The sequence below is a fragment of the Lathyrus oleraceus genome, chromosome 7 (assembly GCF_024323335.1).
Source record: "Lathyrus oleraceus cultivar Zhongwan6 chromosome 7, CAAS_Psat_ZW6_1.0, whole genome shotgun sequence".
NCBI lineage: Eukaryota > Viridiplantae > Streptophyta > Magnoliopsida > Fabales > Fabaceae > Lathyrus > Lathyrus oleraceus.
The window spans coordinates 270,406,285-270,478,373 of NC_066585.1; the positions used below are offsets into that span (position 1 = coordinate 270,406,285).

A 72,089-nucleotide genomic window follows, 5' to 3' on the forward strand; every position below is an offset into this window, starting at 1 on the left:
CATTTACATCCATGGCATAAAGCAAGTTGGTAGTTCTGCTAATCCTAATGATATTGTGGGGACTAGTAAAGTTACTCGAAGTGGAAGGATCTACTCCCCAGAAATCTCACCTCCCGCTCCCGAAATTCGAGGAAAAAGACCAGTCAATCCTCCTCAGTCAGAGACATCGGTCGAAGTTACTTCTGAAGATGTTGCCAAACAGGAAATGGAAGAGATACTGAAAATCATCCATAAGAGCGATTTTGATGTAGTGGAACAATTGGGGCATACTCCGTCTAAAATCTCAATGTTGTCCTTGTTATTATCCTCTGAATCCCATGCCAATGCATTGATGAAATTCTTGAAGACCGCTCATGTGCCTCAAGAAACATCCGTCGATCAATTCGAACATTATGTTGCTAATTTGACTGTTGACAATGGCCTAGGCTTTTCCGATGCTGACCTGACGCCAGCAGGAAAGAATCACAATAAAGCTCTGCATATCTCCATCGAGTGTGAGGGGATCACCCTGGCTCACGTGTTGATCGACAACGGCTCTTCCTTGAATGTGCTCCCGAAAGCTGTACTCGATAAATTTGAATACAAAGGCATTGAACTGAAACCTAGTGATGTTGTGGTGCGTGCTTACGATGGTGCGAAGAATGTTGTCTATGGTGAAGTGGTTCTCCCTATCAAGATAGGACCTCAAGTCTTCAACACTACCTTTCACGTGATGGACATTCGTCCCGCCTACTCCTGCTTGTTGGGGCGCCCTTGGATCCATGGGGCAGGTGCGGTAGCTTCGTCGCTTCATCAAAAGCTGAAGTATCCAATAGCAGGCATGGTTGTCACTGTATGTGGAGAAGAAGAGTATATTGTCAGTAGTGTGCAAGCCTTCAAATACGTCGAGATGGATGGTGAATTCTTTGAGACTCCTTCTCAGTCATTTGAAGTGGTTCCTCCACCCAGTCCTGTCCTTAAGCCAACTCCCCTTGTGCCCAAGGTTGTTCGTGCTCCCCCTGTCATGATCTCTCTGAAAGATGCTCAAGCAGCGATTGAAAATGGTGATCGTGCTGGTTGGGGTCAACTGATCAATGTACCGTACAAGTCTGATAAAGTTGGCCTGGGGTTTAACTCTGGAAAGATAGTCAAAAATCAGATTAATGCTATGGAAGATGCTGATTGCGACTTGGATAGCTGGATTTTCCCAACAATTGGTGACGGACTCAACAATTGGAAGACTGAAGACATTATCCCGATTTCCTTTAGTCAGGAGTAATTGTTATTGTTTATTCTAGAATTGCAAATTTTAATTTTCTTTTACAATCAAACTTCTTAAAGCATTGTGTCTATACCCGGGGCATAATAGCTAATTTTAAGGGTTTGTCATTTTCATAAGCATATTCATATTCAATAAATCAATGGACTTTTTGCATTCAAATATTGCGCTCTTTATCTTTCCTATCATTTTTCAAACAAGCTACGTTTTTTTGCACACACTCACGTAACAATTTGCCGATCCATATCCACTCTGGATCCTGTTGGTAATGACTCTGCTACTGTTCATTATGACTTTGAAAATCCGATCTACCAAGCCGAGGATGGAAGCGAGGAAGATTGTGAAGTCCCTGGAGAACTTGCCCGACTACTGCAAGAAGAAAAGACTATACAGCCGCATGAGGAATCAATTGAAATTGTAAATCTGGGTACTGAAATAAATAAGAAAGAAGTCAGAGGTTTCTTGGGGCACTCGGATTACATTGCCCGATTCACTCCACACTTGACTGCTATCTGCAAACCCATCTTCAAATTACTGAGAAAAAAATCAAGAGATGGTATGGAATGATGAATGCCAAGAAGCTTTTGACAAAATCAAGAAGTATCTCCGAGAACCTCCAATTCTGATACCACCAGTTGAAGAAAGACCTCTCATCATGTATTTGACCGTGTTAGAAAATTCAATGAGGTGTGTGTTGGGGCAACATGACGAGTCTGGTCGAAAAGAGCATGCCATATACTGCCTTAGCAAAAGGTATCGGCTGTGAAACAAGATACTCACAGCTCGAGAAAGCTTGCTGTGCTTTGGTTTGGGCTGCTCGCCGACTAAGACAGTATATGTTGAATCATACCACTTTATTGACTTCTAAGATGGATTCTATCAAATATCTATTTGAGAAACCCGCTGTCTCCTGAAAGAGTTATCACTGACAATGGTACTAATTTGAACAACAAGCTGATTACTGAACTCTGCACGCAGTTCAAAATAAAACACCATAACTCTTCTCCGTACCGGCCAAAGATGAACGGCGCCGTGGAGGCTGCTAATAAGAGTATCAAGAAGATTATACAAAAGATGACGGTAACATACAAAGACTGGCATGAGATGTTACCATTTGCTCTTCATGGTTATCGTACTTCCGTGCGAACTTCGACAGGGGCAACTCCTTTCTCTTTAGTCTACGGAATGGAAGCCGTTTTACCAGTGGAAGTTCAGATTCCCTCTCTAAGGATCATGAAAGAGGCGGGCTTAGACGAGGACGAATGGATTCAGACTCGACTCGATCAGATAAATTTGATGGATGAGAAGAGACTTGCGGCTGTATGTCACGGGCAGATATATCAGAAATGCATGACCCAGGCATTTAACAAAAGAGTTAAGAGACAGGTGTACCAACTTGGCGACTTGGTAATCAAACGCATCATCCTACCACAAACTGACCCCAGAGGCAAATGGACTCCCACATACGAAGGGCCATTTGTGGTTAAGAAGGTATTCTCTGGTGGAGCCATGATACTCGCCACAATGGATGGTGAAGACTTCCCACATCCCGTGAACGCGGACATAGTTAAAAAATACTACGCATAAAAGAGACCCGCTAGATCGACGTATCTAGGCAAAAGTAAGGGCATCCCGGCGAACCAAAAGGGTTCGGGCAAAAATTAGGGATATATAAAAAAAATGTACACCCGGCAAGTCGAAAACCTGAAAAGGCGGCTTGGGCAAAAAAGGGTATCCTGGTGGACTGAAAACCTGAAAAGGCGGTCCAGGCAAAAATTAGGGATTAAAGCGTATGACTATGTCCCGTTCTCAGTCAACTTTCATCCAAGTTCGAGGGACTGACCAAGCCAATTACTTCTATCCGACAGCAAGGGATGAGATGCTCGAAGACATAATGACAGTAGTAGGCTTAAAATCAATAGGACTTCTTCCACATAGCTTTCTCTTTGTTTTCGACAATTTCCTCTTACTAGGATTTCTGTCTCCTTGTACACAAATTGCCTGTTTATAGGCCTCCTTTCAAAATCAATACAACCCTCTTTCAAAAAAAAAGATGCTTTTGTTTTTACTTTTCTGTTTTGGTTGCGTAAATGTCCATTGATTTAATTTGAATTAATATATGCATTTGAATATGACCAATGTTTACCAAAATACATGCATAGAATAGCAATAGCAATTACTACAAGACTTCAGGATCGAGGATAAGGTCTAACCATGCTTCCAATGAATCCGCTACCAATTCTGTTCCCCAGCAAGCCTATTTTTCCCAGAAGAAATTGGCAGTATTCCCCGGCACAGCCAGCTATTCCCCAACAGAGGTCGGCATCGCCAGACAGGCTGATCATCTCATCCATCTCCAGCCCGACTCTGCTGAATATTTCCACCATCAGACAGAAATCAAGCATCCCCAGCCGAGAAAGGGTCATCGACACAAATGTCTCAAATCAGTAGATGGGGATTTATTTTCCCCAGTAGAGTCCCCAAGCAGAACTTCTCATACGCATAACTCATTCATTACATCCTTTCACAGCATACGCATGCATACAACATTCACATTTATTTTAGCATAACACGAAACATCTCATGCATCATGACATAGCATGAAGCTAACTTTTTCTTTGCAGGTTAATTATCCTCCTGATATAGTCAAAGTAGAAGGTTCATTCAGACAGACACCTTTATCAATCACATTCAAGATTCAGATACATATTTCAAATACAGTTCATGGGAACATTCATTCTGACAACACTTCGATATCCTCCTAACGATGGCATCTTTAAGCCCATCCCAGACATTTATTGCAAGTACAACATATACAGGTTATCAGATACAGCCTAACGTACGGTTCATTTTGATTCAGCCCAACATATGACTTCTTCAGCAACTCCAATGCGGTCTAACGTACGACCCATTTGGACCTTCAAATCCTCAGATGCTGCCTAGCGTACGGTACATTCAGGGGTGTAGTCTAGCGTACGACTACTTTCTTTTTCAGATGCAGCCTAACGGACGGCTCATTCTACAACTCAGATACGATCTAACGTACGATCCATTCTGAACTTCAACAACCCCAACGCGGTCTAACGTACGACCCGTTTGGATCTTACAACCCTCAGATGCTACCTAACGTACGGTACATTTCTGAAGTGTAGTCTGGCGTACGACTACCGCTTTCATCATCAGATGCGGCCTAACAGACGACTCATTCTGCGACGATCTAACGTACGACCCGTTCGGATGTCCATCCCCTCAGATGCTACCTAACATACGGTACATTTCTGAAGTGTAGTCTAACGTACGACTACCCCTTTCGTCATCAGATTCAGCCTAACGTACGGCTCATTCTGCAACTCAGATACGATCTAGCGTATGGTCCATTCTGATCCTTTATCCCCAACAGCATATGACACACTCCGACTCCCCAGCGAAGTCGGCAGCCTAATGGATGACTCATTATACGGTCTAACGTACGACCCAGTGTGGCACCCATGTCTTCAAATTGGCCTAATATACGGCGCGATCTGAAGCTTTCGTCATCAAACCTCCCGGATGGCATCTTTAAGCCCATCTCCATCAAGACCAACTGTCGATTCTCAAGTGCAAATTTTTGGGGCATTCTAGTGTTCAATAATCTTCCACCTCCAGACCACGAATGGCATACACGCCATCCTAACTCTCTCGGTTCAAGAATATTGAACAGGGGCAGCTGTCATACCCCAAAAATTACCCATCATTTTTCCTAAAAAAAAAAAAAAAAAAAAAAAAAAATTTAATTAATTAATTAAATAATTAAAATAAATAAATAAATAAAATATAACAAATTATTTTGGACTTGGGTCTCCCTCATTCCAAGCCCATTACCCACGAAATTAGTCTATAAATACTGAAGTTTCAGTAGGGGGAGTGAGACTTGGAGTTACACTGGGAGATTCACTGGAGAAAGAAGGAAGAGAGGCAAAACACTCCGAGGTTTCCTTGGAACAAAACCTTGAGGAAAAAGAAAGAGAGAGAACAGAGAAGGACGGATAGAAACTTTGGCATAGGAACCCTGCCTACCCGGAGAATTCAGAGTAAAGAAACCCTGAAGGCAGCTCATCTGCACCGAAGCCATCGCCGTCCAATTCTCGCTGCCTAACTTATTCCGATACTACAAGTGGTCAATCCCTTCAACCTTGAATTGGCAAACAGGTTTGCGTATCTCTATTGTTTATACTTTCAATTGGCCATATCTACATATATAATGCATCATGATTAAATGTTGATATATAATTTGCTTTCGTATGGGAATTTAAATATGCCTGAATACCCTGAATGTTTGACCATGTTATTCCTGTGATAAAATGCCATAAAATTCAAAGTTCCTAACATGGGGCTGTTTTCAAATTCAAAATCCGTGGCCTTCGCTAGGCGAGGCAGAGGCGAACGAGACAGTACCTGATTCTTCTAGTCTGTTTTTTTTTATGTTTTTATCATAGCCATGCATTATTCATCCTATCCTATTTATTGTTGTGATATTTCTCCGGTGTAATCTTCGATTGCACCCTGATTTGGTGTTCTAACATGTTTCTTTTTTTGAGTTTCGTAAAGGTTCACATATCCCAGGAAAATGTTATTGGCTAGGTATTCCACTTTATTTGTGGGATACCCTTGTGGAGTTTCACCCTAAATTAATTTTTAATGTATTAATTTCTAATGTATTAATTTTTTAATATATTATTTTTAATAATTTTAATGTGGAGTTTCATCCTAATTATATAATTAATTGTAAAACTTTGCCTTTGAATAAGTGATCTTGGACCTCTCTTTGTTGCCTTACGATTACGATATTACGGTCATGTCCCGCGAACGTGGGGATACCCTTAGCAAAGACCCTTCGGTTAAATCATCATAAAATAAATTATAGTCCCTCGGATGTTGCCTTCGAATATACAACTTTGTCCCTCGATGACCCTCCGATGTTGCCTACGGTTAAATGATGATAGTCCCTTCGAATGCTAAGGTATCCTCATAACTGTTGCCTTCAATGACCAATCGATGACCCTACGATGACCCTTTTACATCCAAAGGATAAAACTACTTATTTCTCAATAATAAGGACAGTTTTACCCTCATAAGGATAGGAAATACTCATAAAGACCTTGGGTCGGTATAACTCTTAATTGCTGGCTCACAACCTAAAACATTTTTTCACACCTCACACCTTTCAAAATACCTTCAGAAAATCACCACTTGGTATACATTCATACTAGAATCATTACCGAGTTATATTTTTCTAAACAATATTCAAAACTAAACGAGATAATCACTTTGTATACATTCATACAAGAATCATTACAAAGTTAAATTCTCTTTTCAAAACAATTTTTCTAAACAATTCACAAACACTTTTTTTTAGACAAAAATAATATAAGTGATCGAGCAATTAAGAGCCCATGGATAACCATGGATACAAAGGGTGCTAACACCTTCCCTTTGTATAATGTACCTCCCGAACCCAAAATCTAAATTAAGGTTTTTCCTGTTCTTTTCCACCTTTCCTTATTGGATAAAAGAAAAGTCGGTGGCGACTCTTGCTAACCGCGACATTGCGATTAAAACCACAAAAAAGTCCAGTTCACCGTATGACAAAGGTTAAAACCTTCAAACATCAATCAATGACATAACATCATAAACAACTTCAAAACAAAATATATGCATACATAGGGTACACAAATTTCATTTATATCATACAACAACAATTATAACACAAACATCTGAATTGAGATTATAATATCCAATTCTAAGGAGGTTAAGGGTTCCTCCATTCTACTCTTCCATCACACCCCTTATTATTGAAACAATTTCCCACCCTTACCTCAATCCTTAGCATAAATTTTGGTTTTAATGTGTTATTCCTTCCTAGAGCTTTTCAATGGAGTATTTCATATGTCCTAACTTTTTTCTCATTCTCTTCTCACCAAACTCTGATATTTTCTACGTAAAAACTCTTCAACCTCTTACTAACCTTTTTATCATTAACCCAATCCCCCTCGATTATATATTTCCACCATTGCCCTTACTTAACCTCTTATTTATCGTCATGCCCTTCCTGACTCTAATTTATTTTAATAAAAATAATACTAATAATATTCTCCTTTCATTTTATTATTTTATTTAAATAATAACACTAAAATATTATTTTAATCCATTAAACAACTCTAAATGAATCTACCAATCCCAAATTACCCTCCACATTATCTACGTAAGGGTCACCCACCCTTGTCGCCCTAAAACATCTCAATTATCATACAAGTAATAATTAAATACCCACATACAATTACAATTAATTAATATAAATAATTTCTAGAAAACTGGATGTTACATAAAGTCATATGGCTTAAGGAAGGGAATGCTAACACATATTTCTTTCATGCTTGTGTTCAGGATGGATTATGAGGAATGCCATTCTAGCTCTTAGGGTTGGTGATGGGCTGGTTGAAGGGATGAATGTGGCCAGACATGTAATGTTTAATTTTCCCTCTAACCACTTTAAGGAACCTCTTTTGGATTATCCTCGTCTAAATGGAACTGACTTTAGTTATTTGTTAGAGGAAGACAATGTAGTTTTATCTGCTTCCTTTCTTATTTTCGAAATTGACCAGGCAGTTTCCCTTTGTGACAATAATAACAACCATGGTTTTGATGGTTTCAATTTCTCCTTTTTCAGGAGATTCTAAAACCTTCACATGAGGATATTTGTGTGATTTTTGATCAGGGTAACAAAAAAAAGACGAGTAACAATATGGTAGTGAAACAAGATGATGAAACTAAGCCTGCTAAAGTGTTAGCAATCAGACTATATATAATGATGGATAAGCTAGTATCCTCTAATAAATTAACATTACTCAAGTGATAGCTCTTGGTTGATGGTGTGGTTTTTGTTAGTGAGTTGGAGGGTATGGTTAAAAAGAATTTAAAAAAATGTCATATTTTTAAGGTCGATTTTGAGAAAGCCAATGATTCAATAAGTTGGAGTTTTTTGGACTATATGCTAGGTAGTTTTTGTTTTTGTGGTAAGTGGACATATTAGAGAAAAGTGTATGTATTTGATGGTAATCTTGCTATGTTGATTAATTAATGTCTTACTAGTGGTATTAGTATTCAAAGAGGGTTGAAGCATGTTGACTTTTTAGCTTCTTTTCTGTTTGTGTTAGTGATTCAGAGTCAGATTGTTTTACTTAGAAAGGTAATGGATCTTAATCTATAATTATAGATAAAAGGAATAAGTCAATTTGAATTGACCTTTTTTTTAAAGTATATTCTACCTTCCATATTTCACATAAATAACAAACAAAATTAAATAAAAAATAACCGTACTATATAATGTGCTATCATTTTGCCAATAATTGCAAGTTGAAACCGCTATGGAACATATTCTCTTAACCGTACATTGTGACTTCTATTTTTATGTTTTCAAACTCACTCTCTCTCTCTCTCAACGAGTAAGTATCTCAAACAAAATTAGTTGTTTCACCTTTTCATTTTCTTCTAAATTCCACTTCCTACTTCTAATTTCTAATGGTCCTGAATATTCTTCTCAAGTCCTTTCATCTCCATATGATTCTTCTTTTCTATATTATTGTCTATTACTTTCTCTAATGTATAGATTCATTTTATAAATACTTTAATCCATTCCTTTCATAATTCTCAATATAAATTATATGTATTCATTCCTTCCACAATTCCCACAATCTATATTTATTAAGAAACCAAATCAATGATAAATACTGAAAGGTTAGAATATAGTGAAACTGAAGCGAGAAAGAGAATGTTTTCATAGTGCCAACGTTATTTTACAACAATAAAACATGAAAAACATGAAAAACTACACTAGTAAAGACCTTATTTTTTCTTGGTTCTAGTAAACATATCTCTTAAACATACATTCAAATTCATTTTACATATTCATTGGTTTCTCTCTATCTTATGTTCTCATTCTTTCTTTGTTATATAATCCTTGGTAAATAAATTTATTGCCTCATGATATTTTTTAGAAAAAAAATTATGATGAAGAAAAGGACCATGACTTCCATATTTCAATTTAAGACTTTGTACTATTCTTCTTCTTCCCCTTTCTCATTACACGTGTCTTAATCCATCTCCATTCTTCCTTACTTCTCTTTTATTTATTTTTCATTTTATCATTTTGTTGGTTAGTTTAACATGCTTTTTTTTCACACAGATATTTTTAAAAATCACTTTTATAAAGATATATTCTATGCGATTGAGTAAAAATAAAGGAGATATATGTCTATTGAATATTTGTATAAAAAAAATCTTATTACTTTAATTTTATTTTAATAAATTGTAATAAAAAATTGTGAATGTAACTAAATTTTAAAATTATGGTTGATGTCTCTAAGTATAACTTGAAAATTAATATGAAAAAATGAACAAAAATTCATTTAAAATGAAATATTGTTTCTAATGTTAAATTGATTCTACCATGTTTATAATAGTAGAAACATTAGAATTTCAAAGAAAATAGTCGGGTTTCATATCAAATCCGCTTAAGAACTTTATGTTCCTTTTCATATGTATGTGTGTGTGTGTGCGTGTGCGTGTGCTTGTGCATGTGTGCGTGTGCGTGCGTGCGTGTGTGTGTGGGGGGGGGGGTGAGAGAGAGAGAAAAATAACGAACTAGCTATTTACTCGTCGTCCTCTGCAGAGAGTCATTGTATGTGTTCTACGGTTGAAATCTCTTGGAATTATAAGAATGGCCATCTTCAATCACTGTATTTAGTATGCAAATGATACTCTTTTTAGATGATACTACAATTGATAATTCGTGGATGATTAAGACCATTCTTTGGGGATTCAAGCTTGCACCGGGTCTTCAATTCAATTTTGGTAAAAGTAATCTTGTTGAAGTTAAGGAAAATTATGGGTTTATGGATATAAATACTTTCTTCACTATAATATATGGCTTTGCCTCCAAAGTATCTTGGTTTACCAGTACGCGATAATCCTCGCCTTGAGACAACTAAGGGAACTCGTTTAAAAGCAGAAGACTGCATTCTTGGAGACACGTGTATGTTAGTATTGGGATAAAGTGATTCTACTTAATTCGATGCTTAATGCCATCCTAATTTTCTTCTTATCCTTCCGTATATTGCCTCTTGAGGTTTGGAGGAAGTTAATTGGGAATCATATGAGATTTTTGTAAGGAGGGATCAACAAGACCAACCTAATCCTTAACTCAACCCATTATATTAACGAACAAATATACCTTCACTAAGGAGTCCATCTCACAATCACTGTATCACATGCCATATTCATCGAGGGTTTTCTAATCGTTGTTCATATATAAATGTGGTTCAACGTCACACTGATGCATGGTTCAATATACACTTGCATGTTCCATTTTAATGAATTAATCGTTGAAGTGTTAACCTTGTAGATACACCACTTATCTATTTGTTGGAGACTCTCACTATCATACCAAAGAATTTCTATAGTAAACTTCACTAATACACACCAATTTTCCGTGTTCTATATTGTTTTTTTAACATCACATAAAGAAAGAATTGTAGTAAACTTAATAAAAAATTATTTTTATTTTTATTTTTCTATTATCATATTACATGTAAAAAATTAGCAATGGAAACCTAGTAGTGAACGAATAATATTTTTTTTTCTCCTTTTAATTCAACCAATATATCAAAAAAAAAAACTGGGCTGAACCGGTAATGGACAGGCCCATATTTACACACATATAAGAAACTATATCAATTAGGGTTTTTCTCTCTGAGGTTTTCTTCACCGCACGGAACGAGCTTTTCCACCAGCAGCAGCAATGGTGAGTAAACTCTACGAATTCAGATCCTCTTTACACGTTTTTCTAATCATCCTTATCTCTATTTCTTCACTGTCTTCGTTTATCTCATTTCAATACTACATCAAACAAGATTTCCGCAACTAACAGTTATAATCATCGTGTTTGATTTCTTAGGGTCCCAAAAAGGGTGTTAAAGCTCCAGTTGCAGCTTCCAAGAAGAAGCCCGTAAGTAACTGCTTCAATATCAATCTTATTTACGATTCAAGTTTTGTTTTGTTTTATTAATCGTTTTGTCTTGAGAATAATTTTGTATTTGGTTTATGTATATCAGGAGAAGGTTACAAACCCACTTTTCGAGAAACGCCCAAAGCAATTCGGAATTGGAGGGGCATTGCCTCCTAAGAGGGATTTGACTAGATTCGTGAAATGGCCAAAGAATGTTCAGATTCAGAGGAAGAAGAGAATTCTGAAGCAGAGGTTGAAGGTTCCCCCAGCTTTGAACCAGTTTACAAAAACTCTCGACAAAAACTTAGGTCAGAAATAAACTGATTGTGTGTTTGGAGTTGATTTTGCCGTCACATTTGTGTGCTTTTCAAGATATTATTGTCTGAATGCTGATGTTTTAGTATATATTGATATGTTTACTGTGGCAATTGTTATGCAATGTTATAGGCTATAGCTGTAGTATGAAGATCCCGTGCTTTTAGAGGAGTTTATCAACATCTGTTTCGTAAAGACTGATATCTCTATAATAGAGTTGCTCTGTATTTTTCAATTGAAAATTAAGATATACTTTCATATTTTTTCATTTTTTTTATCATATACACTTTGTTTCTACTTTACTTTAGATTGTAGCTTATGACACTTTAGCTTATTACACCTTATATTTAAATCCAGAAAGAGTGCCTTTGTGTTACTTTTGTGTTCTACAGCATTGTGATTATGTGCGGACTTATATTGTTTGAGTAATGATTCTGATTATCTTGAATGGTTGCACCTGCAGCAACAAGCTTGTTCAAGATTCTTCTGAAGTACAGGCCTGAGGACAAAGCAGAAAAGAGGGAGAGGCTTTTGAAAAGGGCTCAGGCAGAGTCTGAGGGTAAAACAGTCGAGACTAAGAAGCCTATTAATGTGAAATATGGTCTCAATCATGTTACCTACCTCATTGAGCAGGTTGTCTTGAGTTATTTGCTAAAGTATGCTCTTGTTTTTTTGTCTTGTTTTGTGATATTGATGAATGATTTGCTAAGCTATGTTTTCCTTACAGAATAAAGCTCAGCTTGTCGTGATTGCTCATGACGTTGATCCAATTGAATTGGTTGTCTGGCTTCCAGCTTTGTGCCGGAAGATGGAAATTCCTTATTGTATTGTCAAGGGCAAGGCTCGCCTTGGAACTGTAAGTGTGTTGTATTTTGAACACTAATATGTAACTGGAGTGAGTTATATTGACATTACTTTGTTAGTTACTCATAACCCATCTACACTTTACAGGTTGTCCATAAGAAAACTGCAGCTGTTTTGTGCTTGACAACGGTTAAAAATGAAGATAAAATGGAGTTTAGCAGGGTCCTTGAAGCAATCAAGGTAACATTGAATTTTATAATTCTCTTTTTCTAGTGTGTATAATATTGCCAATAAAACTGATGATTTTATTTTGGTTTTATTTTAGGCTAACTTCAATGACAAGTATGAAGAGTACAGGAAGAAGTGGGGTGGTGGAATCATGGGTTCCAAATCCCAAGCCAAAACCAAGGCGAAGGAAAGGCTTATTGCCAAGGAAGCTGCCCAGAGGATGACTTAGAGTTTATATTCTGTTGCTTGCTTTCTTATGTGTCATTTATCTAAATTGAAATTTTTCTGTAGTTTGTTTATCAGATTTATCACCTCAAAACGTTTGTTATTTACGAAAGCCATATAATTTTTGTTTCAGTTATGAGTTTTATTATAAACATGGATGCCTCTGCTGGCATAGTTTTGGTCATAGAAACTACCGTGCATTGTTGTTCCATTTTTGTTGTTGTGCCATATAATAATTATAATGGTCTAGTAATTGGGAAATATTTCAAATTCGTTACCGAAATCTATTTGGGTTTATTTGGTTTCAGATTTTAGTTTTAGGATTGGGACTGGTATGTTTCCTTTGGTCAAAGTATAGATATAACAATTTAATAACATACTCAATTTAAAAACATATCATCTAAAAAGTATTAAATAAAATTTGTATGTATTTACTTGATTTTATGGGTGGCAAAATGGGCCCGGCCAGTTTTACTTGTCATTTTTGGTGGGGCCATGCTTGTTTTACCCGTCATTTTTGGCGGGCCGGGCCTGAATTTTGTACCTGCGTATTTATGTATGTTCGCCCCGCCCTACCCCACAAAAAATGGGGTGGGCCTAGGGCGGTCGCGGTCAGCCCGCGGGCGGGTATAATTTAAGAACATCTATCTCTCATATCAAAATTAGGGTTACATTGATCTCTCATCTCTTTGTCAAACTGAGTTATTCTTTTGAAAATTACATCTATCTGTTCATCAGCCTCACAAACGGTTTCATTCTCTAGTCTCATCTCTCTCTTCGATATGGCCTCTCTCTTTGACAGTCACACGGTTCAGGTAATTTTCAACTTTCTCTTCGTCGACCACATTGATGAAATTTCTGAATTTTGTTTTTGATAAAATAAATTAAAGAAAATAACTACTACAGTAGTATAATGGCGGATTGGGGTCCAGTGGTGGTGATAGCAGAATTTCGGTTATTGGTTGGTTGAGAAACGGTTAGAGGTGAAGAATTCAAGTTATGGGGTTTGTTAGTAGGGAATAATTTCGGTTATTGGTTGGTTTGTTAGCAGGGAAGAATTTCGGTTATTGGTCCAGTGGTGGGATTAGGATGAAGCTCTTAATCAGCTGATAAAAGCAAATAAAACGGTAAGTTGAATGAGGGCTAGACCAATTAGTGGATTAGGATGAAGCTCTTAATCAATTGATAAAAGCAAATAAAACGGTAAGTTGAATGAGGGCTAGACCAGTTAGTGGATTAGGATGAAGCTCTTAATCAGCTGATAAAAGCAAATAAAACGGTAAGTTGAATGAGGGCTAGACTTTATAGATAGCAGTCTGTGCATAGGTGAATTAATCAAAAGTTGGCTGCTCATTACAGTGGTTCATTACCGAATCTATAGCGATATAAAACAGAGGCCTATAAATATAACTTACCCCAGATTCAAGGGCTCATTCAATTTTCCATGCCTCCCAGCCCAGCTGAAGAAAGTAACTGGTGAAATGCGACTATTCCCTCAAGGCTGTTTTGCCTAAGGAAATGGAGGTAGCGTTGACAAATTCAGTTGTGTCTTGGCTAGTAGGGAGGTACTCAACAAAAGCCATTTCAGCCTCAACCATCCACATTTCTGCAGCATGTTTTGCAAAATCTGTTTTATCTGCTTGAAATCTAGGTCCAAACGAGTACACATTACCAAGAGCAGATGCGAAACTCTAGAGATGTAAGCGACCGGAAACAGTCAAATAAGTTTTGGTAGAGAAAAAATCTTCAAAAGAGTCTACTCCGTCATGCTTCAATGAAGTTCCGAATTTTTTCTTTTCTCTTCCTTCCAATTGTAATGCCAGTTCATTAGTTTTATGCAGATCCTGAATTGCTGCCGCCAAAGCTTCCTTGTTGCTTTCACTTCTTTTTAAAGTTTCAACTAGTTTGCTTTTCCCTTGTCTGCTTTCTGATTCTCGGTAGTTGTAACCTGGAACATGTTGCTAAATCCTTCGGAGTCTGTGGTTGTTATAGTTGGTACTTGCACATCAAAAAATGCATGATCCTTGAAAAATGAGTGAGTTGCAAACGACAAAGCACTGCGAACTCGCATGACAGTTGCCACCTATTATATGAGCCAAGTGTTACTCATATAATAGAGATCTCATGTTTTCAGTGTTAGCTTAATACAATTTTACTTTTTTTTTTAACACAATTCACTTGTTTTTAATTACTGTTTTTAGTATTACTGTTTAGCTGTTTAGGAAATCCTACCTAATGGCATGTTTGAACAATTCAATATATTTGTTGAAATGTTAATATATTACTGTTCTTGTCACAATGTTGAAATAAACTAACTATACATAATGTTGATATATATTACTGTTCTTGTCACAATGTTAATATATTACTGTTCTATTATTTGAATCAAAATAAATTAACTATACATAATGTTGAAATAAAGTTCATAATGTTGATATAATGTTGATATAAAGTTTCTATTATTTTGGTTGCTTGGGTTTGTTTGGTGCATGTATAATTGGAAGATTAAGATTGCATGTTTTATAATGTTATTTTAATTTCTTTTATTTGGATACATAGGTGATAAATGAAATGGATTCAGAAACCGTTGGATTGTAGATGAAGTGAATGTGGTTGATTTAGAGAATGAAACAATTCAAGGCGTAAATGAACTAAGAAGAATTGAAGAAGATGTTTTACCTAAGTCTAAGAAGGCCAAAACATCAAGTGCTGATTGTTGGAAAGTGTTTACTAAACTTGGGGCGGATAAAGATGGGAATCCATTGGCTAAGTGCAATGGTTGTTCAAAGATTTTGAAGGGTGGCGATAGGAATTATGGTACCACGAGTTTGAATCGGCATATGAAGAAGTGCACTAAAATCAAGTATGCTGATGTAGGTCAAGTAATTATGGACTTGCAAGGTAGACTCAAGAATCTTACAATAGATAAAAAGATTTCTAGATCAATGTGTGTTACTGCAATCATTGCACATGATTTACCGTATGAATTTGTGGAGTTTCAAAAAATTAGGGATTGGATGAAATATTTGAATCCTGGCTTTTCTCCTATTTCAAGAAATACCGCTAAGGCTGATGTTGATGAAATATTCAAGACAGAGAAAGAAGCTCTTAAGAAGGAGTTAGCTAATATTCCCTCTAGAATTTCACTAACTTCTAATATGTGGACAACTTGTACAAGTGAAGGTTATATTTGCTTGACTTCTCATTATGTTGATTCCAATTGGAATTTGAAGAGTAAGATTCTAAACTTTTGTCATATGCCTCCTCCACACACGGGATCTGAAATGTCAAAAAAGATTCTTGACTTTTTATCAGATTGGGGAATTGAGAAGAAGATTTTTTCACTCACATTAGATAATGCTTCTGCTAATGACGTGATGCAAGCTCATTTGAAAAGACAACTTGTCTTGCAAAACTGGTTATTATCTGAGGGAGAGTTCTTTCATGTTCGTTGCTCAGCGCGTGTTTTAAATTTGATTGTGCAAGAGGGTTTGAAAGTAATTGGTGATGCATTGGAAAAGATTAGGGAAAGTGTCAAATATGTGAAGAACTCTGAGGGTAGAATGAAAATTCAAGGAATGCATTGAACTCATTGGCGGTATTGAAACATCGGCTGGTTTATCTTACGATGTTTCCACTAGATGGAATTCTACTTATTTGATGCTTCAAAGTGCATTGAAGTACCGACATGTATTTACAAGCCTTAGTTTTCATGATGATAATTATAAGGTTTTCCCTTCCGAAGATTGGAAAAGAGGAGATAAGATATGCACATTCTTGTTGCCATTTTATGAGACAACAAACTTAATTTCCGGAATGTCTTATCCTACTTCCAATTTGTATTTTTTGCAAATTTGGAAAATTCAGTGTGTTTTGATGGCAAACATCAAAGATGAAGACACTCTTATAAGAGACATAGCTGAAAGAATGATGATCAAGTTTGAGAAGTATTGGAGTGATTATAGTGTGGTTCTTGCTCTAGGAGCGGTTCTTGACCCAAGGATTAAGCTTACCTCTTTGGAATACATGTATGAAAAAGTTGATCCACTTACCTCAACAATTAAAACAAATGAAATCAAGCAGAAATTGTACACTCTCTTTGAGATGTATCGTTGCCTTCATACTTCGTCTTCTACAACCTCTCAAACTCCATCTTCCATCACTAGAGGGGAATCAAGTTCACACGCGTTAACTAAAAGTTTGTTCAATGTATGTAGCCTCCTCTAATTGTTAACTGACTTTAATATGTTACATGTTGTTAAACGCTTTAATAACATGCTCTAAATTGCCAAATATGCTGCTGTTAAATATAAGAAACATGCTGTCAATTGTTACATGCTGTTAAATGTTGTTATAACATGTTGTAAATTGCCAAATATGCTGCTGTTAAATGTAAGAAACATGCTGTAAACTGTTACATGTTGTTAAATGTTGTTATAACATGCTGTAAATTGCAAAATATGCTGCTGTTAAATGTAAGAAACATGCTGTAAACTGTAACATGCTGTTAAATGTTGTTATAACATGCTGTAAATTGTCAAATATGCTGCTGTTAAATGTAAGAAACATGCTGTAAATTGTTACATGCTGTTAAATGCTGTTATAACGTGCTGTAAATTGTTATACATGTTGTTGTTTAATGTAAGAAACATGCTGTTAAATGTTGTTATAACATGCTGTAAATTGACAAATATGTTATTGTTAATGTTACAAACATGCTGCTAAATGCTGTCTAAATTTGATTGTCTTAATATGTTACATGTTGTTAAACGTTGTCATTGTTACATGTTGTAACATGTCTCTATTCTTTTCCTTTTTATTATAATAGGATTTGAAAGCACACAAACAACAACTTGCAACAGAGACCGGAAAGTCTCAACTTGATGTTTATTTGGATGAGGCAAGTGTGGATTTAAGTTATCAAAATTTTGATGACTTGAATGTTCTTCAATGGTGGAAGGAGAATTGGAATAGGTTTAAAGAGTTATCTTTATTGGCTCGTGATTTGTTAGGCATCCCTATTACTACTGTTGCATCTGAATCTGCTTTCAGTATTGGTTCGATCATTCTAAACAAATATAGAAGTCGCTTGTTGTCGAAGAATGTAGAGGCATTGATTTGTACTCGCAGTTGGCTTCACGGTTTCAACAGTTTTGGTACATAATCAAATATTAAAGTTTCTTTTAATACTTTGTGATTCTTATAATTTTGTTACTTACACGTAATTTTTTTTATAGATGTAGTGGGTGATGATGAAGATAATGATGATGGAAACTTGGCGAAAAGTATTACAACTGAAGCATCATATGTTCATGACGTAGATGAAGATTGATGAGTGCATCTTTTATGTTTGTAGAGAATTTAGAGATTTTTGTGTTAGATTAAACTATTTATGACTTCTTTCATAACTTTTGTTGAATTTATGGAGTTGAACTTTTGTTCAATTTGTGGTGTTGAACTTATGTTGAATTCGTGATATTTAATTTAAGGTTTGTTGAATTTAATTATTGGATGTAGGATAATGATAGTGATTTTTATGCAATGCAAGTGTGTTTTTACATACATTATTTAGCAAAGACTTTATTAGATTTTAGTAGTATTAGGATGTATGAGTACTTTTTTTAAATTATATCATCATGAGTGAAAAATGTTTTTTTAAAGAGAATAACGGGCATGCCCGCATGCCCGTCATTAAATGGGGCGGACCTAGTAAGTGAGCCCGCATCTCTACCTTTGACCGCCCCGCCCCGCCCCGTTTTCTTGCGGGCTTTTGTGGGGCGGGCCTAAACGGGACGGACATACCCGTTTGCCACCCCTACTTGATTTGCATATAAATGGTTAATATTATTTGATTTTTGTAATAAATTTGTTTAAAATTATATTTATGCATGGATATAATGTGCTGATTATGTAAGAAACTTTTAAACTTTTCTGTGCATAGATATTAAACTCTTTTAAAAACGAAGCATGAAAAAATCATTTAATATTCACTATTTTAAAATAGAATAGTATATGTAAAATAAATCTAAAGTTCTTCTTTAAGTCCTTTTTAAACTCTTTTAAAAACGAAGAATGAAAAAATCATTTAATATTCACTATTTTAAGACATAATAAATAGTATACGTTAAATAAATCTAAAGTTTTTCTTTAAGTCCTTATTTGTGATAATGTTTTTTTAGTAGAGGTTTTGACTTTAAAATGCTTTTGAATTTATTATTTATTATATATTAGAAAAATCTAAAAGGTTGTTTAGGACTATTTGTAAATACTTGTTTAAGTTGAAGGAATAATTAAAGAAAAATGCTATTCCTATCCACTCTACACTTGTATTTTCCTGTTCACCATATTAGTAAAATATTATAATAATATATTATTTTCTGAAAAAATATAAAAATAATGTTTATTATTATTTTTTTATTATTTGAATAATTATTAATCAATTTTATAATTTTTTTAATCGATTTCATAACGTTGTATTAACCAATTTTGATGGCTATTCAAAATTATTTGTAATATCTTGAGTGGTTATTAATCAATTTTGATTTATCACTAAAATTTTTTATTTTTAATATTTGGGTTTATTAACCAACTTCGTCACTTCATTAACCAATTTTTTATATTTAATTAATCAATTTTTTTCATTACTTTAAATCACTGTTCACGTGCATTGTTTATAGACATTGTTTACGTGTACAGTTCATGTACTGCTCATAAATATATTACTTTATTTTAAGAATACTGTTCATCGTTTAAATACGACAAACAATGTATATGGTGTAAGTATTTGGTGTAGGAATAACAATGTTGATAATTAAATTATCAATATTGTTCTACGATATATTTATGCATTCGAAAATAGAAATATCTAATAATTATTTTTAAAAAAAATTCAAAATTTTATTTCAAAAGAACTGAGAAAAGAATTAGAACAAAACTATTTAGATAAATTGAGAGAAGAATTACATTATCAAATTTATATATACATTAAATCATGCACTTTATTATAGATTTAATTTGTGCTATTTTTATTTAGGGTAATTTGACAAAAATCAATTTTCTTCTTTTGATTGATTATATTTTTTTTATGGTCAGAATTTTTGAATTTGTTACGTCATAAGATAGTCATGACGATTTGATTCACGAGTGCCTTTTTCTACCAATGACTAATTTTTTGGAGTCATATACAACATTCATTTACATTGAAAATTTTGTTATATACCTATATTGTGTAAATGAAGTTGCACTGTTTTGTACTTTTTTTTTAAAAACCTTTTTAGTGATGTGCAGAAATGAAAATTTTAGTTATCATGATTTTAACAAAAGTAAACAAAACCTTAGTTTCTATCATTTTGAAAATACCACAATCAAGCAATGGTCAAAAGTCTTTTTTACGCTTGTAGCATGAAAACCTTTAAAAGTTCACTAAATATTTTAACATAGTCTATTTCCTTAAGTTCATAAGAATTTCTCTGTTAATAAAGACATGTATGAACATGTTATAACCTCCCAATGCTTGCATATTATGTTTCTTAATATAATGAAAATGATAATCACATGCATCAATTATTCTAAGACTAGAACATGGAAATGATGGAAACATATACTAATGTACATGTTTACATGTAAAGAAGGTGAATTCAGTGACATACTCGTAATTGCTCTGAAGTTTGAAAAGAAAATGCGTGTGAGAACCTCAATGTTTAGGCGTGTGAAGATTAAACTCAAGTGTGAACCTTTTAAGACCCTCTTATGCTTTGGCACCGCCTTTTCTTCAGTTTAACATCATGCAAATGATAGATATAATGTTTTTAAGAGTTATTTAACATTCTGAACTAAGTAATTAAGTAATTAATGTCTGCAACCACCCTCTCATTAAGAGGGTTTATACTATGGGTGACAAAATGGATGGATTGGATGGATATGGATTGGATCGTTAATGGATGGATCAAAACAATCCATTATCCATTAACAATCCATTAAAAGTTTTTTAAAAATATCCAATCCAATCCATCCATTAAGAATAAAAATCCATCAAATCCATCCATTATCATATTTTTAGTGGATGGATATCCATCCATCCATTTCTTTTTTGAAAAAAATCACTTATTTTTTTGAAAAATTTATTTATTTTTATTATTTTTAATAAAACAATATCAGCTTTTTTCAAGAAAAATTATTTTTTTTCAAAAAAAAAAATATTTTTGTATTTTCGAAAAAAATAATTTAAAAATTGTTTTTTTTTCGAAAAAAAATATTTTTTTTATATTCAAATAAAAAAAAATTTTTTTGAAAATAAAATCAAAATTTGGTATTTTTCAAAATTATTTTTAAATTTTTGGAAAAAAAACGATTTTTTGTATTTTCAAAAAAAAATATTTTTTTTCGAAAAAAATAATTTTATTTTTATTTTTCAAAAAAAAATATTTTTTTTCGAAAAAAAAAATATTTTTTATTTTTCAAAAATAAATAAATTAATATTTGAAAAAAATTATTTTTTTAAAATTAGATAAAAAAATCTATTGGATCATTAAAATGTGTTGGATGGATTGGATCAATTCATGCTTATAAATGGATGGATTGGATCAATCCATTAACTTAATTTTTTATGTAGTGGATGGATTGGATGGATTTTTTGATGGATGAATTGGATGGATTTTCTCTAAATGGATCCAATTGCCACCCCTAGTTTATACCGCTTTGCATGTTTTTTCATGTGATTTTGCACACAACTCGCTAAGCAGGAGTTGGTCCATGTTAAAGTGGGCTTAGCGAGAAAATCTTGTATTATATCAGTCACACAGAGAGTTTTCAACACTGTAAGTTTTGAATAATTCTCAACAAAATGTATCCTAAAAAGAAAAAAAAAACAAAAATGGGTTTGGCTGTCTCCCAACAAGATATGTGCTTAATGTCATTAACTTGACGCTTTTAATGCTAAGTTATACTAATCATATGAAAATATACCTCATGGTCTTTTATCCTTTCGTTCACTTGACATTTGTCAATGTTCACGAGCATCTTTGCGGTATTCGTGAAGCGTCTTCCTAAGATAAGAGGTATCTTAGAATATTTCTCGACGTCTAACACCATAAAATCTATAAAAAAAAATGAGAATTTGCCAATTTTAATCTTAACTTCTTTAATTATTCCCACCAGCTTCCTAGATGTTTTGTAAGTCATTTGTAATGTTGTCATGGTTGGTAGTATCTTGAGGTCACATATCTTTTGACTCCTACTATGCAAGTGACTTGGTGGATTATTGCCTTCTCTGGGCCACAATTGTATGTCTTCTTGATCGTCACATAACAGTTGGCTCCAAGTCCTTGCCTTTCCTTGTAGTGCAAGGGCTTTGTTGCATTTGTCCTTTCCTACCGACCGAAACCCAACTTGAGTGGACAACCAAGAGGTGACGTTGATCTTATTGGGATTGCGCGCCTTAAACATGCCTCATGCTTCATATGCCTTTTGGTAGGTTCTATCTTAATGACCTTTGAAAATTGACGTACTTAAGTGTTTTCTTGAGGCATTTTAGGTTGTTGGTAATGCTTTTGATACTTCTTTTGGTAAGTCATTATGCGATCTCTATGAATACATTCATATAGTTTCTTCTGGTGCTACTTTTGTTCTTTTTGTCATATGTATTTCTACAATATACTCTTTTCTTTAGTCGAAGGAAATGATTCTCATTATGAGTCAGAAATCTAAAGGGGATGCCTCTGCCTCTTTGGTTGATCTTGTCATTTCAACAAATGCCTCTACGTTTGCTCGCGAAGGTAGTCTTGAGAGAGTCTTCCTCGACATGGGTCCTTATTTATATTAGATTGTACTGATCCACAAGGAAGATAAAAGGACTTGCAGTGAGTATGTGAAGCACATTATTCCTTTTTATGAGTGCACTTTCTCGATCATGAGTCTCTACTTTCCTTTCAACAGTCTTGAAATAGAGGTTTTAAACCACCAGATGATTGCTCCCTCGCAGTTGAAGCATATGAGTTAGGCTTACATAAAAGTCATCCAGTAATTGTGTGACTATCTGGGAGGAAAAACTTCTTTAACCATTCTTCCATCTTTTTTAGAGTACAATATGTTGGACATGTTACTCCACACCCTAGATGAGAGGGATGAGAGATGAATGATGGGTTTTAGAAAAATAATAGTTTGAAAACATTTCGTTATCATTTTCAAAGTTTAAAACAATTTTAAAAAATATTTTTAGAAATAGAAGCGAAAAGTAAATATATGGAAAATAAAGAGTTATGGGTAAGAGAAATGACACCAAAGAGTTATACAGGTTCGTCCAAAAAGATCTAATCTTGTCCCTACGATTTAATCTTAAGAGTATTCATCAATACTTAAGAGTTTTTAGTAGGTTAAACTCTTGACCGCCCCTTATATAAGGAAAAATGATGTTTCAGGCTAACTCCCAACCAAACAGATAACAATGGAGATAAGTGGTCAGTCTTCCTTCCAAACAATGAACTAAACCGTTTATAATTCTTTCCAAACAACGAGTTGAAGCGGTTAGTTCCCAAGCTAAACCGAGATTTTCTACGGACTTATGTTGAATCAAACATGAGTTTTTAATAGGTTATCCTACAAACACAACTGAGGTTTTGAACATGATGACCACAAACCAAGTTGAGACTTTAAACCGGGTTGATCTCTAACCAAATTAAGTTTTGACACGGGTTGACCTTACAAACCAAACCACCATTTTAAACAGGCTAACCACAAATCAAGTTGATATTTTAAACCAAACTGATCTTGAACCAAAGCAAGCTTTTACACTGGTTGAGCTTACGAACCGAAACAACGACTTAAGAATCTAAATCCCCAAACAAAGATTCTAAAGGATTTAGCTTTTGAAATAAAAAAAACTCGCTTAAGGATAAATTATTCAACCAAGAGAAAAAACACGCCTTGGTGAATTTGCAGTAACATCATTTCCAGAATTACAAACTTTCTCACCAAACACAAAGACTTTCTATAAGCACTATGACTATATTAAAGTGAGAGAAAATTAGAAGATATATTTGTGTGTGTGCGCGTGTGTGTGTGTGTGTGTGTGTGTGTGTGTGTGAGAGAGAGAGAGAGAGAGAGAGAGAGAGAGAGAGAGAGAGAGAGAGAGAGAGAGAGAGAGAGAGAGAGAGAGAGAGAGAGAGAGAGAGAGAGAGAGAGAGAGAGAGAGAGAGAGAGAGAGAGAGAGAGAGAGAGAGAGCTCAAATTTTTGGATGTCAATATGTGAAGAGAAAGACATATATTTATAGGCTAGAGATTGACACAAAAAGGAAATATCCATGTGCCGAAATTAATGTGTTAATCAGTTGACTTCTTATCCCAATAAAGAAGAAGCCCAAAATTAATCGATTACAAATGCTCAAAAAGTGATGAATGGATACAATACATTGCCCAACATTAAAAATTCCATCTTAATCGTTTGTGGACTACATTTTCACTTACCAAACCAATTGGGTAAATGATCCAATCAATTGGTCACTTGAAAATTTTCTTCAAAACTTTCTGACAATTCCTGATTCAACTGGCTACAATATAGAAGGGTTTTGGTTTGTTTACTTTGATAATAAGGACTTTAAATATGTTTGTTTGTTTGTGTGTGTGTGTGTGTGTGTGTGTGTTCATTTATCCATGCTACTTTACAAGAATTCCTTTATGTTTTTATAAAACAAGCTTCACTCAGACGCGACTGGGAAAGCTTTCACGCTTCCTCTCTTTCACAATTTGAAGTTTCAAGACTTTTCAAATAAGCCAATTATATAAGAACTTTATTGTATCTTCTTGGAGATGAGGCTTGAGATATCTTCAGTTTGAATTCCATCTAGAGGATGTTTACAGTGATCAGCAAACCCTAACTTTTCTGCTTGCATCTTTAACCACTTGTCATACTTACTTGACTTAAAAGAAACAAACATGTATATATTTGTAGTGGTTAATCCCCCTTCAATTAAGTAGGGAGTATACTCTACTCCCCCAAAGAGCATAATTCTCTCCCTTTATCATAATCAAAAAGGCGGGTAAAGGATGAATTATGATGATTTAAATATGCACATATGATCACATATGCATTTAGAAAAGGAAAAACAAAACACTTTATTAATTCAAATCATTCTGAAATTGAAATATTGAACTATGGAAAAAGGATAAGTGCAAACCATTCCGTCATAGATTCAACCTCTCCTGTTCAAGACCTAAACTCTTTGGGCCAAATTGCGCTTTAAGAAAAAAGACAAATCAGAGTCAAAAGAAATTTAAGAAGGCTAAAAAAAGAGCAAGCAAACTTACTTCACGTGGGAGGATAACGACAATGGAGTCCTCATATGATGAAGAAATCATTAAGATGATGAGGTAACCTCTTACCATTCGTATCAAAATCTTTTACGAATGTATAAGAAGCTAACAAAAGAAAAGGATAAATTAGAATAAACTATCTTTATCTTCAATATCTAAAAATAAAAATCTATTGAAAAAAAATAGAAAATCTTAATGAGAGACAAAATGATATAGTTCAAAACTCTTTCTCTTATAACTAAGAAGTAGATGAACTTGATAAATGTAATACTTTGAAAAATAAAATTTGCAAAATTCAAAAAATATTTTCTAAATGAGTTTAATTGAAATGCACTGACAGTGTAAAAATATTTTATACTATCAGTTAATCACAATCATTGATTTTTTAGAGAAGTTTGACTTTTTCTATAATCACATGTAAAGTAACATAAACGAATGATTGTGATGTATTGACAGTGTAATATTTTTTACCCTGACAGTGCATAACAATTAATCTCTATATAATTTTTTTTCACAATGTTATCATTTTTCATTCATTTATCCGACACTTATATAATGACGCTTTACATACTTTCCCGCCACACAAGGCTCTCCCTTTCACAATTTCGCAGTTCATTTTTTTTTGTGCGAAGAAAATGGCTTCCGCATCCTCCAAAACCCTAACCGATTTTTTCAACCGAGCTCCCAAACGCTTGAAACCAACTCTCACCACTATCTGCAAATCCGAAGATAACACCAATGCCTCCTCCACCCTCTCGATCGACCAAAAATTGCGCATCGAATACAATAAGAGCCTCGCTCTCTCCAAAAGAAACCTCAAAATCTGCACAGAAAGGGTTTCCAAACACAAAGGTATGTTCATTTGTTAATGCACATAGCTTAGATATAATACAAATTAACCATTCTTTTGTTTATAATCCTGTTGTTTAACAGAATCTTCAGTTGCGGGATGCGTGAAACTAGAAGAGTTGCTTGTGGAGGAGTCGTGGTTGGAGGCTTTATCTGGAGAATTTCAGAAATCATATGTGGTTAATCTTTCGAAATTTGTTGAAACGGAGATTTGTTCTGCTAGAGATGATTCTGTGTATCCTCCTCAGCATTTGATTTTCAATGCTCTTAACACTACTCCTTTTCATTCTGTTAAGGCTGTGATACTTGGCCAGGTTTGTGGATTTTAATTTGTACTATTTGTTTTTGTTAGTTTTCTACTTTTATACTGATTTTGAATTTGGTTTTGGTTTTGGTTTATTTTAGGATCCTTATCATGGACCTGGTCAAGCAATGGGGCTTTCGTTCTCTGTACCCGAGGGAATCAAAGTTCCATCTAGTTTGGTAAATATATTTAAGGAGCTTAAGCAAGATCTTGGCTGTTCAATTCCATCTCAGGGTAATCTTGAAAAATGGGCTGTGCAGGTAACCATTAATGCTGCAATTTTTGTTGTTCCCTGTTAAGTTTTAATGTTGTTACCTTCAAAGATTGCAAATAGGGAATTTGTGTTTTGAGTAATGTGCTAATATGTCCAATTAACACTAAAATGATTCAGTTACTTGATGCCCGATTGATTGAGCTATAAAATGTGTAATTTTTTAGATTGTGTGAAAGTTTCTTAAACAATACAATCTAAATAATACTTGCTAACTGAACACATTGTAGTTTTTACCATTGTCTAATGTCTGTCAGATACTCTACCACAGAAACATATCATCTTTTACCAAATGATGATGACAGCAATGGCAACCAACTAATGGGTATTCTCGACTTGTATACGATGAAATAAGAGCCTATGCAAATGACTTAAATTCACAGTTTAAGCTTGACTAATTTTCTGTCCTAAATTCAGAGGATTTCCCTCTAGCTCATTGACTCAGTTTTGCAGATGGCTTAAGTGGTATTAGTGGATGATTTTAATTAGTAGATGTTATTTTAAAATACTCTGACTACAATTTTTAATTTAATTTCAGGGTGTTCTCTTACTCAATGCTGTTCTCACAGGTTAGATACTTGAGATTTTTGTGAATTTATGATCAAGAGTATGGGTTAATTATAGGTCATAAACTAATTTTATTTCATTTCTTGTGTCATATAGTATGACAATGACATTCACAAGGACTATGTGTGGTGTATGTATTATGCATATTCTATTATTTTGTAACTAGCTTTCAATTCAGTCAGGAAACACCAAGCAAATTCTCATGCAAAAAAAGGCTGGGAACAATTTACTGACGCCGTTATCAAAACAATCTCGCAGAAGAAGGAAGGGGTTGTGTTTCTGTTGTGGGGAAAGTCTGCTCAGGAGAAACTTAGGTACTACCATTGTAGAACACTGGCAAATCTTAAAAACTAGTTATGGAATCACTAATGTAGTCTTACAATAGTCACCTTGATAGTTTTTCAAAGTCAGCCTGATAGAAGAATCATATAGATTGTGAATAAATGCTTATTTTTGAGACATAGGGGGACAGACATTTTATTCTGCAAGAATAAGCATAGGGTTTTCAGAAATTGTTTTCTTAAACTCAATAGGGTTCTTCTTTTTTCTTGTCTGGAAAATAAATTCTTTGAAACTTTTTGATGAGCATGTACATATCAGGTTAATTGATGTAACCAAGCATCACATTCTAAAAGCTGCACATCCTTCTGGTTTATCGGCACACAGAGGCTTCTTTGGCTGCAAGTAAGGTCGCTTTGGCATTAAAATTTATCATGTTAATATAGCAGCATAGTAAAAGTATGTTTAACTTTCCACTTTGTGTATGTATCAAGTAGTTAGTCATTCTCATGACCAATTGACCATGGTTTTAGTTTGTCTGCGAAATAAGCTCACACGAGTCAGTTGTTATGAACAAATAACAAGTTGTTTGTTTGCATAAAAACCATTTATCAAGGCTTTTTGTCATATGCCAATTCTTATTGAAGCCTGCCAGGTTCAAAATAGAGATGTTACTGGTAGGCACTTATTTTAAGGTAAGCTAGGTTGAGTAAGTGATATATTATACTTTTCTCTCTTGAGAGATGCATACATCTTACTCTTTCCCACCTCTTTTGAGAATTTACTCTAATCTTTATTAAAAAGGTTAATATAACCTACAATCTAGTCTATTTTAATGCGAATGAGTATCTTGATGTGCTTTTTTTTGTCCCTATGTGACTTTTAGAAGATGCAATCAAACATTCTATATAATCCAAAAGTCAATAGCAAGGGTGTTCAAAACATCTTTTAGAATCTCAATTGATAGAAGTGTGTTCAAAATTAGTTTCGTTTGACATTGTAAATCATTGAAAAAGGGAAGCAGTTTATCTTTTAGTAAATGTCCTTAATAGACCACCTAGAGTTTCTCACTATTGCTTAGACTATATAAGATTTAAATATAAAATGCCTAATCTGTTTTCCTTCTATCAATCTATGCAGTTTTTCATTCTTACTCTATCGTATTTATTTGATTTTATCTGAACAGGCACTTCTCTCAAACTAACCTGCATTTAAAGAAAATGGGGATAAGTCCCATAGATTGGCAGCTATAATTTATAGGCAGGATTCAAGTGCTTTTTGAGCCTGTTATCCTTGGTGTATAGATAATTATGTGGATTGCAGATCAACCAAGGAAAGAGGTGCTTTTGTTGATAGTTCGGCCCTGTAGTGTTGTTACCTTCATGTTTTGCAGTCCTGACCAATACTTTATACTAGTAACATTTGGCATGAGGATGTTTTCGGATCCTAAATTGATTTTGTGTACCTCTCTCTGTCAACTGACAGTATATTTATGGTGGAGATTTAAAAGGTATCATCAAAGTGTGGTCTTCAACAAAATGTATTGTGATGATTTAAATGGACTATGTCGCATGAGATCCATTTCCTATGTTGGATATATTCTTCAATTGCACTTATTAGCAACGTGCTGTCTTAAACAGACAGCATTTTAAGAGCATGATTACTATTGTTATATTTATTATTAGTACTTGGGAGCTTCTATATTACCAAACAAATTAAAGGTTTTGATATATTTTGTTTAACCAATATCTGAAGAAGTTTTTTCAACGACAATGTTTGTAAACTACCGTGCTCTCCAAAAGTGATTCGACTGCACAAGATATAATGAGGTAGTGATAGTTATTGTCCGTTTTTTCTCATTTCTTGATGTCTTTTGTATAGGCTCATTTCTCACCCCAATTAATCATGAAAACCCCTTCCTCTTCCTTCTTGATTCAAAGCCTAGAAAATTGCAATAGTTTTATCATTTAATTTCACTTCTTCATGGCTTGTAACGTCTCTTTCATTATGGTGCCGTTATGACTTTTCATTTTTCAAGATTGTTTTTAGATGGTGGCCCATCGTTTGATTATTATCTTGGTTTATCTGGGTTCCATACTCAACGACACGAAGCTCTCCACCTTGGCCCATCAGGTCCCTCAACTTGGTAATACAATGACTTCATTAGGTTGAGTTATATTTCGGGTATCCCTTATGCGAATTTGTGTTCTAACTCTGGCTATTATCCGTCTTTCACCTGAACCATTCCTATGTCATCACATACTTCTTTTGATTTTACATGGTCAAAATATTTTTTGAGATGTATAGTTTGAAACACATGTCTTTTGATTAATAATAGAGAAAAATGGTTATTAAGGTATTTTAATTGAAAAACTTGGTTATTTCATTTTAAAAAAAAATATGACGATAAATATTGAATATAAGTTGTCTTTTCTTTACTTGTTAAATAGCTACATAATGCATAAATCTTTTAGTTAAAAACATGAAAAACTATAAATATAGGAAACATAAAATGGCAGTAATGCATAAATGAGTGAAAGGATACTAAAATCAGAACTAAAAGAATAAGTATGATTAGTTTCGATATAAGACTCATAATTGTTTGTAAAATACTCGTTCGATTCATTAATCAAAAATATGTTGGAATAAAATTGATTTGTATTATATCCTTTAGGTTTTGATGATAACAAAGTATTTAAAGAATAATTGAGTATACTAATATTTGTTCAAGTGTGCAGGATCATAGACTAAAATTTCAGGAATAAGTTAAGTATTTGTTCTGTTAGTGAACATCTAAAGAGAAGCTTAAAGATCAGAATCTGAAGGATCAGAAGTTGAAAACCAGACTCTCAAGAAGTAAACGTTTGAAGAACAAACTCTGAAGAGGTCAATGCCTGAAGACCAGATTCTGAAGAAGTCAGTCTCTGAAGATCAAAGTTTGAAGAAGTATGCTTCTAAGGATCAGAATCTGAAGCCAGTCAAAGCACAAAGACCAAAGTGATTGTGATAGGTCATTATCAGACTTTGAGGCTATTTTGTCTTCTTCTGATCACGTGAAGACTTAAGCATAAAGTCTGGTGAAGACAACTGAGATACAACAGATAATTCCTTATGTAGAAAACAAATTTCAAATAAGCTTTCTGCAATATTAATCATATTAGGAAACATCTCAACGTCTCTTAATCAAGCTTCTCAAAGACTCTCTTGTGATAACTCTCCAACAACTCTTTTCCTTCTTTGTATAAGGAGATGAAGACTTGAAGAACAAATACAAATCTATTAACATTCAAAGAGATGTTACTATGTCAAAACATAAACACAAGTTTAACTTAGGATTTCTTATCCTTGTATATCTTAAAAATCCCTAAGTTTTAAAGAGTCTTCTTGTATTGTATTTTGTCAACACCTCTGATTGTATATCAAGTGTATTATCCCAAACAATCTTTTATTTGTTAGGTAGATTGTTAGAAGTCTTTTACTCAGTGTTTGAGAATTAGAAGTCTCTTGCTTGCGTGCTTGAGCATCTGAGTTCTCTTGCTTGTGTGCTTGATCATTTGAAGTCTCTTGCTTGTGTGCTTGAGCATTATAAGTCTCTTACTTTGTGTTTGATCATCGAAAGTCTCTTGCTTGTGTGCTTGAGCATTATAAGTCTCTTACTTTGTGTTTGATAATCGAAAGTCTCTTGCTTGCGTGCTTGAGCAAATTATAATTTTGTGTGATTATAGTGAAATCCCTTAGAAGTGCAGGGGACTGGACTACTATCGATTTGTTAGAGGAACCAAAATAAATTTATCTGTCTCCTTCTTTCTTTAATTCCTCATCCTCTCTTTATCTCTCACATCTGATTCAGACTCTTGACTTTGTGCTTAGAATTTGACTAGAGTTTGAAAAATAAATAAAAAGTCTAACATAATTCAATCCATCTTCTTGTGTTTTTTTCACCTTCAGTTGACATCAGAGCACATTATGTGCTAACACTTAATAGTGATATAGAAAAGATCCTGAAAGAAAAACATATTAAATCATGTCTGATATATTAGAGACTGGTGGTGGTACTCCTAACCCACATGCTACTATTAACTATAATTATAGTACTCCTGAAAAGAATAACTATACAGCTAGACCTCCAACTTTCAGTGGAGACTCTACAAAGTTCGAATGGTGGAAAAGCAAGATGTACACTCGCATCATAGGTATTAATGATTAGTTGTGAGGCATTTTTGAAGATGACATTGATATTCCAATTAATGGAGTAGGAATAGTAACTGACAGAAAAAGTATCACACATGCTCAGAAAAATATTTATAGGAAACATCATAGAGTTAGAGGCATTTTGGTATATGCTCTACCTCACTCAGAGGACATCAAAATTATTGGCAAATTTACTGCTAAAACCATTTTTAAATTCCTATGTGCTACATATGAAGGAAATCAACAAGTAAAGGAAGCAAAAGCTAATCTCTTGGTTCAACAATATGAATTGTTTAAAATGAAGGAAGATGCAAATATTGAAACCATATTCTCAAGGTTTCAAGTTCTGGTGTCTGGAATTCAGGTTCTGAACAAAAGCTACAAAATATTTGACCATGTCAAGAAGATTCTTAGGAGTCTTTCTGTCAGATAAAGACCAAAGGTAACAACTATCTAGGAAGCCTTGAAAGCCTTATAAGCAACATCCAGAGCCATGAGATGGAACTCAATGGGGATGAACTCGCTAAGAAGTTAAAGTCTCTTGGTTTGAAATCTATTTCAAAATCTGCTAATGCTCCTAAAGTCTGGGAGTTTGAAGAAGTTTATCATGTAAAAGGTTCTGAATAAGATTCAAATGAATAGGAGATGACCTTTTTTATCAAAATATTTCAATATCCGGCAAAGAAGAACAAAAGATTCTCAAGAAGAAGAAATGGCTTCAGAGGATCAAGTTCAAGAGACAAGGAAGATGATCAGAAGGGATGTTTCAACTGCAAGAAGTCTGGTAACTTCATTGATGATTGTGCAGAGTTGCAAAAGGACAAGTCAAAGAAAAGGAAGTTATCAGAAGAACAATTTCAAAAACAATTTCAAGAAGAGTCTTATGGCAACATGGGATGAACTTGACAAAGAAGATGAATCAGAAAAAGATGAGGAAGAAGACAATCTAGCTTTGATGGCTCTTAAATCTTCAAACACATAATCTGACTCAAATTCTAGTTCATTTTTTGAAGAAGAGGATGAGGAATTTTCTAAACAATCTCGTTCTGATTTAATTACTTTTATTCAATGGGCCAGTGTCAAGAAAAAGCCAAACATATGAAAATATTAAAAAAATCAATATGATCTATTTAAATATGATTAAAATATTCTCAAAACACAAATGAAGCTTTAGAAAGAGATCATATTACTCTAGTATAATAAGTGTCTGATAAACCCCTTGATGAGCATGAAATGGCTCTTTAGGAGTTTATCATAACTGACTTTAACAAAACAAAACTTGCATCCACGAGTTATGGTGTAAGTAGAAGCAAAGGAGAAGGCCTTGGATATTCTCATAAATATTTTAATCCAAGGTCTAAAACCTTGATTAAACCAACATAACCTTCTTCTTCAAGCACTCCTCAGAAAGGGTTAGATTCCTATTTTGTACCTATTGCCGATAAAGAAAAGGTTTAGAACCAGTTGTAATACCTTAATTTTCACCCCTAAGATCCCTTATCATTTGTATCATTTTCATAACATAAATGTCATCGAATAATTTTGTGTATATCCTTATTCTTTTCTAACCCCATAAAAATACAAAAAAGATACATGTTTTGCTTGACTTTGTTTGCAAGTTAGGGTTTTGGCATCAAGAAGTTCAAGGGATGGATCAATCAAGGCTTAATATGATCATAAACATCTCAAGGTGATCAAGAGTATCCCTCCATAAACAATCAAAGTTTGTACTCACCTCAACTCAAGTTCATCAAGCCACAATTCATCTGGCACTCCGAATTAAGGTTTTGGTCAAAGTCAGCTTAATATGGACTCTTTGACCAAAGCATGACCCTATCTCTTGAGGCATGATCCAAGATCCTCAAATGTATCCTCACAACCCACTCATGTGATTCAAATGGCTCAAGAATTTAGGTTCATGAGCAGATGAAAATTTTGAACTCAACTGATGAAAAGTCAATAAATGCCTAAAGTCAAAGCTTGACTTTTAAGATTTTTATCCAAACATGGACCTTTCAAGTCAAGGATCATGAAAATATGATCAGTAAAGTCATTTTATCAAGTTCAATCAAGAAAGTCAAGGTTACTTGCAAAAGGGACAAAGATGGAGAATTTGAAATTTTTACTAAGTCCCTAAAAATCATGTCCAAGTACCCAACTTTCCAAGGCCATAATTTATGATCTAACCATTTTCTTTGCTCCAATGATAAAATTAAAAGTATTACTTCATACTTCAACTTTTTCCTAGGTGATGAAACCCCAAAAATTCATGGATGATGAGATATGAGGCCATGAAGTGGAGGATTCATTTGCTTTTCAAGTGATAAAACACTTAGTGAAATTTTCAGCATGCTGACCTAATCATGTGACCAACTTTATGCAGATTTTTCACTAAGATCCCAATTGATTTAAGCAAAGTGATCAACATGAAAGTTGTAGATCATAATCCATCTTTCCAAAATGCCCAAGAGCAAGAATTTCCCATGCTTGAGCTAAGAGAATAGAATTTGGGACGACAACATCATGAAGTGGTTCATAGGTCGAGTTCCAAGCTAAAGTACATTGAAAATCCAGACAAATCCACAAGATATCTAAGTACATGTCCTTCTTGATTCTAAATCTCACTCTAATCACAAAATCACACACACTTTTGAGCCATTATCCAAGCAACTAAACCATTACACAATGAATCATTCCATTTTTGACATAAAGGTCAGACTTCCATTCATGTAAAGTGGCTTTAATCCAACAAGAAGTACCATTGAGCTCCCAAATGGATTTGGTTCTGATATATACCAACTCTAAACCTCAAGTCAACTCCTATGCTTCAGAAAAGGCAACACAAAACACTCCATGCACTTCATGCCTTTGCCATGCTTCCCACTTAGTGTTTTGTGCAAACCCTATCCAAACAAGCAAACCTGTACAAGGCACGATTATTTTATGATATCTGAGGCTTCTTAAATCCTCAAGGATCACTATAAATAGAGGACAAAGTCTCAGCTATCCACACATCAAGCTTACCAATCAAAACTTCATTCTTGAGAGCTTTTCAACCTTAACCTCCATTTTCTCATTTGGCTCGTGCATTCTACAAATCAAAGAGTCCAATCATCTTCTGGGAACTCATAGACATTAAGAGAAGCCTCAAACAGCAGCTGGAAGTAGAGTTGAAGAGGCATTAGACCTTGCTCCAATAGGTATACTCTTGACTTTGAAACTCATCATACATGCATCATTTTCATGTGATTTCTGAAGCAAACATGTAGCCTTCATTGTGTTAAGATTGATCACTAGCTTACATACCATTTATCTTGTTGTTCATGTGAATTATGCTTGCATGAAACCTAGGGTTTCAGGTCTGGTTTTGGCCTTCGTGCATCTTTATCTTTGAGTGTTTGGTAAAACTCATCGTCCCATTTTGTTCCTCGTATTATTCTGAGCAATTTTGATCTTTATTTCATTAAGAATGATTGAGAAATAAAAGAGATATACCTGATCAAAAAACTGGAAAAGAAATGAAAGAGTAAGAGAGAGAAGCGAGAGGTTGAAGATGATGCTGAGGTGGTGTTGAAAAAGTCAAACAAAATATGTTTTGTAATATATACTATTGTTTATGTTATAATGAACGAATGTATAGCCACCCCAGTGGTACAAGCGCACACCTTAAGTCACTTGTAACCAAAAGGTTTGGGGTTTGAATCCCCCTCGCCCCAACCTTTATTTTATTTTTATTTTTTCAAGTAGCGCATGAAACCCCAAGAGCGTGGGTTCGAACCTGGCCAATGCAATAATGTTTTTATTTCATCACTTGTTAATTTTCATTTTGTCTTCTTAACTTTAAAAACCCATAACTTCACGATCCCTTAACATTTTTGGCCCATTCTTTTTGCCATGTGTTCACGAGGATGTCTATTTTATGATGATACCAAAAATAAAAAAAAAATATTATTTATTTTCCCACTTTTTGTTTGATGGAAAACATGTGCTTTTAAGTGTTTTAAGGCTCCTAATCAATTCCTTCGGTTCATCTCTTGGTTGTTCTTGATGTTGAATGCTTGTATGATCTTAACACACTCTTTCAAGTGTTGATTGTTGTCCTTAACATGTTTAAACTTTATTATTTTCATACCATGTGTCAATTGATTCACCTTGAAAACATGATTGAATGAATGGTTAGGAGATGATTAGGGTTTCCACTTACTTGTTCCTTATTCATGCCATGATTACGGTTTAGGTCTAAACTTATCCCTAACATGTTCTTGTCTCTTGTTTGACTTGTATGCATAGTGATGCACTTAGGATTTTACTTTGTCCATACCATGTTCACATGATCCATGTTTTGAATATCTTTTTGTGTCACAGCTTTTCTTGATATCATGATATTTGTCTTGTGATACTCCAATTGTATTCTATCTCAATTTGTGATGTTATATCCATGTCTTGTAATTGTTTATCATTTCATTCAAGTATTTCCTTCATAAACTTCCATAATGTTGAACATGTGTCTCATACTTGTGCATGTGCTATCTCTTATGATGTTATGTAAACATTTGTCATATCTTATTTATATTCATCATGCCTCAAAAAAACATGTAAGTAACTTGCTCATGTCTTGCCAAGTTATGTATCTTTATGCACCTAAATCCAAGGGAAAGGATCTTATGTTGAATTCTTGGTCATGTGTTGTTTGTTTGTTTGTCCATTCATGCATTTACACCAAACCCTACCCCTTTTCCAAACTAAAACACCCATTCAACCCTTGACTTAATTTTAGTCAATGAAGTTTTCAATCATACTTGAAAATGCTTTAGTACATATGAGGCATTTCAAACATAAACCTTGACTTACTTTTAGTCAATGGACTTTCAATTACACTTTCAAATGCTTTAGTACACATGAAGCATCTCAAAGTCAACTTTGACTTACCTTTAGTCAAGTAACACTTTCTAAAAACACTTTTTACCCCTTTTATTCCCCCATTCAAAAATACAACCAACTTTTAAAAATATAGATAAATTCAAAAGGTTTCTGTAGAGTACTACAGATGTTTAGGGGTGGTAATACCTTCCCTTTGCATAACCAACCCCCGTACCTTTGATCTCTACTTGCTTTGATTCTAGTTTTACTATTTTATATGCATGTTTATTTTGGGTTTATTTTGAATCTTTTCCCCTTCCCTTGGAAAAATAAAAGTTCGATGGTGATATCAATGTTTTGCGAGTCAAGTTAATCCAAAAGCTTCGTCTTCGATTCTCACCGTGATAGAAATGTCAAATTCACTGGGGACTCTCCCCAAAAGGGTTATACATATATTATTTTTATCTATGTTTTATTATTTGTTTGTTTATATTTGTTTGGGTGATATTTGTGTTAACATAAGTCCTAACCCGAACTTGAGTGTATGTTGAGATATGAGGGTGGTATAGTCAAGTTGGCTTGGGTGGAGTAATCCCGAACAAGTTGACTTGAGAATCACCCAATCAATGGAGGCCCCTTTAGGGATAGTATTTGTTGAATGAGCAATCGTGAATGCATTTGCTATCTTTGACATGGGAGCCCGAGAAGCTGGTGACTTTAGTGTCCTTTTACCCTACTAAGCCTTGTTAGGACATAGTGTGGTGACTATGAAGGTGTATACCTGAATTAGTTGATACACGATACTACACTTAGATGAGTTTCTCTTGAGAATATTATTGGTTGATAAGTAGTTGTCAAAACCGGTAACATCTGAAATATGGGATTATGATTCTGGGAACTTTCTTAGAACCTTGGTTCCTGTCTTGATGATAAACCCTTAACACTTACCTTGTTGGGATGGTTAGACCCATGACCTCATGCTCGTGAAGTCAAACCTATGAACCCCATGTATTTGATATCTTGCATATGTTTGTTGATATTGATGTGTTTGTGCATTCATATATTCATGCATTCATTAACATCATCTTAATTAAAGTCCTCAAGGAACTTAGAAGGATTTGTTGCAGACATCATAAGTATTTTCCACTATGAATTTTGGAAGAAGAAGAACTCAAAAGTACACTTTCAAGAGTCCAAAATTGGAGGATTTAAGAGAGTTGGATCTCTGGTGATTAATCCAGAAGACTTCAAAGGAAAATATGGGAGACTTCTACCTCTTTTGAAAACCAACATGGTGGAGGGGATTCTCGCTACATTAGTTAAGTTCTATGATCCATTATACCGATTCTTTACCTTTCCAGATTATCAGCTTGTGCCTACCTTGGTGGAGTTTTCTCACTTGATTGGCCTATCTATTCCTGATCAAGTCCCCATTTCCGGTTTAGAAGAGATTCCAAAGCATCAAGACATTGCAGAAGTTAGTCATTTAAGGGTGTCTGAGATCAAAGCTAATCTGACTATAAAAGGAGGAATTCTTGGTTTACCTACTAAATTCTTGATAGAGGAGGCTCGTTATTTTTCTAGCATGAAGAGTATGGACGCTTTTGAGGCTATTCTTGCCTTACTCATCTATGGATTATTACTCTTCCCTAATGTTGACGACTTTGTTGACATTAATGCTATTAAAATATTCCTAATTGGAAATCCAGTTCCTACCTTGCTTGCAGATGTTTACCATTCAGTCCATCTCAGGAATTTTCATAAGAGAGGAATGATCATATGTCGTACAACTCTGCTCTACAAGTGGTTTATTTCGCACTTGCCTTGGTCTACTGCCTTATGGTCACAAAATATTATGTCTCTCACTAATTATGGCATTGATTGGTTTGATCGTGCCTATGAGGGGGTAACAATTATTTATAGTTGTGGTGAGTTTCCTAATGTACCTCTTCTTGGTACAAAGGGAGGCATTAGCTACAACCCGATTTTGGCTCGCGGTCAGTTTGGATACCCAATGAAGGACAAGCCTAACACCATCTTCTTAGAGAGGTTTTTTTAAGGAAGGAGAAGACAACAAAGCGTTCAAGGAAAAGATTATGAATTCTTGGCGCCACGTCCATAAGAAAAGAAGAGAAGTTCTAGGAAAACTAGATTGCGTCTCTTTGGAACCTTATCTCCAATGGGTGCAATCTAGGGTCGTCAATTTGAAAATGCCTTATCCTAGACAAGAGCCTTTATCTTTAAATATTAAAGAACCTTCTCTTACCTTCATGATTGGCGCGGAGAAACTCAAGATTGCTTTGATTAGGATGCAACGAGAAAGGGATGCTTGGAAGAACAAGTATCAGATTATCCATGAGGAGAATGAAGAGCTTCAAAGACACTTGAAGCAAAGGAATTATGAAGAGATTGCTAACAAGAAAATAAAAGTGCAATAGGATTTATTTTCCTCTAGCATTAAGCCAGTTCCTGGTTCAGATAATCCTCCTACTTCAGGCGCTTGGAAGATGATTGTCGATAATCTAGTGGTTGAAAAGGCTCAGATGAAGGACCGAATCAAGGAGCTTAATAGGAAGCTACAAAGAGGGATTGGATATTCTTCTATGCAACTTCCTTAGGATTCTAGCTATTTTCCTTATATCTTTTGAAAGTGTACTTCCAAAATAATTGTAATCTTTCCAATATTAATGAAATGAGATTTTAACACTTCTTTCCAAGATGTTTACAATAATTACGTTTATTAAAGTTCCTTGAAATTAATTTGCATTGAATATCATGCATCATTCTAAAACATTACATTTTTTGCATTCCCGAGACTTATCCATGTCCTTCACTCCAATCGACAAGTTGTTTCACTAGTACAACACTCGAGCTAGTCGTCGGAAAAGGATGGAACAACTTGAACAGGAAAACCATGAACTCAAGGAAGAAGTTGCTTAACTCAAAGGCAATTTGGAGAGACTCACAACAATGATGGAAACGCCGGTGGCTGCTCAGAATCAGCCACCCCCAGAGCCTATTCAAAGAACTGTAATTTCAGAGGTCGTGTCTACGCCCATTTCGGTGGCACCTGTGAGCGCTCCTCAGTATCAGATGCACCCCAATTTCCCTTGGGGCATGCCACCAAATTATGTTCCAAAAGGTTACCTCCCACAATTTCCTAAAGCTCCCGCAATGCCTGCTGTCATGTTGATGCCACCTCCTGTGATACACACTACTCCATACCACAAAGAGCCCATCTTTCACGCCACTCCAAGTGAGAGTATGAGAGCGTATGAGAGAATGGACGAATTCCAAGATCAATTCGTTGAGATACAAAGAGAGATTAAAGCCCTTAGGGGAAAAGATCTATTTGGGAAGAATGCCCATGATCTCTGTCTTGTGCCAAATGTCAAAATACCTGCCAAATTCAAGGTACCTTAATTTGAAAAGTACAAGGGGGATTCTTTTCCGAGGAACCACTTAACTATGTATGCCTGAAAAATGTCCACTCAAACTGATAGCCACCAGTTGCCAATTCACTATTTTCAAGATAGTTTGACTGGCGCCGCTCTCAAATGGTACATGAACTTGGATAGTGCCCATATCCGCACATTCAATGATCTAGGTGAAGCTTTCAACAGGAAGTACAAGTACAATGTTGACATGGCGCCGTACATAGATCAACTTCGGTCTATGTCCCAAAGAGACAAGGAAACTTTTAAGGAATATGCACAAAGATGGCGCGAGGTTTCCTCCCAGATTAGTCCTCCTCTCGAAGAAAGCGAAATGACTAAGATCTACTTGAAGACTTTAAGTCCTTTCTATTACAAACAAATGATAGCGAGCACACGAAGTGATTTCACCGACATGGTGAATATGGGGATGCGTCTCAAGGAAGGTGTCCGTGAGGGACGATAAGTTAAGGAAAGTGTTCATCTAAGAAGAAAGAGCAAGATGTCAATGTGGTGGTACACAGAAGACCAAGGTAGATATATCAACAACAACATATTGCAGCAGTAGCTCCAGCCTACCGGCTACATTTCTTACAACAACCTCAACCACAAGTCCAACAACGACAACAACAACCACAATTTACACAACAACAACCACAATTTACACAACAACAACCTCAATACATTCAGCAGAATATCACGCAACCGCAACAACAGCCTCAACAATAGGCTTGTCTATAATACAACAATAATCAAGTTCAAAGAAGGCCGCAATTTGATCTGATACCTATGACTTACACAAAACTATTACCATTTTTGGTTGAAAAGAAGAACATTCAAACTAGACCTCCTCCCCCTGTTCCAGAGTAACTTCCATATTGGTTCAAAGCTGACCAGTTTTGCGCCTACCACTAAGGGGCACCCGAGCATAATTTAAAAGACTGTTATGGTTTGAAGTTTGATGTTCAAATATTAATCAAAAGCGGCATTATGTCTTTCAGAGGCGTCAATCCAAATGTACAAGTCAATCCACTACCTCAACATGGAGGAGCTTCTATTAACATGGTTGAAGGTTGTCCTGGCACTTTCAGAGTTAACGATTTATGTTATTTAGAAGGAGATCTGGTTAGGATGCACCTTAAATTGAGCGAGCTCATCCATATGATACCACACAATTATACAGTTTGTAGACTTTGCCGTACAACTTTTCGCGGTTGCCGTATTGTGAGGGAAAACTTGCAAAGAGAAATTGACAGCGGGCTTATCCAAGTTGATAGAAGTCGAAACTTGAATCAAGTAAACATGGTACAAGCTGACCCTTTACCCCAAGCTGAGGAAGCTCATATCAATATGGTCGCAGGCTGTCAGGGTAATTACCAAGTCTACAATGTGAGATTCATGAGAGGATCTTTGGTTGAGATGCACAAAAGTTTGTTTCAGCTTGCTTTTGTTCCATCACATAATTATGCCGCCTGTGAAATTTGCTCGATAAACCCACGTGCATGTCCCCTTGTACGACAGGATATCCAAGAATTGTTGGATGCATGAACTATCACTATTGTCCATCCCAGAAATCTCTAGAATGATATCAATGTTATAATCCCTCAGTTTAACATTACCGAACCATTGGAGATTACATTTGATAGTCATAAATCTATGATTTCGCCTTTGGTTATCTATTTATCGGGTTCAACTCCATACCAATCTAACAAAATCGTACCATATAAGTACCAAGCTACCATGATAAAAGATGGAAATGAGGTTCCTCTACCCTCTATGCCTTCCTTCGTTAACATTACCGATGTAAGTGGGGTCACGAGAAACGGGCGTGTATTCACTAAGGTACCACTAAAAAATGTTGAAGTTTCAGTTGGGAAGAAAACGCAAGTTGAGGCACCGATTGTGAACAATAAACCTGATGTTGTGGAAGAGTCCAATATGGCTAATATAAATTTAGAATTTGACGAGGTTTTGAGATTGATCAAGAAAAGTGAATACAAAATTGTAGATCAACTCCTATAAACCCCTTCCAAGATATTTGTTTTATCCCTGCTAATAAGTTCTGAGGCTCTACAAAAGGTTCTTGAACAAGCTTATGTCGACCATGACGTAATGATTGACCAATTTGACAGCATCATCGCCAACATAACTGTTTGCAACAATTTGAGTTTCAGTCATGAATAACTCCTAATAGAAGGTAAGAATCACAACATGGCTTTGCATATTTCCATGAATTGCCTTACTGGTTCTCTATCTGGTGTGTTGGTGGACACATGTTCTTCACTCAATGTCATGCTAAAATCAACTTTGTCTAGATTGACTTTTCAAGGAGCTCCCATGAGACCTAGTGGGGTTATTGTTACAGCTTTTGACGGCTCCAAAAAGACTACCATCAAAGAGGTGGATCTCCCCATGACCATTGGTCCACATACCTTTCAAGTGATGGACATCCATGCTTCTTACAGTTGTTTGTTGGGTCGCCCGTGGATCCATGAGGCAATGGTTGTCACTTCAACTCTTCACCAGAGGCTCAAGTTTGTAAGAAAGGGAAGGTGGTCATAGTATGTGGAGAAAAAACTTTAGCGGTGAGTCACCTATCGTCATTTTCTTTCGTCGATGATGAGGACGAGGTTGGAACCCAATTTCAAACTCTATCTATCGCTGACAAGAATGTCCAAGAGAATGGAGCTTCCATTCGTTCTTTCAATGATGCACGACAGCTAGTCGAAGATGGTTCAACAGGTGGATGGGGACAAGTTATGAGTCTCCCTGAAAACAAATTTCATGAAGGCCTTGGCTTCTCACCTACATCTTCAAAGGTTGCTCAACAAGACACGGTTCTCCGCTCTATTCAAGAGACTTTCTGAAGTGGAGGATTCATCAACCCTACTCAACCTGAAACAAATGCTGTCATTGAAGAGAACCCTGGAGAGGATGCACAAAGCTTCGTGACGCCCGAGATGGTCTGCCAAAATTGGATAGTTGTTGATGTTCCTACAATTGTTCATATTTCTAAGTAATATTTTATTGTCATTTCAAAAAAAAATCCTTTCGTTCTGCCCAAGACGAAAGAGTATTTTGTTGGGCTTTATTTCAAGTTCCTATTATCATTAATAAAAATGTTCATGTTGTCTTTCATTTTGTTTTACCTTTTGCCTTTCGAAAAATGGTAACCTAAAACAAACAAACGAACAAAAAAAATCATTTTTCCACATGCAAATTCCATTTTTTATTTTTTATCCTAAAAAATAAGCATAAATTATGTGTGCAAATTAATCAATGTCACATCCATTGAAAGCAATGACCCTATGCTCTCTCCCAACTTTGATTTCCCTGTATTTGAGGCCAAAGAAGAGAGTGATGAAGAGATTCTAGATGAAATCTCTAGGCTACTTGAGCAAGAAGAAAGGGCCATTCAGCCTCACAAAAAGCCAATAGAAGTGATTAACTTGGGTTTCTAAGAAGATAGAAAAGAGGTCAAGATTGGGGCATCGCTTGTCCCAGATGTCAATGAGAAAATGATAGACCTTCTTAGAGAATATACATATGTGTTTACTTGGTCTTATAAGGACATGTCCGGTCTTAATACTGATATTGTGAAGCATCATTTGCCGTTGAAATCAAAGTGTCCACCAGTCAAACAGAAATTAAGAAGAGCACACCCATACATGACTCTCAAGATCAAAGAAGAGGTTCATAAGCAAATTGATGTTGATTTTCTTTTTACATTTGAGTATCCTCAATGGTTGGCTAACATAGTGCCCGTTCCAAAGAAAGATGGTAAAGTTTGAATGTGTGTCGACTACAGAGTTTTGAACAAAGCCAGTCCAAAGGATGATTCCCCTTTGTCTCATATAGATATGTTGGTCGATAGTACTGCCATATTCAAGGACTTGTCCTTCATGGATGGGTTCTCTGGCTATAATTAGATTAGAATGGCCCGAAGATACGGAGAAAACATCATTTATTACACCTTGGGGAACATTTTGCTACAGAGTGTTGCCTTCCGGTTTGAAAAATGATGGTGCAACCTATCAACGAGCCATGACAACGCTCTTTCATGACATGATGCACATGGAAATTAAGGTCTATGTGGACGACATGATTGCTAAGTCCAAGGCTGAAGAAGAGCATGTTGGGTATTTATTAAAGCTTTTTCAACGTCTGAGGAAGTACAAACTCTATCTAAATCCCAACAAATGTACTTTCGGTGTCCGTTCAGGAAAGCTCATAGGCTTCATCGTCGGTCAGCAAGGTATTCATGTGGACCCTGATAAAGTCAGAGCCATTCAAGAAATAATTGCACCTAAAGCAGAGAAACAAGTCAGAGGATTCCTCAGAAATTTGAATTATATCTCCCAATTTATATCTCACATGACTGCTACTTGTGGGCCAATTTTCAAGCTTCTTCATAAAGATCAAGGTTGTGTCTGGACTGAATATTGCCAAAAAGCTTTTGATAGTATTAAGAAGTACATACTGGAACCTCCTATTCTGATTCCTCAAGTGGAAGGAAGACCGTTGATTATGTATTTGACCATATTAGAAGATTCCATGGGTTGTGTTCTCGGTCAACAAGATGGAACTGGAAGAAAGGAGCATGTCATTTACTATTTGAGTAAGAAATTCACATATTGTGAGTCTCGATACTCTATGCTCGAAGAGACTTGTTATGCCTTAACTTGGGTTGCCCGTCATCTCCGCCAATATATGCTCAACTAGAAGGATCCAATTAAGTATATCTTTGAAAAACCTGCTTTAACTAGAAGGATTGCTCGTTGGCAGATGTTGTTGTCAGAATATGACATTGAGTACCATACCCAGAAGACAATAAAAGGCAGTATCTTGGCTGACCATTTAGCTCACCAGCCATTTGACGACTATCAATCTATTCAGTTTGACTTCCCCGACGAGGATGTAATGTATTTAAAAGTGAAAGATTGTGATGAACCGTTGCCAAATGAAGGGCCAGATCCAGAATCCCATTGGGGCATGATATTTGATGGAGATGCTAATGCTTATGGAAATGGAACTGGGGAAATCATTGTCACTCCTCAAGGTTCTCATCTTCCATTTACCGTAAGATTGACATTCACTTATACAAACAACGTGGCCGAGTATGAAGCATGCATCATGGGTCTTGAAGAGGCTAACAACTTGAGAATCAAAATTCTAGATGTATATGGAGATTCAACTTTGGTGATTAATCAGATCAAAGGAGAATGGGAAACCCGCCAGCCTGGTTTGATTCCTTACAAAGATTATGTGAGGAGGCTGTCAACTTTCTTCAACCAAAGTGAATTTCATCATATACTTCGTGAGAAGAATCAGATAGCATATGCTCTGGCAACTTTATCCTCCATGATTGTTGTGAACCCGTAGAATGATGTGCCTAGAATAAATGCTATGCATTTTAACAGACCTGCTCATGTGTTCATTGCAGAAGAGGTCATTGATGATAAACCATGGTATCATGATATTAAATGCTTTATTCAAAGACAAGAGTACCCACCTGAGGCATCAAACAAAGATAAGAAGACTCTTAGAAGGTTGGTTGGTACCTTATTTCTGAATGAAGGCGTGTTGTACAAGAGAAACTTTGACATGGTCTTGCTCAGATGCGTGGATAGACACAAAACAAACATGCTAATGACGAAAATTCACGAAGGATCCTTTGGTACCCATGTCAATGGACATGCAATGGCTAAAAGGATTCTAAGGGCAGGCTACTATTGGCTGACAATAGAATCTGACTGTTGCAAATATGTGAAGAAGTGCCATAAATGTCAGGTTTATGCTGATAAGATTCAGGTGCCTCCAAACTCTTCTCAATGTTATCTCCTCTCCTTGGCATTTCTCTATGTGGGGAATCGACATGATTGGTATGATAAAACCTAAAGCTTCGAACAAACATCGTTTCATTCTATTGGCCATTGATTACTTTACCAAGTGGGTCGAAGCTGCATCGTACGCCAATGTGACCAAGCAAGTGGTGGTACGGTTTATCAAGAATCAACTAATCTGCCGTTATAGTGTCCCAAGTAAGATCATCACTAACAATGCATCAAACTTGAACAACAAGATGATGAAAGAAATGTGTGTATGATTCAAAATTGAACACCATAACTCATCTCCTTACATGCCCAAGATAAATGGAGTCGTTGAAGCAGCGAATAAGAATATAAAGAAGATCGTCCAGAAAATGGTTATGACTTACAAGGACTAGCATGAGATGCTCCCTTTTGCTATACATGGGTGTCGTACATCCGTCTGTATTTCAACTGGGGCAACTCCTTTCTCTCTTGTATATGGCATGGAAGCAGTGCTCCCCGTGGAGGTTGAGATCCCGTCAATGAGAGTCCTGATGGAAGCAAAATTGTTTGTGGCTAAATGGTGTCATAGTAGATTTGATCAGTTGAATTCAATTGAAGAAAAAAGGATGACAACTTTATGATGGAGAATGGCGATCCAAAACGCAGCGGAATTTAAAATTTCTCCTTTAATGATCCTTACGAATGGGCATGATCAGTGATAGAATCGTTACCTCTTGTGGCGATCACGAACGTTGAACGATGACAATGCCTCTACTCAGTCCACACGATCGGATTCCTTCAATCTCAGTACTAGCTGCTATGAATGAAGGCTTTGAGTGAGTGAGAGAGAGAAACGAAATTGCAAGAGTGACAATGCTTCTACCCAAGGGTTCTATTTATAGAACCACTTGTGTGGGCTGCAAGCTAAAAGCCCACTCAAGTGTATATGGCCCATATCTTATAATATGCCAAAATCACTTAAGCTCGTGGTACCTTACCATATTTCATATTCTACTTAAGTACACCGTACCTTACGATGTTCTATAATTCACTTAAGGGCACCGTACATTACGGTATTCCTTAATTACTCTATCTCTCATCAATCCGTCCTTTGTGTGCTGATCAAACGTTGCACCGTACATTGTATCCTTTGTCACATAATTGACTGATGCTAAGTAGATTGTGTTTAAGACCTTCGACAAGCAATACATCAGAAATAGTAGTGGAAGAAGGATTACCTACACTACCTTTACCAAGTATTGCTCCACGGTTGTTGTCACCATAGGTTACATATCCTTTCTTCTTAGCCACGAAGTCAATGAAGAGTGATATGTCTCCTGACATGTGCCTTGAGCATCCACTGTCGAGAACCCATCTTCTCTCGGTAGTCTCGAGGCATTGTACCTATGGAAATGCAATTAACACGAGAAGGTACCCAATGGCTTATTGGGTCCTGAATGGTGAGTAACGAAATGGTTGCATTTGGGCAGCCATTGATAAATGCCTTTAGGAACTAAGAATCTCCTAAATCTGCATTTAGCAATGGGGTGGCCTTTCTTGCAACAATAAAGACAAGAGAAATTAACATTTTGATTACCTTTACTATCTTCATCCTTTATAACATATTTATATTTTTGATATGGGTTAACCATACTTTTTCGAAAGTTTGATTTATCGATTGCAAAGGTAATCTTGGGCTCAAGAGCCTTGTCAAGTTTGGCCTTTAGGTTTCTTACTTCACCTTGCCAAATATAACAAGTATCACACCCAAAGTTAATCATCCTACTTCTAAGGTCCTCACAACTTGTTTTTGTGCTTTCTACTATAGAAGCTTTGAGTGCCTCAAGTTTCCTTTCGGATTCTCGAATTTTTTGTTCCAAATGAGTAAAAATTTGGTTATTTGAGGCAAGCCTTTTAAAGGCCTCTTTCGCTTCACAGTGTAAAGTATCAAAAGCAGTTTGCAATTCATGATGAGACATACTAGAGGATTTTTCATATTTAACATGTCGTACCTGTTTCTTTTTGTTCTTTTGATGAGCAGATAGGCATAGGTTTGCAGCTTCATCTTCATCATTAGAACTTTCATCATCGGAGGAGTCGCTATCGCTTTCCCAAGCTATGTATGCTCTCCTTGGCTTTGATGATTTCTTGTGTGATTTGTATGATTCCTTTTCCTTTGTCTTCTTGTTCATCGGACAGTCCGGTTTGTAATGACCGGGCTTCCCACAAGTGTAGCACGACCCTCTAGTCATTCTACCTTTTGAGTCATCATTTTTAGAGTACCTTGATTGTTTCCGGAAGTTTACCAAGTTCTTCTCGGAATGTTGGATGTCGTTCTTTCTCACGTAACGATTGTAACGTTTAACGAACAACCCCATATCTTCGCTCTTTTCCTCTTCTTCTTCGTCGCTCGAGGAATAATCACTTTGCTCTTTTGCTTGAGACTTCGAGGAGGAAGTTTTAAGAGCTATGGATTTCTTTTCACTCACCTTTGCTTTGTCCTTTCTTTCTTTCTTTTCGTGTTGTTCTAGGCTCAAGAGTACTTGTTCATGCTCTTGTAATTTGCCAAATAATGTTGTCAAGTATAATATGGTAAGATCATTTGCTTCTTTGATGGCGGTCACTTTCGGCTGCCATTCCCTGTTAAGACATCTCAAGATCTTATTAGTAGCAACATCATTGGAAACCGGCCTACCTAATGAATGTAATCGATTGATAAGATGAGTAAATCTCTTTTGCATGTCAGCAATGGTTTCCCCTTGCTCCATGAAAAAGAGATCAAACTCTTGTGTTAGTGTGTTGATTCTTGCCAACTTAACATCGTTCGTCCCCTCATGGGCGATTTGTAGTGAATCCCACATGGCCTTAGCAGTAGGACAATGGGATACACGATAGTATTCATCTACACCTAATTAGGAGATTAGGATATTTTTGGCTTTCCAATCATAGTTGTATTTCTTTTCATCATCATTGGTCCATTGTGCTTCGGGCTTAGGCACTAATTCATTATTCTCATTGGTCATGGTTATTTCAATCGGACCATTGAGAATGACGTTCCATATTTTTCTATCTATGGAATTTATGTGCACCTGCATACAGTCTTTCCAATAACTATAATTTTCACCATTGAAAACGGGAGCTCTATTATAAGCCCCTTTAGGTTCGTTAGCCATTTTCTATCAAAGTTATATTTTGAAGCACAGAGTGAACCAGAGCTCCTGATACCACTTGTTAGACTATGGCACGGATCTAGAAGGGGGGGAGGGGGGGTTGAATAGATCCCAATTAAAATTTGAGTCGGCGCTACCAATTAAAATTGGTTTTGAAAAATTGTTTTAAGTGCGGAAGCGGCCGAGGAAAATATAGTCTAAAACGAACTGTTATTGAAAAACCGGATATGCGTCAAGCCTATGGATTAGTGATAATGTAGAATACGAATCACTCCACTCGTCACACTATCAATGATTTGTTTCACTAGCTAGGATTCCTAGTTCCAATGATTCAAGGAACAAACCAAACTAGATGCACAACTAAAATAATTTTGGTTTAGGCAAATTATCAAACACTTGGTGTGCAAAAACACTCCAAGTGATATTTATGTTGAGTAAGTAATTCCAATTAATCTAGTACAATATCCTATTGTACTTTGGATTCAAAAATAGAGTTTTAACCTCTTACTCAATTTATATCAAGGTTTGACAAAAGTGCTTATACCAGAATCACTTAATTTTTAAGCTAAAACAATTATGCAGAAAATTAGAGAAGACAAAGATTTGATGAGGCAGTTCCCCCGCCGTCCTCGCTTCGGGGTACGTCTGCCCTCAATTCTGAAACTAGAATTGAGATGATTTAATAGATATCACCTGTTGAATTTAACCGTTTATACAAGGATTGCAAAGCAAATATACAACAGAACTCTCAAGATGTTGAATGTTGCTTCCACTCCTTGTTCCTTGATTCAAGATGAATCAAGCCCTTCGATTGTTGTTGATAGACCTCCGATTCCAGCCCCTTTGTTGAATAACCCTCAGTTCTTCAAACCCTCGGCCCGGCTGATCTCAACTACAACAAATCGAACCCGAATTCTTCCCTTCAATATCACTGAATCCGCTACTAGATTGACGAAGACTTCCTCTTCTCAATCACCTTCGCTCAGCTGAAAATTGATGAAGAAATTCGTCCAAAAACCCCCAAACAACAAACCAGCCTTGGAGGACAAAACCCTAAAGGTTTTATTCAAGAAAAAACCTGTCGCAAGCTTCAACCCGAACCGGATTCCCCAATCTCGGCTTCGAACCTTATCACCTTTAACCAATCACAAAGTACTTCAAAAATGGTTGTGTGTAGTTGATATGTTGTGAGATGTTGAAGATGAAAATGATGAATCTTGGACACCTATTTCACTTTTTCTTATTTCTTTGAACACTTGAATCAATTTGACAAATGTTAGTTGATACAAGTAACTAAACTTCTATATATAGTAACCAACTTACCAACCAAAAATAACAACTTTTCAAACAGAGTGGAAAATAATCAAAAGCTGAATTTGCGCACGAGCGGTCGACCATAGCAGGTCTATGCGTCGATGCATGGCCTGCAATTTTGGACAGGCTGAAGAATGCTTCAGTATGCGTCGACCATAGGTCGGCGTGCGCTGACCCGTGGGAAAATGAAAGTTTCATGCGCCGACCCTGTGGTCGACTCAAGTCTTCCATACGCTGACCCGTGGCCAACTGCACTATGCCATGCGCCGACCTGTGGTCGACTCAAGCCACCATGCGCTGACCAGTCACCAACTGGTCTATGTTATGCGCTGACCCGTGGCTCATGTGCTGACCCTTGCGGTCGACTCAAACCCTGCAAATCTGCAAAAATTCATAGTTTTGTGGTTTTCATGCATTTTGTCATGACCACATTTTATCCACATATGTTTGTATGAAATATAGCAGTTTTAGATGAGCATAGAAAAGGATATGATAGGTGATATGTTGCATTTGTTTTGTAGAAGTGGAATCGACAATGCCGATTCATCCATGGTGGTCATTTGTCATCATCGAAACCTATGATTGTATGTTGTATGACAATTTGCCTTTACAATGGGGACCTACAGGGGCTCCCTCAGCTAACTTGCCTTGAAAAAGGGCTTTTGAAACTTCAAACCTTTCATGCCTTGCTTGCTATTGATAGAGCATCTTTAGGTGTTCGATCATATCAAACACTGCCATGTTCTCATGTTGCTTTTGCAATTCTGTGTTCATGGTAGCTAGCATGAGACAAGCAGTTTCATTTGCATCATCGGCATGCTTCTTATAAGCATCTCTTTCTGCCTTAGGTGCAGAACTAGGAGGTTCCTCTTCAGGAACAGGTTTCTCCAAGACATACAACTTTTTATCATGTTTGAGGACAATCCTCAGGTTTCGGTGCCAATCCAGAAAATTTGTCCCAGACAATTTTTCTTTGTCGAGGATTGATCGCAAGATGTTGTTAGAGGTGTTTGTTGTCATGGTAATCTACATAAGAATTAATGAAAATATAAGTATCAATAACATATTTAATTAGGCCTTTAATTAAATATGCTCCCACTATTTTACTCAAAACAAATGACCCTCACCATTTGATTCGGAAAATCCCGTTGGAAGATTTTCTAGTGGGTCGAGATCCATATTTCACTTCGTTTTAAGTCTGCGTAGGCGGATTACACAAAACTAGGTTATTTAGGTAGGAACTCCTTCCAATTGTATCTAATACAACTCTCGAATATTTTAGTTGGGTGAATAACTCCTTATTCCAATCCATCACATGGATCATTTCCAACTCTTGCTTCTAAACATATATAATCTTATTATAATTTGTTTAGTTAAGTTTGACACATTATTTTAACAATTGGATATTACAATTATCCGATCGCATCTTACTAATATAGAACATGCACCTCACGTAGGCGAAACCTACATTATCCGATACTAGTCTTGATGAGTGTTAAAACTTGGAAAGCATAAACTTAATATTTAATTTGAGGGAATTTGCAATTATTCTGATCTCACCGGCTTATTTATCATATAAATCGTCTCTCACATGCATCAACATACATTCACATGCATCAACATACATATATAATGAAACAGTTATGGCCCCTAGCGCAATTGTTCTCCCAATCCAATGAGGGAACCTAAGCTAACCTAATAACGATCTAAGCTTCTCCAAGCAAGATCTTCAAGGTTGTTCTCCTTTGATATTGACTTCTTCTCTTTCTTCATAACATTACATAACATAAAAGAAACTCGTTTTACATACGAGGGAGTGAGATGAGAAAAGAAGTTACATTGAGAGATTAAAAGAGAGGCACGACACGCAGGTCGTATTTTAAAACCCAAAACAAAATAAAGGAAAACTAAGGCCATAACCGATCACCACAAGACAATAATAAACACATTATTATTATTATTATTATTATTATTATTAATTTTAATTCTTTTAATTAATTAAAACCAAATTAAATTTCGACGACCGATCACACTAGGCAGAGTTAGTCGGGGTCCGCTGCCCGGTCAGCGGGAACGGGTGTATTTTGTCTTGCGTTAACCGGTTAACCAAATGCGTTAACCGGTTAACACTGTTGAAAATCAGTTCGTAATTTGTATTCTGCTTTGCGTTAACCGGTTAACCAAATACGTTAACCGGTTAACACTGTTGAAAATCTGTTAGAAAGTTGTATTCCATCTTGCGTTAACCGGTTAACCATATACGTTAACCGGTTAACACTGTTTGAAAATCTGTTAGAAAGCACAACTCTTGTGCAGTCACAACCCTAATCGCATAACTCTTTGACAACACAACCCTTGTGCCGTCACTAACCCTAATGCACCAATTTAAGACCGTCAAACACATCTCGATTGTTGATTCAGTATGATTGATCAACACGTCATTGCTTCACCATACTAATGTCGGATCAAGAAGCAAACGACCATTGATCGCTCAAAGGAAAACAACCATTAAGTGTTTGAATGAATGAAACAGAAACAGTATATCATATATACCGTATTTTGCATCAGGATTACTTATATCATATATATAACTTGATCTATCTCAATTTAATTACTCGTTTATTCTTTGATTCATTCTGTCTTTAACTGTATTAATACAGAAAATAAACAGTTATCAGATTCATGGTTTCGTAAGTGGCTCTGATACCACAGATGGAGAATGGCGATCCAAAACACAGCGGAATTTAAAATTTCTCCTTTAATGATCCTTACGAATGGGCATGATCAGTGATAGAATCGTTACCTCTTGTGGTGATCACGAACGTTGAACGATGACAACGCCTCTACTCTGTCCACACGAACAGATTCCTTCAATCTCAGTGCTAGCTGCTATGAATGAAGGCTTTGAGTGAGAGAGAGAGAGAAACGAAATTGCAAGAGTGACAATGCTTCTACCGAATGGTTCTATTTATAGAAACACTTGTGTGGGCTGCAAGCTAAAAAGCCCACTCAAGTGTATATGGCCCATATCTTATAGTATGCCAAAATCACTTAAGCTCGTGGTACCTTACCATATTTCGTATTCTACTTAAGTACACCGTACCTTACGATGTTCTATAATTCACTTAAGGGCACCGTACATTACGGTATTCCTTAATTACTCTATCTCTCATCAATCTGTCCTTTGTGTGTGACCCTATAGGTTTTCGCGACATTGGTAATTATATTAAATCACGTATTTATCATAATAAACAGTAAGCGGTATCTAGCAACACATCACTCCTACCCAAGACACGAAAATGTCATGTGATCTGACAAATCCTTCTGTGATAATAATTATATGTATAATTACCCTTTTGCCCTTATGTCTATATTGAACACAAGGCATAGACCGTGTCATCCTTGTCCAGTTCAATATTGGGCCCATAGACATTTATCCTGTTACGCAGGATGGGCAAATTCCATCTAGGTCACTCATGTCCCTTAGCATGCGTCGTGGAGTATCCATCAACTGTCTTTATGGTCATCCAGTTACAGACAACGTTTGATCAGCAATAAGGCACTCGACTCTACATCTAGGGTCCATAGTGGTTTCAGGTCGAAGGGTGGTATACACCATTATCACCATGAGAATAACTTATGACACTTTGCATAACATTCTATATAGTATTCTCATAGCGGGTCAATCCCGTATAAATATTACTCTTAATATTCATACCTATGTTTGAGACTTGATAACTCATTATCCATGATCCATGAGATGTGATCATCAGTCTATAAACATACTAGTCTTCATGCTTTAATGTTATCCCACTTCACAATAAAGCTCGACTACGGATACTTTAAGAATAGTGTCCTTATGTTTAATGTGCTCTCATGATTAAGTCACACTTGATACATTAAACGGACTATCTATTCCAGGGACTTTATTAAAAAAACATAATAAAGAAAAAGCCTTTTATTATTAATAAACAATTCGATACAAGTACCAAAAGTATTGGCCTCTAGGGCTTACACCAACACTTTATGCCATGGTCAATTGCATCAACCAAGGATGAAGAAAGCTTTTGATAAGAAGGTTCGATCTCGTGTGTTTAGAGAAGGTGACCTCGTACTCAAGAAGATCTTGTCTTTTATTACTGATTCTAGGGGCAAGTGGACTCCTAATTATGAAAAACCATATGTTGTTAAGAGAGCCTTCTTTGGCAGTGCTTTAATCCTTACGACTATGGATGGTGAGGAGCTCCCTCGTTCTGTGAACACCGATGTAATCAAGAAATACTTTGCCTAAAAAATAATAAAAGAACAGCTCATTAAGTTGAAAACCCACAAGGGCGGCTTAGGAAAAAAGGAGCGTCTCGGTCGGCCGAAAACCCGAAAAGGCGGTCCAGGCAAAAGTTAAAGACATAAACGAAAAATGATTATCCCGGTAGATTGACACCCACAAGGGGAAATCTAGGCAAAAGTTAGGGATTATGGCAAGTAACTGCATCAGGCCATACTTGATTAACTTAAAGCGACCTCGCCTATCAAAAAATTTCTCAATCAAATTAATCTCTCCAGAAGCTCGAACATAATGGATTTCAAAGTTGATAGGGAGAATAGTGGCCATTGCATTTTAATGTAGCCTTTTCTTATATTTACCATTTTTCATCTTTGTAAATAATTTATGGAGTCCCGCCATTTGCAGACTATCATTCCTTCAATAAAATTTGAGGCTTTATCCATTTGTTTGCAACTCTTATTTTACTTCCTTCTTGCTAAATGACTTTTTACTTTTGATAAGAAGTTCTTGAAACAAACAGTTTAAAATATATAGTTATTGCTTTTAAGGAATGTGTGTGTATTTATTTTAATTTATGAACACAATAAGGAGTGTCAACAGTAATCCCATAAAAGGTTGGATCCTGAGGTGCAAAGCTCAGTGCTTTCTTAACAATGTCTTTATTATCCCCACTGGAATTGCAGTAGTGGATGATTTTTTGCTTCTTCAGGAAACCTTCCCTCCATTTTGGCACCATTATGTTAGTATCCTCAGAGGAGATTGGGCTTGAAGGCAAACTTTACTCCATTGAGGTTTCCATCCTATTGAGATTAGCCGAGTGTTCATTTATACTGAGATGTTTATTTCATCTCTAGTTCATCTACTATGGTCTATTTTTTCAGCATAAACATAACACACATTCACACATGCATATACATCACGTGTAATTAAATTCATAATTAATATTCATATTGCATCCCCTGTGTTGTTTTACTTAACTTGGTTGTGTTTATCCCCCAAGTGATATATTTCCTCCCCTTCAGTAGAGTCGTCAACCTTAAGCAGAAAGTGTATATCCTTTCTAAATCCCTATTGAGTTCATTCCTCGTGGAAGATTTTTCTTTAGCTCTCCTGTCCATACTCAGATAAGATAAATCCCCAGTTTGAGATCGTTCCTCACTGAGAAGAGTCTTGTTTGGCTACCCCTCTCCAGTTTATTCTTGGATTAAACCTGATCTGTGATAGGTCTGATATTGCATCTCTCTAGGCTGTAAAAAACCTATGCTGATGATACATTTATTTTGTACCTCCAAATACTTCGATTCCCCGTAAAAAAAACTTGTTTACGATTTCCTATCAAAGACGAATTTTGTTCCCCAGCAGCATCCTTGTAACACTCCCTTTGAAATCCCTACAAGAAGTGGCAATCTCTTTATCTGAGAAGCTTGTTTTATTCCCGAATTTTGTTTCAAATGACAAATGACATTCTCTTCTCCGAGAAGTTTGTCTCTTCCCAGTGAAATTAACACATATATCAACTTCCTTATCCTTCAATCAAATGGTTATCTCTCCGGAAAATTCCCGTTAGAGAAGTTTGTTGAAGCTCTTTTACGCTTTTCAAGTGGAAGACTTGATTAAAGAAGAAATTGAAATCCATTCATGGCATACAACCCAAATTGTATGGAAATTTATTTGACAACAAGTGGCGGTCTCTTTATTTGATAAGCTTGTTTCCTTCGACAAATGGAAGTCTTTTCCGAGAAGTTTGTCTATCCCCAGTGAGGTTCTTTCACCAAATGGTTATCTCTTCGAAAAATTCCCGTCATAGTAGTTTGTTGAAGTTTATTTACCCTTTTTAAGTGGAATACTTGATTAAAGAAGAGACAGAGACTCGTTCGCGACATACAACCCGAATAGTTTTTTGAAGTTTATTTACCCTTTTCAAGTGGAATACTTGATTAAAGAAGAGACAGAGACTCGTTCGCGACATACAACCCAAATAACTTGTTGAAGTTATTTACCTTTTTCAAGTGGAATACATGATTAAAGAAGAGACATAGACTCATTTGCGGCATACAACCCGAATAGTTTGTTGAAATTTATTTCCCCTTTTCAAGTGGAATGCTTGACTAAAGAATAAATGGAAACCCACTTGTGCCATACAACCCAAATCCTGTTTGAAGTTTATTATCTGACGACGAGTGACAGTCTCTTTATTTGAGAAACTTGTTTTGAATGACAAATGGCAACCTCTTTCTCCGAGAAATTTGTACATTCCCCAGTTGAAGTTTATCAATATATCAATTACTCTTCCGTCAAATGGCTATCTCTCTAGAAAATTCTCGTCAGAGAAGTTTGTCGAAGATTATCATTTTTGCTTTATCTTCCCCAAAGTGAAGTTAACTACGACTAATGACAATTTCCCCCAGTAAGCCCGTTATCAAAAATTATCCTCATAAAATGGCTATCTCTCTGGAAAATTACCGCTAGAGAAGTTTAGTGAGATTTCTTTCAGATGGTGCTATTTTCTATTTACTTGAGAAATTTATTTCGAAGATCCCCAGTAGAGTCATTGTTTCCCATCTTCCATTTAGTGATCACCATTTTCTCAAATAAAAGTCTATTTAAGAAGAAACTGGATCCCTTTTACAATATTGTAAGTTGGTTCTCATTCAATTATCAGAACTTACATTCTCGTTCCCCGGTGGAGTTTTAATTTCACCCCCAGTAATTTAAACATTCTCCCCAGTTTGTTAGTCTTTGGTACTATTCCCCAGTGTTAGTCCCTCTTCTCACTGCTTGGTTTCTCCAGCAGTAGTGTGTCTCCTATGGCATCATTACCAATGGAATTCAGTGTCTTGCATTCACATCATATCATAAGCGTTATTGCGGTATCTTAGGGTCAAAATTATGCATTTTAATATTTAAGTCTCTCCCATCTCGTCGAGATGAAAAGTTTAACCTTCATATCTCCGGATGGAGGAAACTTTAATAGGGGCAGTTGTAATACCCTAATTTTCACCCCTAAGATCCCTGATCATTTGTATCATTTTCATAACATCAAGGTCATCAAATACTTTTGTGTACATCCTTATGCTTTGCTAACCCCATAAAAATACAAAAAAGATACATGTTTTGCTTGACTTTGTTTGCAAGTTAGGGTTTTGGCATCAAGAAGTTCAAGGGATGGATCAATCAAGGCTTAATATGATCATAAACATCTCAAGGTGATCAAGAGTCTCCATAATTAACAATCAAAATTTGTACTCACCTCAACTCAAGTTCATCAAGCCACAATTCATCTGGCACTCCAAATTAGGGTTTTGGTCAAAGTCAGCTTAATATGGACTCTTTGACCAAAGCATGACCCTGTGGCTTGAGGCATGATCAAAGATCCTCAAATGTATCCTCACAACCCACTCATATGATTCAAATTGCTCAAGAAGTTAGGTTCACGAGCAGATGAAAATTTTGAACTCAATTGATGGAAAGTCAATAAATGCCTAAAGTCAAAGCTTGACTTTTAAGATTTTTGGTCAAGCATGGACCTTCCGAGTCAAGGATCATGAAAATATGATAAATAAAGTCATTTTTATAAAGTTTAATCAATAAAATAAAGGTTACTTGCTGTCGTACCTCGAAAAAATGAGAACACGACCTAGCAAAGCGCAATCGTGCGCTCGGAATGATGGACTGGACAGAGTCGCCACCGAACTTTATTTATTCCTAAAAGGAAAGGGGAATTATTGATAAAACCCAAGAAAGAAAGACAATGATATTGGTCTTCGCAACCAAATCAGGGTTTGGGAGTCGATTACGCAACGGGAAGGTATTAGCACCTCTCACGTCCGTTGTACTCAATGAGAACCGTTAGATTAGTTGTGCGCGTTAGTGTTAGTTTGAAATGTTAGGCTTTCTTAGGTTATTAGGTGGGAAAGAAATAATAGAAAAGAGAAAAATGTTTTTGGGTTTCAATGAAGGGGACTAACCTAAGTTTTTTATTAATGGGCCTGACAAGATTTACGAATCTTGCTCCTACGTATCTCCAGGTGCAATAGATAACTCAAGGCTTACGTAGTTCTAGGTAGAAAAATGTTTATTTGTTGGTCGATTTTAGCGAAAGCTAATTTGTGTTAATCGACAAAAACAATGTTGGACTACCCAAAACAAGTGGAGAAGGGGACATTCACATCACAGCCGAATGGATTTACAAATAAACATTCATGGGCAACTCTCAAGCTTACTCACACGTTCAAGTGGATGAAACATTGCTCTGCATTGTCTTGAAACAAAATACCTTTCGTTTGATAAAGGGCTTAAGAGACAATCGCACGACGGCGAGAAAAAAGTTTGATTGGTTTGATGTGTCTTGAGTAATGGCGAGAGCTAAGATGAGCGAGATATCCATCTCGAATCCTAGTCTCAGGAGTGCATGGTATCCGTCATGTTCCATTTCCATCTTATTGGCAAAAGGGTTTGATATTTTTATGTGTTTTGAGATTTTATTGAGAAAAGGGTTTAATGAAACCGCATTGACAGTTTTGAATGATGGCGAGAGCTAAGATGGGGGAGATATCCATCTCGAATCTTAGTCTCAGGAGTGCATGGTATCCACCATGTTCTATTTCCATCTTTATTGAAAAGTGTTAAATAGAAATTAAGTATTTTTGAGTTTTTATTGTGAAAATGGCTTGACGTTGGATCAAGCATTTGATGAGTGATTAGGAAAGATTTGTATGAAGTGGTTTGAATGAAATGTAATAGATAGAAATGGATGGGTTGAAATGGATGAATTTGTTTATTGAGAAATTACTCGATGTTGAATTGAGTCATTATTTTTGATATTTTTGAAAAGAAGTTGATTTTATTCTTGTGTTAGTAACTAGCTAAGCAGTTAAGCAAATAAAGAAATAAAATGGTAAAATTATTACACATCATGGGAATGGGGGTACATTTTGTCGAATGGGGATTCAAAATAATGAAACAAATAAATCGGGCCCAATCAACGAATAAGAAATGTCTGAGTGTAGGTGCAAGAGGATGGTCTCATTGTAATAAGGCCCAAGAGTAAGCCACGGGACTGGAAACCAACCGAAATCGAAAGCAAATTGAATTTAGCTCTAAGCTAAATTAGAGTGAATTCATGTAGGAATCAAATCCAAGAAGCCTAGCAAATGAATCTATTCATACAAACGACTTTCAGGAAGCTAAATTAGATTTAAGCTTTAAAGTTGCAACGCAATAGCAAATCAAGTAGAAATCAAACATATCATAGTATCTACGTTGTTACACTACTTACCATGGTCAAAACGAAAAAAAAATCACATAATGTCATATGACCAAAGCACATTAGTCTAAAAAGAAATAAACATTTGTTTAACCAAACCCAAAAAAAATATCTATTTAAATAAAAATAATATTTAACAAAAAAACGTAAACCACATTATGATAACTAAATGGAAACAAACTTACTCTACCTATAATAAACAAAACCATATTATCATGCCTAAATAGAAATAAACTTTACACCGAATAAATAAAACAAACATTATCATACCTAAATGGAAATATGAAGTAAGGAAAATTGAAACTTTTAACTTGGATCAATTGAGTTTTATAAGAAAATTATATATCCATACTATAATATGCAAACTAAACCACTAAAAAAATATGCAGAAGGTTCACCTTAGTTATTTTTACTAGTGAAAAGTGAACCAACCACGAGCCTCCATTAGACCATTGCGGTAACATGTACGTTTTCTACCATGCAAAGATCCTTTATAGTATTATAACTTAAATTTTTCATACAACATGCACATGTAAACAAAATTTTAAATCTCAGTAAACAAACGTGTCCCAAACTTTGACACAAGACAATTGTTCATCTTTTCTTTACAAAGTCTATGTGTAAAAAAACGAAAACAGAATCGACATCAGGTGAATTGAATCGTAAGCAAATAAAACTAAGAATTAAAACAAAATTGATACTACACAACTAAATATAAACAATCCTAACAAAATCAAATCAAAACCACACCCAAGAAAATGAAAATAGCATGATAAATCGAAATTCAAACTACCTCAAACTCAAATCAAATCATGAACCGCAAATGGATTGCATTGCTAGGTGAACCGATAGTTCTAAAAACCAATTATAGAACCGTCATTTTTGGAACAGACTGAAGCTTGACAACAATGCCGAAACTGACCTGAACTCGTCATTCTGAAGAAACTAAATGAATTTTGTTGTCCAAATCTCCAACAATTCGCCCATAGATATGCATAAATAGTCTTCCTTTTCGTTTGAAGGTAGCACAGAGACCTGAACTTCGTCGTTCCTCCTCACCAGAATGGAATGGACATTACACTTGGCATGAAGGATAACAGAATGAGGTGGCTTAAGAAGAGGGTGTATCGACGGAAATGGGGATGTGTTCGGTTGTTGCTTTCATGGTGGTTGCAATTAGGATTTAAAGGGTGGCCGAAAGGAGGTTTAATGGTGGTTGTGAAGCTTTTTGGTTTGGAAATGGAGAGGAAAAAGAAAGGTATGAGGTTGTTGAGAGTTGAAGATGGAGGTAAGAACAATGGATTTTATGTAGAACAAAGGTTATGGTCTTTAAGGATGGATACCAGTTGGTTAAGGTTGAGTGGGTTATTTGTGTTTGGAAAAGTGAAGAAGAAAATGGTTAAACGCATGAGAGTCGGAAGTATTTTTCCAGTTTTTTTTTTTAAATTCTTTTTTCCAAAAGGTGATAGGTGATGGTCATTTGAGAAATGTGTCTCTTTTTTGTTCAGCATTTTCATTGGCCTTTTATCTCCTTTTCTAAAAAAGAATCCAATGCCTCCTCTTGGAGGGACCATTCGGAACATGTGGCCTCTCCATATTGGCCCTTCCTTTTTTTCCGGTGGTGGCTTATGATTGGTTGGTTTAAATGAGAGAGTAATGGTCCCCTCATGCTAGTTGTCATGTGGTCCCCTCTCTTTTCATGAGAGACGTTGGGGGCTTTGTTAGTGGGAGAGCCAATTCTTTTTAGCCCAAAAATCTCTTTGGTAGTTGTCAAATTTGAAATGTGAGGAATCCTATGGACAAAGGCCAATTAAGAATAGACATGTGACTTTGTTTTTAGAAGTAGATAAGGATCAACTGGCTCTTTCTCCATTTACTCTTCATTCTCTTTTCTTTTTTAAATGAATAAATGATTAAAAATTAGATAAAATAATTAAAAATAAATAAAGTTAATCTAACTATTCAAATAATTCTTATTAATTACAAAGATAAATTTGGCTAAAGAATGGAAATAAACGGACTAAAATGAATAAAAAGTCGGGCGAAAATTTGCTCGAAAAATTAAATCGGATGCACAAAAATGATCAGCACGAAATATACTTGTTGAAAAAATAAAGTGTTTCTTTTAATTTTGAAATAAATTTTGACCGGTTAAAAGGTTCAGGCGGGTCAAAAGGTGACCGAAAACTTAGCCGAAAAATAAATCGAGCATACTAGATTAAACTACGCGAAACGTAGATTAATAAAACTGGTGTTTGCAAGCTTAATTTGGAAATTTTTCGTCCACTGATTTGACGGACCTCTGTCAATTAATTCAACCGGTTTGGCTGTAGATTCAAAAAAAAATTATTTCTGCTGATACTCTAGGAACTATGCGGTATGGTATGCATGGTATGCTATGTAGAGGTGCAATAGCTATGATGAATATATTGAATCAGCGATTCAGGGTCAAAATCGGTGTGTGACAGTTGCCCCTATTTAAGTATCTTCAACCAGAGAATATGAAGCAAGACACTCTTCATATGATTATAGTGGGAGATAGTTAAATACTAAGAATACCTGAATTTTGATCCTGAAATGAAAATGTTATGATATGATACGAGACCCTTGATATGAGATGTTATACCAGACAGACCAATCTGTGGGGAATACTGATGGCCCACAGAGAAACAGACAAATAGGGTAAAATAACTCGCTGGGGATAACAATCCTGCTGGAGAGTCAGACACACACTAGGGAGTACTCAAAGTGAAAGTTGATAAACGACACTTGGAGTACAAGAGATTTCGACAGTAAGTTTGCACATGACTTACTAACAACTCGAATATATTTTTTAAATAAAATTACCACAACAAGTTCATACATGACCTGATAATACTGGAATAATCAAAGAAAAAGGTTCTTCAAAAACAAGTTCAGACATGACTTGGTAATACTGAAATAAAAAGTTCAGCAACAAGTTCAGACATGACCTGACAATGGTGGGGAATATCAAGAAGTTCTGACAGTAGGTTCAAACATGACCTGGAAACATTAGAAAATTCAAAGAGAGTATATCAACAGGTTCATACATGACCTGATGACAACTTGAACATTCTTGACAAATCTGAAGATCTCTCATAAGTAAATCATCCGATCAAAAGTTCCGGAAATTATTATCAATGAAAGAGTCAAAACGACAGCTTCCTAGGAAGCACCAGGGCCAACAGGACAGAAAACTCTTTGTAGGTGCCAACAACAATTGGACTTATACCGCAAGCATAATTCACAACCATCCTCAAACGCATTAGTGCTAGTTACAACGAGACTTCAAGGGTGCTGGTGACGACTAGACTTAAAGATACCATTTACAAATGGATTTTAACAAAAATGCTAGTTACAACTAGGCTCAAAAGGGTACCAGTAACAACTGGATTTGAAAACTGGATGCCAGTCACAACTGGACTTAACAGGTAAATACCAATAACAATTGGACTTGCAAATAAATCTGGTGATAACCAGACTTATCATACCATTTACAAATGGATTTTCAGACGGTGCCAATTACAACTGTGCTTGGGATACCAATTACAATTGGATTTGAGATAAGATGCTAGTGACAACCAGATTTTAAAGAGATACCAGTTACAACTGGATTTTAACATTTGAGCGCCAGTTACAACTGGACTTAACAGGTAATGCCAATAACAATTGGATTTGAAAACAAATGTTGGTTACAACCAGACTTACAGGTACCAATTACCATTGGATTTTGAAACCAAGATGCCAGTTACAACTGAACTTGAGAGGTAATGCTAATAACCATTGGACTTGTAAACAATGATGGTTACCACCAGACTTTAAAAGGTACCAGTTACAACTGGATTTGGAAATGGGATGTCAGTTACAATTGGACTTGATAAAAGATGTTGGTGAGAACCAGATTTAAAGAGATACCAGTTACAACTGGATTTGGTCAAAGACACTAGTAACAACCAGACTTAACAAACGATGCCAGTAACAACTGGACTTAGAGGTCAAGGGATACAATTAACAACGAGACCTAAGATTATGCAAATGAGCACGAAGTATACTTCGGGATAGGCATGATTTTTATTTGGCTTATATGCATGATGTATAAATGATCATGATATGCAAATACTGACAACATGCAGTCTGGGAGTTTAAAGAAGGCTTTATGGAGGTACTGAATCCTTAACACCAACAAATCAATCAAAGGAGTGATGATATATGCATCAAAGGAGGATCCATCAAGCTGAACAGTTACAACTGGCCCGGTAATCCTTTCTGAGAATGATAAATTTGTGCTCTCTGGAGATATATGTTGATTATCCAGAAGAAGTCTTACAACTTGAGACTTGCGGGGAAAGACGAAAGATTTCCTTTTAATATCTCCACATGTCAAAGAAAAAATCGTGTTTCTCAATATGTTGAAAAATTCTTTTTAAGTTCAAAATTTCATTATTAATAAATAAATGGCGTTTTGCATTACAAAGAAAATCAGAGAAAAACAGCAAATGATAGAAATTTATAGGCAAACTTGTATTTATTCAAGAATGGTAGCACACAAATGGTGTAGCTCCATGGAACATTACAAATTTAGAAAATGGCAACGGGAAAAGGTTTACATTGAATCACAATGACTACTACTATCCCTAATAATAATTACTCCACGAGACTTCGCTTCTGAAGGGAGTAACTGGATTGATCTTCCATCTTTGGCTCTTCTGTGTTGATCAGTGACAACTGATACAATCTATGCCTTTTGTCCCTAATTTTTGCCTGGATCGCCCTTCCGGGTTTTCAAGCCACCGGGACGCTCTTTTTTGCCTAAGTCGCCCTTTCAGGTTTTCAACTTAGCGAGCTACCATTTTTTTATTATTATCCCTAACTTTTGCCTAGACCGCCCTTTCGGGTTTTCAGTCCACCGGGATACCCATTTTTGCCTAAGTCGCCCTTTCAGGTTTTCGACTTAACGGGTTTTTGTTAGGCATAGTATCTTTTGACTGCATCAGAGTTCATAGGGTGAGTGAATTCTTCGCCATCCATAGTTGTGAGAAATAGAGTGCCTCCAGAGTATGCTCTCTTTACAACGTATGAGCCTTCATAGTTAGGAGTCCACTTCCCACGCAAATCTTTGTGCACTGGAAAGATCTTCTTAAGCACGAGATCCCCTTCCTTGAACTCTCAAGGATGGACCTTCTTGTCAAAAGCTTTCTTAATTCATTGTTGGTACAATTGTCCATGGCACAGAGCGGTCATATGCTTCTCATCAATGAGGTTAAGTTGATCATTACTATTCTGGATCCATTCAACTTGATCTAGCTTGGCCTCCATCAATATTCTCATTGAAGGTATCTCTACTTCGACTGGGAGAACTGCTTCCATCCCATAGACCAAGGAGAATGGGGTTGCCCCTGTTGAAGTGCGGACTGAGGTCCGGTATCCATGCAAAGCAAAGGGTAGCATCTCATGCCAATCCTTATAAGTTTTCACCATCTTTTGCAGGATCTTCTTGATGTTTTTGTTGGTAGCTTCAACAACACCGTTCATCTTTAGACGATATGGAGAAGAATTATGGTAGTCAATCTTGAAACTCTCACATAATTCTGTCATTGTCTTGTTGTTCAAGTTTGAACCGTTGTCAGTAATGATCTTGCTTGGGATTCTATAGCGGCAGATAATCTCCTTCTTGATAAAGCGAGCGACCACATGCCTCGTCACATTGGTATAAGAAGCAACCTCCACCCATTTAGTAAAGTAATCGATGGCAACCAGGATGAAGCGATGACCATTGGAAGCCTTAGGCTCTATAGCACCAATCAGGTCGATGCCCCACATTGAGAAGGGCCAAGGCGATGTCAAAACATTCAGTAGTGTTGGCGGTACATGCACTTTGTCAGCATAAATCTGACATTTATGACATTTTCTGGCATATCTGAAATAATCGGACTCCATGGTCAACCAATAATAACCAGCTCTCAAAATTTTCTTGGCCATGGCATGCCCATTAGCATGGGTTCCAAAGGATCCTTCATGAATCTCCTTGATTAACATGTCTGCTTCGTGTCTATCCATACATTTGAGCAGAACCATGTCATGGTTTCTCTTGTAAAGCACATCATTACTCAAAAAGAATTTGGATGACAACCTCCTCAGCATTTTCTTATCCAACAACGTAGCATCTTCTGAATACTCTTGACTTAGAAGATAACGCTTGATGTCATGAAACCATGGTTTACCATCAGTTTCCTCTTCAATCAGTTGACAGTAGACAGGCTGATCTCTTCGCTCTATTCGAATAACCGGAGCTTCATTATGGAACCTGACTTGGTACATTGGTGCTAATGTTTCCAAGGTGTCCTCCACTTGATTTTCTACTCTTGGTATGTGATGGAAAGTGATATCGTCAAAGTATTCCATCATCTTTACAACATGAGCGCGATACAGGATTATCTTTGCATCACGGGTCTCCCATTCACCTTTGACCTGATATATCACCAAGGCTGAGTCTCCATACACCTCAAGGATCTTTATCCGGAGATCAATTGCGGCTTCAATACCAAGGACACAAGCTCCATACTCTGCGACATTATTCGTACAATCAAAACACAACCTTGTTATGAAAGGGGTAAAACCACCATTTGGATTCATCAAAACAACTCCCACACCATGACCACTGTAATTGGAGGAACCATCGAATGCGAGCTTCCATCGAGATCCTGGTTCTGGTCCTTCATCTGGGCCTGGGATATCACAATCCTTTATAACCATGATATCCTCATCGGGGAAATCAAACTTCAATGGTTGATAGTCTTTAATTGGTTGGTGAGCGAGGTACTCTGCCAACTCACTTCCCTTGATTGCCTTCTGGGTCACATACTGGATGTCGTACTATGATAAAAGCATCTTTCAACGGGCAAGTCTTTCAGTCAAGGCAGGTTTCTTAAAGATATACTTTATTAGATCCATCTTCGATATTAATAAAGTAGTATGGCAAATCATGTACTGCGTCAAACGACGAGCAGCCCATGCTAGCGCACAAAAAGTCTCCTCCACAAGCGAATATCGACTTTCACAATCAGTAAACTTTTTACCCAGATAGTAAATAGCATGCTCTTTTCGACCAGTTTCGTCATGCTGGCCCAGCACGCATCCCATTGACCCTTCAAGCACATTCAGATACATGATTAATGGCTTTCCTGGGACAGGTGGAATCAAAATAGGGGGTTCTTGCAAGTATTGGTGGATCTTCTCAAAAGCACTTTAACAATCGGAATTCCATTCAATTGGTTGATCTTTTTGAAGCAATTTGAAGATAGGCTCACACGTGGTTGTCATATGTGAGATAAACCTTGAGATGTAATTCAAACATCCAAGGAAACCTCTAACTTCTCGCTCGGTGCGTGGAGCATGCATTTCTTGTATAGCTCAGACCTTGTCAGGGTCCACCTCAACTCCTCGTTGAGTAATGATGAAACCAAGCAACTTCCCTGAACGAACACCAAATGTGAATTTTGCAGGGTTTAATCGTAGTCTAAACTTTCTGAGGTGTTCAAACAGCTTCTTTAAATGGTTCGTATGATCTTCTTCATTATGAGATTTAGCAATAGAAAAGAGTGGCCATAGCTCTATCTCCTTATGCATCATATCATGGAAAAGGGTGGCCATAGCTCTTTGGTAAGTTGCCCCGAAATTTTTGAGACCGAAAGGCATCACCTTGTAGCAAAAAGTTCCCCAGGGGGTAATAAAAGTGGTCTTCTCCGTGTCATCTGGAGCCATCTTTATTTGATTGTACCCAGAAAATCCATCCATAAAGGAGAATACAACAAAACTTGCAATGTTGTCTACCAGAGTATCAATGTGTGGTAGAGGGAAATCATCCTTTGGACTAGATTTGTTTAGATCCCTATAGTCAACACACATCCTTACCTTGCCATCCTTTTTAGGCACAGGTACAATATTAGCTACCCATTGTGGGTACTTCGCCACCACGAGGAAACCAGCATCAAATTGTCGTTTGACTTCTTCACGAATCTTCAGAGTCATATCTGGTCTTGTTCTTCGGAGTTTCTATTTTACTGGCGGGTAGTCTGGCTGAAGCGACAACTTATGTTCAACGATGTCAGTGTCCAGGCATGGCCTATCCTGGTATGACCATGCAAATACATCCACATATTCTTGTAGCAACTTAACCAATCTTTCTTGGATACTTGCTTCAAGTGTGGTCCCGACTTTGACTTCTTTCTTCTCTTCCTCTATGCCAATGTTGATTGTTTTCACCAGTTCTTCATGTGGCTGAAGGGCTTTGGACTCGTGCTCGAGCAGCCTTTCCAATTCGTCGGGGATGTAACAATCTTCCTCACCCTCTTCTTCCGCTTGGTAGATTGGGAGTCAAAGTTATGAGAGGGAGTAGAGTCATTGGATTCAACGGGTTTATCATTTATTCTGCATGTTTGAATGATTGACTTTTTAGAAAAGTAAAAATAAAATATGCACAAATGGAAAAATATTTGTTTTTGAAAAGATTGCCATTTCCTTAAGAGAAAGCAAATAAATGAATAATAAGAATTTAACAAAATGCCTTTTATTCACTGATAATAATTATTTGAAAATGAAAAGGGGCCCTACAACACGATCCATTAGCCTTGGGCAGAGCTAAGTATTTGAAAGGAAAAATAACAATTATTACTTTGACAAAGGAAAAATTTCAGGGATCTCAACCGCCTTCCAATTGTTCAAAGATGTCTCACATCGGTAAACCAAACATGGCTCATCTTCATCTTAGGTGCTATCTTCAATTGCGTTGACCTAATCTTCATGGATGAATCCTATACTGAGGAATACTTCCTGGATGCTTCGGGTGTTGTCCTTTGCAGGGACCCGGGCTCCTTTCGCAACGGAAGACACGTATCCCAGACCAAAGCGATCATGCTTCTCACGAACATCAATAAGCTGACCCCAACCTTCAGGGTTTCCTCCTTTAATGCTAGACTTTGCGCTTTTCAAAGAAGCGAAAGATGAACAAGCTTTCCCAACAGGGTCTTTCATCTCCACAAAAGTGGCATTGGCTATTTCAAGAGCTTGGAAAGAAGTTTCCAAAGTGTCCTCATCAGCTTTGATATACCTGAAGGATGAAAGGTGACTGACCATAAAGTCCTCCTCTCCGTAAATGATGATCAATTGATTGTCCACTACAAACTTCATTTTCTGATGTAAAATGGAGGTAACTGCCCCTGCAGCATGAATCCAGGGACGCTCCAATAAGCAGCTACATGCCAGATTAATATCCATGATTTGGAAAATAATCGGGAATATGTGAGGGCCAATCAATATGGGTAGTTCAACCTCTCCAATTACGATTCTCCGGGAACCATCAAAAGCTTTCACTATCAAGGCACTGGGCTTCATGGTGGGTCCTTGATAAGATAACTTGGCGAGTGTTCTCTTTGGCATCACATTTAAAGAAGATCCGGTATCAACCAAAACTCTTGCCAAAGCATCATCTTTGCACTTCACTGAGATATGGAGAGCACGATTGTGATTCTGTCTATCCTCAGGTAATTCCTCTCCACTAAAGCTTAAAGTATTGCAAGCTGTGATGTTTGCAACCACCCCATCAAACTGGCCTAGTGTTATGCTTTGTGTTACATGAGCTTGGGCAAGCACCTTCAACAAAGCCTCCCTATGGGCTTGGGAGTTCAATAGCAGAGACAAAATAGAAATCTTAGATGGTGTCTGATGCAGCTGATCCACAACTTTGTAACCTCTTCTCTTGATCAACTTCAAGAATTCAACAACATCTTTAGATTGGACCACTTCAGGTTCTTTAGTAGGAGCTATAATTGTAGATTCCTTGGCTGGCACTTGAGGAGTCACTTTGAATTCAGGCGTATAAATTTGACCACTACAGGTCATTCTACTCATTCCTGCAATATTGGTTACGTCCTCATTCGCAATTTCTGTCACTTCACCGTCTTCACTTCCTTCAACGACCTTGTCCACAGCGGTAACCTCATATTTGCAAGGCACAACCTTGGTGCTTTCATATGGAAATGGCGTAGGCATACAAATCTCAACAGGTGACAGATGATTATTTGTAGGCACCACTCTACTACTATAGTAAGGGATTTCAACCAGTTCTGGTAAATTGAAACAAGGTTCAATTACTGACACATCTTCATTCTTTGCAACACTGGAGATTTGAAGCACTCCTTTGTTCATCAAGTCTTGGATATTATCTCGTACCGTCTGACACCCCTTTGGGTATGTGACACACTCTTCACAACTGTCGTGACTAACGTTAATCAGGCCAGCTTCCACCAATCGGGCATGGAATGCTACCAAAGGAGTTCTAACATCATCAACCTTCTCAACCACAACACCATCAGAGGCACCTTCAATTGCATTCACTATAGGGTCTCCATGGGGAGGAAGAGGATTATTCTTCACATTTGGTCCCATGTCCCTAAAAGAAAGAATCTTGCTATCAATCAACTCAAGAACCCTATGCTTCAAAGCATAGCAACCCTCTAGGTCATGCCCGGGGGCACCCTCGTGAAAAGGACAATGTGAATTAGGGTTTTACCATGGAGGCAGACGATCAGGTGGAGGTCCCATAGGTCTAGGAACTACCAAAACTTTTTGCAACAGAGAGGGATAAAGCTCAGTATATGACATTGGAATTGGATTGAAGGTTGCCCTATCCCCCTGCCTCCTATTCTGATTCGGAGCATTTTTTCTTGGAGCTTGAGCTCTTGGTTGTTGATAGACAATAGCTGCTGGTGCTTGCTGATAAACTGGAGGAACAGGAGCACGTTGTTGAATTGGAGCTGGTTGATAAACTGGAGGTGTTTAATAAGCCTGAGCAAGTTGTTGATTAAAGGCGGGCGTCACATCAGCTACACACGGTTGCGGGGCATACTGAACGGGATATATAGGCTGCTGATATGGAAAAGGTTGTTGAACATACTGCTGTTGTGAATATTGTTGTTGTCTTCTTCTTGGATGGGCTCTTCCTTGGACAATAGACACAACATTAGTTTCACCTTCCTTCTTTTGGGGAAATCCTCCAGAGAACTTCTTTGGATTAGCACTTGAAGTTCCAACCACAAATACAAGTTTACCATTTCTCAAGCCGTATTCAACGCGAGCTCCTATAGCAACAAGCTCGGAGAAACCCAAAGAAGCGCTTCCAACCATCTTCTCATAGAATTGGGGCTGGACAGTATCAATGAATAGTTCAACAAGTTCTTTTTCGGCAAGAGGTGGTTCCACTTGAGAAGCCAGTTCCCTCCATCTCTGACATATTCCTTGAAGGACTCTTTGTCATGCTAGAACATGCTTTGCAGTTGTCTTCTATCATGCGCCATGTCCATGTCGTATTTGTAGTGTTTGATGAACGCGTCTAATAGGCCTTGGAAGCATCTGATCCTACTTTGATCCAGATTCAAATACCATTTGGAAGGAGCCCCGCTCAAGCTATCTTGGAAATAGTGGATCATAAGCTTGTCGTCTTCCACGTGAGCAGCCATTTTACGGTAATACATTATGAGATGGCTCTTTGGGCAAGTATGCCCCTTGTATTTGTCAAAATCCGAAGTTTTGAACTTAGTCGGAATTACCAACCCAGATACAAGGCACATTTCTTTGGCAGCAGAACCAAACACGTGGTCTCCTTCCAATGCTCGAAACTTCTTCTCAAGGAGTTGCATGTTCTCCTTTACTTCTCTGAAATCTTCAAATCTCACTTCATCACCACTAACAGTTGATTCGACGGTCTGATACATGTGATGTTGATCTTCAAAATGCAGAACATGCCTAGCATAGGCAGCTGGTGGAGCAACAGTGTGGACGACTGCGCGTGCATCAGTGTAAATCGGCAATGGCACAACTTGTTGGACAGAATGCCCCATGTCGTGCACTACTTACGATCGAGGGATGAAGTCGTAAGGTAGCCCATATGGAGGTAGGGTTGAAGGTAAAGACCTCTGAAGTTGGACTTCGACTGCTGGGTTCGTGATCTTCGAAATCATTATCGCTTGTGAAGCTTCAAATTTGAAAGTCAAAGCTTGTAGCATTTCTCTCATCTGGGATATGCCTCCCTTGATCTCGTCTAATTCATCTCTAACTCGGGCACTCTCTTGCTCTTGTTCAGCCATCCTTTGTCTTGCTCGGGCACGAGTATTGTACGGGTGTTGAAGATTCAGCGTGAAACTGGAGGAAGAAAGGACAGAGTGAGACTCTATTTTGAAAATGTATGAATGCATCCTTTTTTTGCAAAACTCTTGGTTATTTTTCAGTTGTTC

General features: G+C 36.5%; 4 protein-coding genes across 5 annotated transcripts; all 4 read left to right on the forward strand.

Moving 5' to 3' along the window:
• Positions 1 to 10,962: 10,962 nt before the first annotated feature.
• On the forward strand, positions 10,963 to 13,004 carry LOC127107673 (60S ribosomal protein L7a-2). The gene is made up of 7 exons (XM_051044985.1): positions 10,963 to 11,096; positions 11,250 to 11,300; positions 11,407 to 11,608; positions 12,079 to 12,248; positions 12,343 to 12,471; positions 12,567 to 12,659; positions 12,745 to 13,004. The coding sequence occupies exons 1-7, from the start codon at positions 11,094 to 11,096 to the stop codon at positions 12,874 to 12,876; spliced, it is 780 nt and encodes a 259-aa protein (XP_050900942.1). The 5' UTR covers positions 10,963 to 11,093; the 3' UTR covers positions 12,877 to 13,004.
• A 2,373-nt stretch (positions 13,005 to 15,377) lies between these two features.
• On the forward strand, positions 15,378 to 18,280 carry LOC127107674 (zinc finger BED domain-containing protein RICESLEEPER 2). Its single transcript, XM_051044986.1, has 3 exons — positions 15,378 to 17,081; positions 17,701 to 18,028; positions 18,110 to 18,280. Exons 1-3 carry the CDS (start codon positions 16,533 to 16,535, stop codon positions 18,202 to 18,204), a joined length of 972 nt encoding a protein of 323 aa, XP_050900943.1. The 5' UTR covers positions 15,378 to 16,532; the 3' UTR covers positions 18,205 to 18,280.
• Positions 18,281 to 25,736: 7,456 nt separating this feature from the next.
• On the forward strand, positions 25,737 to 29,064 carry LOC127107676 (uracil-DNA glycosylase, mitochondrial). 2 transcript variants are annotated; one of them, XM_051044988.1, is made up of 7 exons: positions 25,737 to 26,030; positions 26,112 to 26,341; positions 26,433 to 26,591; positions 27,141 to 27,171; positions 27,348 to 27,483; positions 27,770 to 27,858; positions 28,635 to 29,064. In XM_051044988.1, the coding sequence occupies exons 1-6, from the start codon at positions 25,814 to 25,816 to the stop codon at positions 27,855 to 27,857; spliced, it is 861 nt and encodes a 286-aa protein (XP_050900945.1). In that variant the 5' UTR covers positions 25,737 to 25,813; the 3' UTR covers position 27,858; positions 28,635 to 29,064. The 2 variants fall into 2 exon arrangements, with proteins under 2 accessions (XP_050900945.1, XP_050900944.1); XM_051044987.1 differs by having other exon boundaries at positions 27,770 to 27,853.
• Positions 29,065 to 37,790: 8,726 nt separating this feature from the next.
• LOC127103382 (uncharacterized) lies at positions 37,791 to 38,558 on the forward strand. The gene has a single exon (XM_051040647.1). It carries the CDS (start codon positions 37,791 to 37,793, stop codon positions 38,556 to 38,558), a length of 768 nt encoding a protein of 255 aa, XP_050896604.1.
• The last annotated feature ends 33,531 nt before the right edge of the window (positions 38,559 to 72,089 follow it).

What these genes read in the sequence shown, in the direction of transcription:
- LOC127107673 (XM_051044985.1), top strand. An exon ending in TTACCTACCTCATTGAGCAG is followed by an intron (nt 12,249 to 12,342) that starts GTTGTCTTGAGT and finishes TTTTCCTTACAG; the next exon opens with AATAAAGCTCAGCTTGTCGT. An exon ending in GGGTCCTTGAAGCAATCAAG is followed by an intron (nt 12,660 to 12,744) that starts GTAACATTGAAT and finishes GTTTTATTTTAG; the next exon opens with GCTAACTTCAATGACAAGTA.
- LOC127107674 (XM_051044986.1), top strand. Translation starts at nt 16,533, where the DNA reads ATGCTTCAAAGTGCATTGAAGTACCGACATGTATTTACAAGCCTTAGT. An exon ending in TAACTAAAAGTTTGTTCAAT is followed by an intron (nt 17,082 to 17,700) that starts GTATGTAGCCTC and finishes TTATTATAATAG; the next exon opens with GATTTGAAAGCACACAAACA. An exon ending in TCACGGTTTCAACAGTTTTG is followed by an intron (nt 18,029 to 18,109) that starts GTACATAATCAA and finishes TTTTTTTTATAG; the next exon opens with ATGTAGTGGGTGATGATGAA.
- LOC127107676 (XM_051044987.1), top strand. Translation starts at nt 25,814, where the DNA reads ATGGCTTCCGCATCCTCCAAAACCCTAACCGATTTTTTCAACCGAGCT. An exon ending in AAGGGTTTCCAAACACAAAG is followed by an intron (nt 26,031 to 26,111) that starts GTATGTTCATTT and finishes GTTGTTTAACAG; the next exon opens with AATCTTCAGTTGCGGGATGC. An exon ending in TCTGCTCAGGAGAAACTTAG is followed by an intron (nt 27,484 to 27,769) that starts GTACTACCATTG and finishes TGTACATATCAG; the next exon opens with GTTAATTGATGTAACCAAGC.
- LOC127103382 (XM_051040647.1), top strand. Translation starts at nt 37,791, where the DNA reads ATGGTGGAGGGGATTCTCGCTACATTAGTTAAGTTCTATGATCCATTA.